We start from the raw sequence: 71,743 nt of genomic DNA on the forward strand, positions 1-71,743 counted from the left end.
TTTGGCCTTGTGTTTTAGGTGTGAATGTGAAATGTGAATTCATCTCCCAGTGTCACGCCCTCACAACATCATTAAAATACTCCTTCTACAATGTTAAAACATTCTACATTGTGACATCATTAAAATACTCCTACTACAATGTTTAAACATTCTACATTGTGACATCATTAAAATACTCCTACTACAATGTTAAAACATTCTACATTGTGACATCATTAAAATACTCCTTCTACAATGTTAAAACATTCTACATTGTGACATCATTAAAATACTCCTACTACAATGTTAAAACATTCTACATTGTGACATCATTAAAATACTCCTACTACAATGTTAAAACATTCTACATTGTGACATCATTAAAATACTCCTTCTACAATGTTAAAACATTCTACATTGTGACATCATTAAAATACTCCTACTACAATGTTAAAACATTCTACATTGTGACATCATTAAAATACTCCTTCTACAATGTTAAAACATTCTACATTGTGACATCATTAAAATACTCCTACTACAATATTTAAACATTAGTACTCTTGGTTTTCTTTATTGTTTTGGTGAGGTCAGGGTGTGACATGGGTGATGTATGTGTTTTTGGTCCTGTCTAGGTGTTTTGTATGTCTATGGTTGCCTAGATTGGTTCTCAATCAGAGGCAGCTCTTTCTCGTTGTCTCTGATTGGGAACCATATTTAGGCAGCCATATTCCTTGGGTAATTCGTGGGTCATTGTCTATGTGTTAGTTGCCTGTGTCAGCACTATATTTAGCGTCATGTTTCTTTGTCTTCATTAAAATAAGATGTGTTCATCTCACGCTGCGCCTTGGTCTCCTCCATTCAACGAACGTGACACCCAGTGTCTGTTGGAAAGCAGACTGATCCAGGTTTTCTTCTAGGATTTTGCCTGTTTAGCTGAATTCCGTTTCTTTTTTATCCTAAAAAAACTCCCCAGTACTTAACGATTACAAGCATACCCATAACATGATGCAGCCAACACTATTCTTGAAAATATGGAGAGTGGTACTTAGCAATGTATTGGATTTGACCCAAACATAACACTTTGTATTTAGGATAAAAGTGAATTGCTTTGCCACATTCTTTGTAGTAGTTTAGTGCCTTGTTGCAATTATTTGTATTCTGTACAGGCTTCCTTCTTTTCACTCTGTCATTTACGTTAGTATTGAGGAGTAACTACAATGTTGTTGATCCATCCTCAGTTTTCTCCTTTCACAGCCATTAAACTCTGTAACTGTTTTAAAATCACCATAGGCCTCATGGTGAAATCCCTGAGCAGTTTCCCTCCTCTCCGGCAACTGAGTTAGGAAGGATGCCTGTATCTTTGTAGTGACTGGGTGTATTGATACACCATTCAAAGTGTAATTAATAACTTCAACATGCTCAAAGGCGTGTTCAATGCTTTTGACCAATTTACCAACAGGTGCCCTTTGTGAGGCATTGAAAAACCTCCCTGGTCTTTGTGTTTGAACCTGTGTTTGAATCTGTGTTTGAACCTGTGTTTGAAATTCACTGCTTGACTGAGGGATCGTATGTGTTGGTTACAGAGACGATGTAATCATTCATAAGGCACTGAATTTTCTGACTGAGATTACTCCACACACACACACACATACACACACACACACACACACACACACACATACACACACACATACACACACACACACACATACACACACGTTAGCCCCTACATTCCATAGGTCCACTCTATAGTGCCCCTACCCTCAGCTTTGGGCCCTTCTCACTCTCATTCACACATGTGTGCCAAATATCTGACCCCTCCTCTAGAAGTGCTGCTGGACCCAGTTGAAGGCTCCATGAGATCCATACCAGGGAAGTCTCGGGACCCCGCTAGCCCACTCAGCCCCCACCGTCCTCGGGGAGAGACGGAGAGCAACACCATGGGAGGGGAGGAGATCCTGGAGGGTGTGGATCTGGAGTCGAACGACGCCAACAAGATCATCACATTTCAGGACAACCTTTTGAACTTTGACCCTGATGAGGTCATTTCTACTCTGGATAACTTTGTGGAGGACATTCCTGCCATGGCCAATGAGGAGGAGCCAGGAGAGACCAATAAGGTGGTGGAGGTCACTACAGGTACTGACAACTCAGGGAACTGTATCCTGTATTATAACTACAGACAACAGGTAAACTAACTGTATTATAACTACTGACAACAGGGAACTGTATCCTGTATTATAACTACTGACAACAGGGAACTGTATCCTGTATTATAACTACTGACAACAGGTAAACTAACTGTATTATAACTACTGACAACAGGGAACTGTATCCTGTATTATAACTACTGACAACAGGTAAACTAACTGTATTATAACTACTGACAACAGGGAACTGTATCCTGTATTATAACTACTGACAACAGGGAACTGTATCCTGTATTATAACTACTGACAACAGGTAAACTAACTGTATTATAACTACTGACAACAGGGAACTGTATCCTGTATTATAACTACTGACAACAGGTAAACTAACTGTATTATAACTACTGACAACAGGGAACTGTATCCTGTATTATAACTACTGACAACAGGTAAACTAACTGTATTATAACTACAGACAACAGGGAACTGTATCCTGTATTATAACTACTGACAACAGGGAACTGTATCCTGTATTATAACTACTGACGATGGGTAACTAACTGTATTATAGCAATAAGGCAGATCTGTGGTTTCTGGTATATGGCCAATATACCACAGCTAAGGGCTGTATTTATCACGCTGGTTTAAATGTGTCGGGAGACAGGCGCAGGAAAGCGTAATAGGGGTTTTTATTTCCCAAATTACAGCGTGCAGTGCGACGGCACGGGACCGAAAACCAAACAAAAACGTAAACAAAACACAGGGTTGAATCCCAAACAAAAGAGCGAGGAGTAGCTCGAATAAATAACACAATGATTAACACCACGGGACGAGACCCGTAATCATCTGCACAAAATACGTGGCACGAAATCCCAAACAACACAGCACAGGTACTCACACGAACCAACGGACATGGTAACAATAATCGACAGGACAACGGTAAACCAATGGCACACTTTGGTTTACCACACTAGTGTAACAGGAGATAGACTAGTGTCCTGTCCAGGGGGTGTCCTGGTACATCAAGCTGTCTCTCACTACAGAAACAGGAGATAGACTAGTGTCCTGTCCAGGGGGTGTCCTGGTACATCAAGCTGTCTCTCACTACAGAAACAGGAGATAGACTAGTGTCCTGTCCAGGGGGTGTCCTGGTACATCACGCTGTCTCCCTACAGAAACAGGATTTAGACTAGTGTCCTGTTACATCAAGCTGTCTCACACTACAGAAACAGGAGATAGACTAGTGTCCTGTCCAGGGGGTGTCCTGTACATCAAGCTGTCTCCCTACAGAAACAGGAGATAGACTAGTGTCCTGTCCAGGGGGTGTCCTGGTACATCAAGCTGTCTCCCTACAGAAACAGGAGATAGACTAGTGTCCTGTCCATGGGGTGTCCTGGTACATCAAGCTGTCTCACTACAGAAACAGGAGATAGACTAGTGTCCTGTCCAGGCGGTGTACTGGTACATCAAGCTGTCTCACACTACAGAAACAGGAGATAGACTAGTGTCCTGTCCAGGGGGTGTACTGGTACATCAAGCTGTCTCACACTACAGAAACAGGAGATAGACTAGTGTCCTGTCCAGGGGGTGTACTGTACATCAAGCTGTCTCACTACAGAAACAGGAGATAGACTAGTGTCCTGTCCAGGGGGTGTCCTGTACATCAAGCTGTCTCCCTATAGAAACAGGAGATAGACTAGTGTCCTGTCCATGGGGTGTCCTGTTACATCAAGCTGTCTCACACTACAGAAACAGGAGATAGACTAGTGTCCTGTCCAGGGGGTGTCCTGTTACATCAAGCTGTCTCACACTACAGAAACAGGAGATAGACTAGTGTCCTGTCCAGGGGGTGTCCTGGTACATCAAGCTGTCTCCCTACAGAAACAGGAGATAGACTAGTGTCCTGTCCATGGGGTGTCCTGTTACATCAAGCTGTCTCACACTACAGAAACAGGAGATAGACTAGTGTCCTGTCCAGGGGGTGTCCTGGTACATCAAGCTGTCTCACACTACAGAAACAGGAGATAGACTAGTGTCCTGTCCATGGGGTGTCCTGTTACATCAAGCTGTCTCACACTACAGAAACAGGAGATAGACTAGTGTCCTGTCCAGGGGGTGTACTGGTACATCAAGCTGTCTCCCTACAGAAACAGGAGATAGACTAGTGTCCTGTCCAGGGGGTGTACTGTACATCAAGCTGTCTCACTACAGAAACAGGAGATAGACTAGTGTCCTGTCCAGGGGGTGTCCTGTACATCAAGCTGTCTCACTACAGAAACAGGAGATAGACTAGTGTCCTGTGTTTCAGTCATAAGGAGGATTAATGTATTACTTTCAAACTCGGACAAACGGATTTGCTAGTTTTAGGCCCCAATAAACAAAGAGATCAGTTGTCAGATCTTCCAATGAATCTCGAAAGGTTGTGCGGTAGTCTAAATTAAACTGTGAAGGACCTCTGCGTTACTCTGGACCCTGATCTCTCTTTTGACAAACATATATAAAATATTTCAAGAGCAGCTTTTTACCCTCTACACAACATTGTAAAAATCTGATGCTTGGAAGCTTGTACGATAGGAGCCATGTCTGATGCTGTGTTAATGTACCTCTCTCTCCTCTCTTCTCCTCTCCTCCTCTCATCTCCTGTTCAGAATCAGGCCTGGAAGCCTGGAAGATAGGAGCCATGTCTGATGCTGTGTTAACGTACCTCTCATCTCCTCTCTTCTCCTCTCCTCCTCTCATCCCCTGTTCAGAATCAGGTCTGGAAGCTTGTACGATAGGAGCCATGTCTGATGCTGTGTTAACCTACCTCTCATCTCCTCTCTTCTCCTCTCTCTCCTCTCTTCTCCTCTCCTCCTCTCATCTCCTGTTCAGAATCAGGTCTGGAAGCTTGTACGATAGGAGCCATGTCTGATGCTGTGTTAACCTACCTCTCATCTCCTCTCTTCTCCTCTCTCTCCTCTCTTCTCCTCTCCTCCTCTCATCCCCTGTTCAGAATCAGGTCTGGAAGCTTGTACGATAGGAGCCATGTCTGATGCTGTGTTAACGTACCTCTCTGTCCTCTCTTCTCCTCTCCTCCTCTCATCTCCTGTTCAGAATCAGGTCTGGAAGCTTGTACGATTGGAGCCATGTCTGATGCTGTGTTAACGTACCTCTCTCTCCTCTCTTCTCCTCTCCTCCTCTCATCTCCTGTTCAGAATCAGGCCTGGAAGCCTGGAAGATAGGAGCCATGTCTGATGCTGTGTTAATGTACCTCTCTCTCCTCTCTTCTCCTCTCCTCCTCTCATCTCCTGTTCAGAATCAGGTCTGGAAGCCTGGAAGATAGGAGCCATGTCTGATGCTGTGTTAACCTACCTCTCATCTCCTCTCTTCTCCTCTCCTCCTCTCATCCCCTGTTCAGAATCAGGTCTGGAAGATAGGAGCCATGTCTGATGCTGTGTTAATGTACCTCTCTCTCCTCTCTTCTCCTCTCCTCCTCTCGTCTCCTCTCTTCTCCTCTCCTCCTCTCATTTCCTGTTCAGAATCAGGCCTGGAAGCTTGTACGATTGGAGCCATGTCTGATGCTGTGTTAATGTACCTCTCTCTCCTCTCTTCTCCTCTCCTCTCTTCTCCTCTCCTCCTCTCATCCCCTGTTCATAATCAGGTCTGGAAGCCTGGAAGATATGAGCCATCTCTGCTGCTGTGTTAATGTACCTCTCTCTCCTCTCTTCTCCTCTCCTCCTCTCATCTCCTCTCTTCTCCTCTCATCTCCTCTCTTCTCCTCTCCTCCTCTCGTCTCCTGTTCAGAATCAGGTCTGGAAGCCTGGAAGATAGGAGCCATCTCTGCTGCTGTGTTAATGTACCTCTCTCTCCTCTCTTCTCCTCTCCTCCTCTCATCCCCTGTTCAGAATCAGGTCTGGAAGCCTGGAAGATAGGAGCCATCTCTGCTGCTGTGTTTCTGGTGCTGGAGACCATCGTCATCATTGTCTACGTCCTCAAGTGTCGTAGCAAAACTAACAGGTGGGCCTGTAGGTAGAAACCAAACTAACAGGTGGGTCTGTAGGTAGAGATGGAACTTACAGGTAGAAACCAAACTAACAGGTGGGTCTGTAGGTAGAGATCAATCTAACAGGTGGGTCTGTAGGTAGAAACCAAACTAACAGGTGGGTCTGTAGGTAGAGATGAAACTAACAGGTAGGTCTGTAGGTAGAAACCAAACTAAGAGGTGGGTCTGTAGGTAGAAACCAAACTAACAGGTGGGTCTGTAGGTACAAACCAAACTAACAGGTGGGTCTGTAGGTAGAAACCAAACTAATAGGTGGGTCTGTAGGTAGGAACCAAACTAACAGGTGGGTCTGTAGGTAGAAACCAAACTAACAGGTGGGTCTGTAGGTAGAAACCAAACTAACAGGTGGGTCTGTAGGTAGAGATCAAACTAACAGGTGGGTCTGTAGGTAGAAACCAAACTAACAGGTGGGTCTGTAGGTAGAGATCAAACTAGCAGGTGGGTCTGTAGGTAGAAACCAAACTAACAGGTGGGTCTGTAGGTAGAAACCAAACTAACAGGTAGGTCTGTAGGTAGAGATGAAACTAACAGGTGGGCCTGTAGGTAGAGATCAATCTAACAGGTGGGTCTGTAGGTAGAAACCAAACTAACAGGTGGGTCTGTAGGTAGAGATCAATCTAACAGGTGGGTCTGTAGGTAGAAACCAAACTAACAGGTGGGTCTGTAGGTAGAAACCAAACTAACAGGTGGGTCTGTAGGTACAAACCAAACTAACAGGTGGGTCTGTAGGTAGAAACCAAACTAATAGGTGGGTCTGTAGGTAGGAACCAAACTAACAGGTGGGTCCTGTAGGTACAAACCAAACTAACAGGTGGGTCTGTTGGTACTGTACTAAGCCTGGAACAAGAGGTAGAGATGAGGGACTAGTAAATAATGGGAAATACATTAAACATGCTACCTTAGAACTATGAAATATACCCATTCTGGAACACCTTGACATTCTACCTTAGAGCTGTGAAATGTACCCATTCTGGAACACCTTAACGTTCTACATTAGAACTATGAAATATACACATTCTGTAACACCTTAACGTTCTACCTTAGAACTATGAAATGTACCCATTCTGGAACACCTTAACGTTCTACACTAGAACTATGAAATATACCCATTCTGGAACACCTTAACATTCTACCTTAGAACTATGAAATATACCCATTCTGGAACATCTTCTTTAAATGTCTTCTCTTTCTTGGAAATTGAGGTTATAGTTAAAATGAGGGTTGAGGTTTCTGTAAAGTGTCTGGTTAGGATGCAGGGTTGATGTGTGAAACTGCGTCTCTGTGTAGCAGCCCAGCCCCAGCCAGGCTGTGTGAGGAGGGGACACGTACAGCACTGTGTAATGAAGAGACTCTACCAGCCGGAGATGGACAATGCCAACAGTGAGTCCTGAAGCTACATTACCTTAACATTATCCAGGCTGTGTCACATCCGGCCGTGATTGGGAGTCCCATATGACGGTACACAATTGGCCCAGCATCGTCCAGGTTTGGCCGGGGTAGGCCGTCATTGTAAATAAGAATTTGTTCCTGACTTGCCTAGTTAAATAAAGGTTTAACAAAATAAAAAAGAACTCCTGTATTTTAATTACTTGGTTACTGAACACAACCCAGGTGTCCATGTCCAAACTGTAATCAACCCCCATTAACCCTTTAACTTCTTGCTCCTACTTGAGACGCAGATGTCTCAAGTAGACACCTGGAAATGCAAATGCGCTACGCTAAATGCTAAATGTACTCGTTAAAACTCAAACCTTAATCAAAATTCCCATGCAGGGTATTGAATTAAAGCTACACTCGTTGTGAACCTAGCCAACAAGTCAGATTTTTAAAATGCTTTTCGGCGAAAGCATGAGAAGCTATTATCTGATAGCATGCAACACCTCAAAATGCCTGAATGCGACGTAAACAAAGACTTTGCTTATCCGGCGCTACACAAAACGCAGAAATAAAATATAAAACATTCATTACCTTTGACGAGCTTCTTTCTTGGCACTCTTATATGCCCCATAAACATCACTATTGGGTCTTTTTTTCGTTTAAATCGGTCCATCTATACCCAAAATAGCTTTCTATGGAAGCTGTGTCATTCAGAAAAAAACATCGTTTTTAAACGCTGCGTCATTTTTTAAAATTAAAAAAGTCGACGATAAACTTTCACAAAACACTTCGAAATACTTTTGTAATCCAACTTTAGGTATTAGTAAACGTTTATAATCTATCAAAATGATTACAGGGCGATGTATATTCAATAGCTCCTCGTCTGCAAATCAATGGCTGCCAATGTGCACATTCAAAACATCCTGGTGGAGACCAGAAGAAACGGAATCCAGTTAGTTGGATTTACCAAGAAAAAACTCCATTGAAAATGACAACAATGGCGATATCGTGTGGAATCTGTAGGAATTGCATGCAGGTCGATAATACATTTTGTGCCCTTTTAACAACCATGAAAGTGATGCATGGAAATAATTTTTAGCTTTCAGAGAGCAGTTTTTCTTGCGCTTTTCAATGAAACACACGATCTGTTATAGTCACAGCCGTGATTGAACCAGTTTTAGAAACTTCAGAGTGTTTTCTATCCACACATACTAATCATATGCATATACTATATTCCTGGCATGAGTAGCAGGACGCTGAAAAGTTGCGCGATTTTTAACAGAATGTTCGAAAAAGGAGGGGGTAGACTTAACAGGTTTTAACCGTCGAAACAAATATCCCACCTTAAATTCCTATTTGCTAACGACGCAATTTTTTTTTTTTCCAATACTTCTTCTTCTTCTCTTTTTACAACAATGTTTACTTTGGAAATGACAGAGCTCTACCAGGCGGTGTGAGAACTCTGAAAGAGGCTGCTATCAGCAATGCAGTATAAAGAATGTCGATTTACATAGCATTTTTTTTTTTTTTTACTCATCTCAAGAATTGTGCATGGAACTACATTACCCATGATTCTTTGCTTAACATTTTGTGGTTTAATCAGAGTAAATAATAAGGTTGTTTTTCTCCTGAAGAGGTACAGGGAGTGCAGGCTTTAGTTCCAGCCCTGCAGTCTGTCTTTTACTCAATACAGATATGTTGGTTTCCTAACCTGGTCCTGAAGAGGTACAGGGAGTGCAGGCTTTAGTTCCAACCCTGCAGTCTGTCTTTTACTCAATACAGATATGTTGGTTTCCTAACCTGGTCCTGAAGAGGTACAGGGAGTGCAGGCTTTAGTTCCAACCCTGCAGTCTGTCTTTTACTCAATACAGATATGTTGGTTTCCTAACCTGGTCCTGAAGAGGTACAGGGAGTGCAGGCTTTAGTTCCAACCCTGCAGTCTGTCTTTTACTCAATACAGATATGTTGGTTTCCTAACCTGGTCCTGAAGAGGTACAGGGAGTGCAGGCTTTAGTTCCAACCCTGCAGTCTGTCTTTTACTCAATACAGATATGTTGGTTTCCTAACCTGGTCCTGAAGAGGTACAGGGGGTGCAGGCTTTAGTTCCAACCCTGCAGTCTGTCTTTTACTCAATACAGATATGTTGGTTTCCTAACCTGGTCCTGAAGAGGTACAGGGAGTGCAGGCTTTAGTTCCAACCCTGCAGTCTGTCTTTTACTCAATACAGATATGTTGGTTTCCTAACCTGGTCCTGAAGAGGTACAGGGAGTGCAGGCTTTAGTTCCAACCCTGCAGTCTGTCTTTTACTCAATACAGATATGTTGGTTTCCTAACCTGGTCCTGAAGAGGTACAGGGGGTGCAGGCTTTAGTTCCAACCCTGCAGTCTGTCTTTTACTCAATACAGATATGTTGGTTTCCTAACCTGGTCCTGAAGAGGTACAGGGAGTGCAGGCTTTAGTTCCAACCCTGCAGTCTGTCTTTTACTCAATACAGATATGTTGGTTTCCTAACCTGGTCCTGAAGAGGTACAGGGAGTGCAGGCTTTAGTTCCAACCCTGCAGTCTGTCTTTTACTCAATACAGATATGTTGGTTTCCTAACCTGGTCCTGAAGAGGTACAGGGAGTGCAGGCTTTAGTTCCAACCCTGCAGTCTGTCTTTTACTCAATACAGATATGTTGGTTTCCTAACCTGGTCCTGAAGAGGTACAGGGGGTGCAGGCTTTAGTTCCAACCCTGCAGTCTGTCTTTTACTCAATACAGATATGTTGGTTTCCTAACCTGGTCCTGAAGAGGTACAGGGAGTGCAGGCTTTAGTTCCAACCCTGCAGTCTGTCTTTTACTCAATACAGATATGTTGGTTTCCTAACCTGGTCCTGAAGAGGTACAGGGAGTGCAGGCTTTAGTTCCAACCCTGCAGTCTGTCTTTTACTCAATACAGATATGTTGGTTTCCTAACCTGGTCCTGAAGAGGTACAGGGGGTGCAGGCTTTAGTTCCAACCCTGCAGTCTGTCTTTTACTCAATACAGATATGTTGGTTTCCTAACCTGGTCCTGAAGAGGTACAGGGAGTGCAGGCTTTAGTTCCAACCCTGCAGTCTGTCTTTTACTCAATACAGATATGTTGGTTTCCTAACCTGGTCCTGAAGAGGTACAGGGAGTGCAGGCTTTAGTTCCAACCCTGCAGTCTGTCTTTTACTCAATACAGATATGTTGGTTTCCTAACCTGGTCCTGAAGAGGTACAGGGAGTGCAGGCTTTAGTTCCAACCCTGCAGTCTGTCTTTTACTCAATACAGATATGTTGGTTTCCTAACCTGGTCCTGAAGAGGTACAGGGGGTGCAGGCTTTAGTTCCAACCCTGCAGTCTGTCTTTTACTCAATACAGATATGTTGGTTTCCTAACCTGGTCCTGAAGAGGTACAGGGAGTGCAGGCTTTAGTTCCAACCCTGCAGTCTGTCTTTTACTCAATACAGATATATTGGTTTCCTAACCTGGTCCTGAAGAGGTACAGGGAGTGCAGGCTTTAGTTCCAACCCTGCAGTCTGTCTTTTACTCAATACAGATATGTTGGTTTCCTAACCTGGTCCTGAAGAGGTACAGGGAGTGCAGGCTTTAGTTCCAACCCTGCAGTCTGTCTTTTACTCAATACAGATATGTTGGTTTCCTAACCTGGTCCTGAAGAGGTACAGGGAGTGCAGGCTTTAGTTCCAGCCCTGCAGTCTGTCTTTTACTCAATACAGATATGTTGGTTTCCTAACCTGGTCCTGAAGAGGTACAGGGAGTGCAGGCTTTAGTTCCAACCCTGCAGTCTGTCTTTTACTCAATACAGATATGTTGGTTTCCTAACCTGGTCCTGAAGAGGTACAGGGAGTGCAGGCTTTAGTTCCAACCCTGCAGTCTGTCTTTTACTCAATACAGATATGTTGGTTTCCTAACCTGGTCCTGAAGAGGTACAGGGAGTGCAGGCTTTAGTTCCAACCCTGCAGTCTGTCTTTTACTCAATACAGATATGTTGGTTTCCTAACCTGGTCCTGAAGAGGTACATGGAGTGCAGGCTTTAGTTCCAACCCTGCAGTCTGTCTTTTACTCAATACAGATATGTTGGTTTCCTAACCTGGTCCTGAAGAGGTACAGGGAGTGCAGGCTTTAGTTCCAACCCTGCAGTCTGTCTTTTACTCAATACAGATATGTTGGTTTCCTAACCTGGTCCTGAAGAGGTACAGGGGGTGCAGGCTTTAGTTCCAACCCTGCAGTCTGTCTTTTACTCAATACAGATATGTTGGTTTCCTAACCTGGTCCTGAAGAGGTACAGGGAGTGCAGGCTTTAGTTCCAACCCTGCAGTCTGTCTTTTACTCAATACAGATATGTTGGTTTCCTAACCTGGTCCTGAAGAGGTACAGGGAGTGCAGGCTTTAGTTCCAACCCTGCAGTCTGTCTTTTACTCAATACAGATATGTTGGTTTCCTAACCTGGTCCTGAAGAGGTACAGGGAGTGCAGGCTTTAGTTCCAACCCTGCAGTCTGTCTTTTACTCAATACAGATATGTTGGTTTCCTAACCTGGTCCTGAAGAGGTACAGGGAGTGCAGGCTTTAGTTCCAACCCTGCAGTCTGTCTTTTACTCAATACAGATATGTTGGTTTCCTAACCTGGTCCTGAAGAGGTACAGGGAGTGCAGGCTTTAGTTCCAACCCTGCAGTCTGTCTTTTACTCAATACAGATATGTTGGTTTCCTAACCTGGTCCTGAAGAGGTACAGGGAGTGCAGGCTTTAGTTCCAACCCTGCAGTCTGTCTTTTACTCAATACAGATATGTTGGTTTCCTAACCTGGTCCTGAAGAGGTACAGGGAGTGCAGGCTTTAGTTCCAACCCTGCAGTCTGTCTTTTACTCAATACAGATATGTTGGTTTCCTAACCTGGTCCTGAAGAGGTACAGGGAGTGCAGGCTTTAGTTCCAACCCTGCAGTCTGTCTTTTACTCAATACAGATATGTTGGTTTCCTAACCTGGTCCTGAAGAGGTACAGGGAGTGCAGGCTTTAGTTCCAACCCTGCAGTCTGTCTTTTACTCAATACAGATATGTTGGTTTCCTAACCTGGTCCTGAAGAGGTACAGGGAGTGCAGGCTTTAGTTCCAACCCTGCAGTCTGTCTTTTACTCAATACAGATATGTTGGTTTCCTAACCTGGTCCTGAAGAGGTACAGGGAGTGCAGGCTTTAGTTCCAACCCTGCAGTCTGTCTTTTACTCAATACAGATATGTTGGTTTCCTAACCTGGTCCTGAAGAGGTACAGGGGGTGCAGGCTTTAGTTCCAACCCTGCAGTCTGTCTTTTACTCAATACAGATATGTTGGTTTCCTAACCTGGTCCTGAAGAGGTACAGGGAGTGCAGGCTTTAGTTCCAACCCTGCAGTCTGTCTTTTACTCAATACAGATATGTTGGTTTCCTAACCTGGTCCTGACGAGGTACAGGGAGTGCAGGCTTTAGTTCCAACCCTGCAGTCTGTCTTTTACTCAATACAGATATGTTGGTTTCCTAACCTGGTCCTGAAGAGGTACAGGGAGTGCAGGCTTTAGTTCCAACCCTGCAGTCTGTCTTTTACTCAATACAGATATGTTGGTTTCCTAACCTGGTCCTGAAGAGGTACAGGGAGTGCAGGCTTTAGTTCCAACCCTGCAGTCTGTCTTTTACTCAATACAGATATGTTGGTTTCCTAACCTGGTCCTGAAGAGGTACAGGGAGTGCAGGCTTTAGTTCCAACCCTGCAGTCTGTCTTTTACTCAATACAGATATGTTGGTTTCCTAACCTGGTCCTGAAGAGGTACAGGGAGTGCAGGCTTTAGTTCCAACCCTGCAGTCTGTCTTTTACTCAATACAGATATGTTGGTTTCCTAACCTGGTCCTGAAGAGGTTACTGGGAGTGCAGGCTTTAGTTCCAACCCTGCAGTCTGTCTTTTACTCAATACAGATATGTTGGTTTCCTAACCTGGTCCTGAAGAGGTACAGGGAGTGCAGGCTTTAGTTCCAACCCTGCAGTCTGTCTTTTACTCAATACAGATATGTTGGTTTCCTAACCTGGTCCTGAAGAGGTACAGGGAGTGCAGGCTTTAGTTCCAACCCTGCAGTCTGTCTTTTACTCAATACAGATATGTTGGTTTCCTAACCTGGTCCTGAAGAGGTACAGGGAGTGCAGGCTTTAGTTCCAACCCTGCAGTCTGTCTTTTACTCAATACAGATATGTTGGTTTCCTAACCTGGTCCTGAAGAGGTACAGGGAGTGCAGGCTTTAGTTCCAACCCTGCAGTCTGTCTTTTACTCAATACAGATATGTTGGTTTCCTAACCTGGTCCTGAAGAGGTACAGGGAGTGCAGGCTTTAGTTCCAACCCTGCAGTCTGTCTTTTACTCAATACAGATATGTTGGTTTCCTAACCTGGTCCTGAAGAGGTACAGGGGGTGCAGGCTTTAGTTCCAACCCTGCAGTCTGTCTTTTACTCAATACAGATATGTTGGTTTCCTAACCTGGTCCTGAAGAGGTACAGGGAGTGCAGGCTTTAGTTCCAACCCTGCAGTCTGTCTTTTACTCAATACAGATATGTTGGTTTCCTAACCTGGTCCTGAAGAGGTACAGGGAGTGCAGGCTTTAGTTCCAACCCTGCAGTCTGTCTTTTACTCAATACAGATATGTTGGTTTCCTAACCTGGTCCTGAAGAGGTACAGGGAGTGCAGGCTTTAGTTCCAACCCTGCAGTCTGTCTTTTACTCAATACAGATATGTTGGTTTCCTAACCTGGTCCTGAAGAGGTACAGGGGGTGCAGGCTTTAGTTCCAACCCTGCAGTCTGTCTTTTACTCAATACAGATATGTTGGTTTCCTAACCTGGTCCTGAAGAGGTACAGGGAGTGCAGGATTTAGTTCCAACCCTGCAGTCTGTCTTTTACTCAATACAGATATGTTGGTTTCCTAACCTGGTCCTGAAGAGGTACAGGGGGTGCAGGCTTTAGTTCCAGCCCTGCAGTCTGTCTTTTACTCAATACAGATAAGGTGGTTTCCTAACCTGGTCCTGAAGAGGTACAGGGGGTGCAGGCTTTAGTTCCAGCCCTGCAGTCTGTCTTTTACTCAATACAGATAAGGTGGTTTCCTAACCTGGTCCTGAAGAGGTACAGGGAGTGCAGGCTTTAGTTCCAACCCTGCACTGAAGACCACCCGATTCAACCAGTCCTCAAGATAACAATAAGCTGAATCAAGAGTGTTAGTGTTGGGCTGTAACAGAAGCCTGCACAGCCCTGTAGCTCTTCAGAACCAGTGTTTATGACCAAAGCCCAACAACAACAACAACAACAACAACATAGTGAGGTGCAGAATACAACAGGTGTAGACTTCACTGTGAAATACTTACTGACAAGCCCTTAACCAACAAATGCACAGTTTAAAAAAGTAACAACTCAATATCAGGAAGGTGTTCTTAATGTTTTTGTAAACTCAGCGTATATCAGTGTACATTTTATCTATTACCTGTGTGTCTCAACATGGTTTCCTGCCTCTGAGTCTTGGGTAAAGTCTGTTCTAGGTCTGTTGATCTGTAGTCAGTGCCCAGGAGGTCACATTACATGAGTTAGTTGGTCCAGCTGAAGCCAGAGTATTATACTGCCTTACTACAGACCTCAGTCCAGCTGAAGCCAGAGTATTATACTGCCTTACTACAGACCTCAGTCCAGCTGAAGCCAGAGTATTATACTGCCTTACTGCAGACCTCAGTCCAGCTGAAGCCAGAGTATTATACTGCCTTACTACAGACCTCAGTCCAGCTGAAGCCAGAGTATTATACTGCCTTACTGCAGACCTCAGTCCAGCTGAAGCCAGAGTATTATACTGCCTTACCGCAGACCTCAGTCCAGCTGAAGCCAGAGTATTATACTGCCTTACTGCAGACCTCAGTCCAGCTGAAGCCAGAGTTATATACTGCCTTACCGCAGACCTCAGTCCAGCTGAAGCCAGAGTATTATACTGCCTTACTGCAGACCTCAGTCCAGCTGAAGCCAGAGTATTATATTGCCTTACTGCAGACCTCAGTCCAGCTGAAACCACAGTATTATACTGCCTTACTACAGACCTCAGTCCAGCTGAAGACAGAGTATTATACTGCCTTACTACAGACCTCAGTCCAGCTGAAGCTAGAGTATTATACTGCCTTACTGCCGACCTCAGTCCAGCTGAAACCAGAGTATTATACTGCTTTACTGCCGACCTCAGTCCAGCTGAAACCAGAGTATTATACTGCCTTACCACAGACCTCAGTCCAGCTGAAGGCAGAGTATTATACTGCCTTACTGCCGACCTCAGTCCAGCTGAAACCAGAGTATTATACTGCCTTACTGCAGACCTCAGTCCAGCTGAAGCCAGAGTATAATACTGCCTTACCACAGACCTCAGTCCAGCTGAAGCCAGAGTATAATACTGCCTTACCACAGACCTCAGTCCAGCTGAAGCCAGAGTATTACACTGCCTTGCTACAGACCTCAGTCCAGCTGAAGCCAGAGTATTATACTGCCTTACTACAGACCTCAGTCCAGCTGAAGCCAGAGTATTATACTGCCTTACCACAGACCTCAGTCCAGCTGAAGCCAGAGTATTATACTGCCTTCCTACAGACCTCAGTCCAGCTGAAGCCAGAGTATTATACTGCCTTACTGCAGACCTCAGTCCAGCTGAAGCCAGAGTATTATACTGCCTTACCTCAGTCCAGCTGAAGCCAGAGTATTATACTGCCTTACTGCAGACCTCAGTCCAGCTGAAGCCAGAGTATTATACTGCCTTACCTCAGTCCAGCTGAAGCCAGAGTATTATACTGCCTTACTGCAGACCTCAGTCCAGCTGAAGCCAGAGTATTCTTTTGCCTTACCTCAGTCCAGCTGAAGCCAGAGTATTATACTGCCTTACCTCAGTCCAGCTGAAGCCAGAGTATTATACTGCCTTACCTCAGTCCAGCTGAAGCCAGAGTATTATACTGCCTTACCTCAGTCCAGGTGAAGCCAGAGTATTATACTGCCTTACTGCAGACCTCAGTCCAGCTGAAGCCAGAGTATTATACTGCCTTACCTCAGTCCAGCTGAAGCCAGAGTATTATACTGCCTTACCTCAGTCCAGCTGAAGCCAGAGTATTATACTGCCTTACTGCAGACCTCAGTCCAGCTGAAGCCAGAGTATTATACTGCCTTACTGCAGACCTCGGTCCAGCTGAAGCCAGAGTATTATACTGCCTTACTACAGACCTCAGTCCAGCTGAAGCCAGAGTATTATACTGCCTTACCTCAGTCCAGCTGAAGCCAGAGTATTATACTGCCTTACCTCAGTCCAGCTGAAGCCAGAGTATTATACTGCCTTACCTCAGTCCAGCTGAAGCCAGAGTATTATACTGCCTTACTGCAGACCTCAGTCCAGCTGAAGCCAGAGTATTATACTGCCTTACCACAGACCTCAGTCCAGCTGAAGCCAGAGTATTATACTGCCTTACTGCAGACCTCAGTCCAGCTGAAGCCAGAGTATTATACTGCCTTACTGCAGACCTCGGTCCAGCTGAAGCCAGAGTATTATACTGCCTTACTACAGACCTCAGTCCAGCTGAAGCCAGAGTATTATACTGCCTTACTGCAGACCTCAGTCCAGCTGAAGCCTGAGTATTATACTGCCTTACTGCAGACCTCAGTCCAGCTGAAGCCAGAATATTATACTGCCTTACTGCAGACCTCAGTCCAGCTGAAGCCAGAGTATTATACTGCCTTACTGCAGACCTCAGTCCAGCTGAAGCCAGAGTATTATACTGCCTTACTGCAGACCTAATCCACATCAAGGAAAGTACACTAAGAAAGAAGGTTAGAGATTTGGAAAAAGTAGTCTCTTTCTGTCATTTTCTCTCTCTCTCTTTCTATATTTTTCTCTCTTTCTCCTCCCTCCCTTTTTCTCTCTGATCCTCCCTCTTCCTTCCCCCTCCTTGTACCCCCTCTCCTCTCTCTATCTCTCGCCCAGCTCCTCTTTCTCTTCTCTCTCCCCTCTCTCCTCCTCTTTCCCCCTCTCTCCTCCTCTTTCCCCCTCTCTCCTCCTCTTTCCCCATCTCTCCCCTCTCCCCTCCTCTTTCCCCCCTCTCTCTCTCTCTCTCACGCCCAGCTCCTCTCACTATCTCCCTCTCTTTCTCTTCTCCCTCTCTCTCTCCTCCCCTTTCCCCCCTCTCCCCTCTCTCTCTCTCTCTCTCGCCCAGCTCCTCCCTCTCTCTCCTCCTCTTTCCCCATCTCTCCCCTCTCTCCCAGTCCTTCTCTCTCTGTATTTTCTACCCTGCTTGTCTCTCCTATTGTTTCTTTAACCCATTCTACTTCCTTCTCTCCTCTAGAATTGCTGTTCTGGACCTGTGGGACCTGGACCCCTCTCTAACCCAACAGCAGCTGCAGCAGGAGGAGGAGGAGGTAGAAATTACGGATCTACAGCTCACCTCCATAGAGGACCTGACCAACAGACCAGTAGATCTGTCACATGATGTCCAGACTTCAGTTCTATAGATCTACACAGTCAGCTGACACTCCTTCCCTCTGTTCCTGTGTCCCTCTCCCCTTCTCTCCCTCCCCTGTTCCTGTGTCCCTCTCCCCTTCTCTCCCTCCCCTGTTCCTGTGTCCCTCTCCCCTTCTCTCCCTCCCCTGTTCCTGTGTCCCTCTCCACCCCTTCTCTCCCTCCCTCTGTTCCTGTGTCCCTCTCCCCTTCTCTCCCTCCCCTGTTCCTGTGTTGAAGAAAGGGTACAGTATTATATAGACCCCTTATTGCATGGAACTTCCTCCCATCTCATATCGCTGAAATAAACAACAAACCTGGTTTCAAAAACAGATAAAGCAACATCTCGCGGCACAACGCCTCTCCCCTATTTGACCTAGATAGTTTGTGTATTGATATGTAGTGTGTATTGATATGTAGTGTATTGATATGTAGAGTGTATTGATATGTAGAGTGCATTGATATGTAGAGTGTATTGATATGTAGAGTGTATTGATATGTAGAGTGCATTGATATGTAGAGTGTATTGATATGTAGAGTGTATTGATATGTAGAGTGTATTGATATGTAGTGTGTATTGATATGTAGAGTGTATTGATATGTAGAGTGTATTGATATGTAGAGTGTATTGATATGTAGAGTGTATTGATATGTAGTGTATTGATATGTAGAGTGTATTGATATGTAGAGTGTATTGATATGTAGAGTGTATTGATATGTAGAGTGTATTGATATGTAGAGTGTATTGATATGTAGAGTGTATTGATATGTAGAGTGTATTGATATGTAGAGTGTATTGATATGTAGAGTGCATTGTTAAATATATTTATTTAAATTGATGTATTTCTGTCCTTCAGCTGTTCTTGTCTATTGATGTTCTGTATTATGTCATGTTTCCTGTTTTGTGTGGAACGCCAGGAAGACTATCTGCTGCTTTAGAAACAGCTCATGGGGATTCTAATCAAATACCACAATACCAAACTACAACCTTCTGACGGCCATTTTGTTGATTGACGTGTGCACAATAAAATCATCTTCAAAGGTATGGGCCGTCCTGTGGTATTTCCTCAGGGTGTGTGTGTGTGGGTTCCATGGTAGTAGGATCTCGGTTCGTGTGTGAGTGAACTCCCAGATTGGCCTCCAGCTGGGTTGGGTTGAATCACGAGGCGAGGTGTGTGTGTGTGTGTGGGGCTCTGGGAGGAAAGGCCTAGTCATGCGGCAGAGTGTGTGTGTGTGTGTGTGAGCAGTAGGCTATATGAGAGAGAAGGGGCCAATGGGCCGTCCCTAGTGGGTGATCAGTTGGACTGAGACAGAGGAACAGCATGCACTACCACAGGTAGGAAACAGCAACAAGTAGGAGACAGCAACAGGTAGGAACCTGCAACAGGTTGGAGACAGCAACGGGTAGGAAACAGCAACGGGTAGGAAACAGCAACGGGTAGGAAACAGCAACGGGTAGGAAACAGCAACGGGTAGGAACCAGCAACGGGTAGGAAACAGCAACGGGTAGGAGACAGCAACAGGTAGGAGACAACAACAGGTAGGAGACAACAACAGGTAGGAATCAGCAACAGGTAGGAGACAACAACAGGTAGGAGACAACAACAGGTAGGAAACAGCAACAGGTAGGAAACAGCAACAGGTAGGAACCAGCAACAGGTAGGATACAGCAACAGGTAGGAGACAGCAACATGTAGGAACCAGCAACAGGTAGGAAACAGCAACAGGTAGGAACCAGCAACAGGTAGGCACTATCACAAGTAGGAACCAGCAACAGGTAGGAAACAGCAACAGGTAGGAAACAGCAACAGGTAGGATACAGCAACAGGTAGGAGACAGCAACAGGTAGGAACCAGCAACAGGTAGGAAACAGCAACAGGTAGGAACCAGCAACAGGTAGGCACTATCACAAGTAGGAACCAGCAACAGGTAGGAAACAGCAACAGGTAGGAAACAGCAACAGGTAGGATACAGCAACAGGTAGGAGACAGCAACAGGTAGGAAACAGCAACAGGTAGGAACCAGCAACAGGTAGGAAACAGCAACAGGTAGGAGACAGCAACAGGTTAGTTGTTAATTCATTCATCTATTTAACTCATTTATTGACTTACCATCATTGGTTTTGTATGATCTGTATATTTGTATCTTATTGATGTCACTACGATACAGGGGCTGCAGGTAGCCTAGTAGCCTAGTGGTTAGAGGGGCGGCAGGTAGCCTAGTAGCCTAGTGGTTAGAGGGGCGGCAGGTAGCCTAGTAGCCTAGTGGTTAGAGGGGCGGCAGGTAGCCTAGTGGTTAGAGGGGCTGCAGGTAGCCTAGTAGCCTAGTGGTTAGAGGGGCGGCAGGTAGCCTAGTAGCCTAGTGGTTAGAGGGGCGGCAGGTAGCCTAGTAGCCTAGTGGTTAGAGGGGCTGCAGGTAGCCTAGTGGTTAGAGGGGCGGCAGGTAGCCTAGTAGCCTAGTGGTTAGAGGGGCGGCAGGTAGCCTAGTAGCCTAGTGGTTAGAGGGGCGGCAGGTAGCCTAGTAGCCTAGTGGTTAGAGGGGCGGCAGGTAGCCTAGTAGCCTAGTGGTTAGAGGGGCTGCAGGTAGCCTAGTAGCCTAGTGGTTAGAGGGGCGGCAGGTAGCCTAGTAGCCTAGTGGTTAGAGGGGCGGCAGGTAGCCTAGTAGCCTAGTGGTTAGAGGGGCTGCAGGTAGCCTAGTAGCCTAGTGGTTAGAGGGGCGGCAGGTAGCCTAGTAGCCTAGTGGTTAGAGGGGCTGCAGGTAGCCTAGTAGCCTAGTGGTTAGAGGGGCGGCAGGTAGCCTAGTAGCCTAGTGGTTAGAGGGGCGGCAGGTAGCCTAGTAGCCTAGTGGTTAGAGGGGCTGCAGGTAGCCTAGTAGCCTAGTGGTTAGAGGGGCGGCAGGTAGCCTAGTAGCCTAGTGGTTAGAGGGGTGGCAGGTAGCCTAGTGGTTAGAGGGGTGGCAGGTAGCCTAGTAGCCTAGTGGTTAGAGGGGCGGCAGGTAGCCTAGTAGCCTAGTGGTTAGAGGGGTGGCAGGTAGCCTAGTGGTTAGAGGGGTGGCAGGTAGCCTAGTAGCCTAGTGGTTAGAGGGGCGGCAGGTAGCCTAGTGGTTAGAGGGGTGGCAGGTAGCCTAGTGGTTAGAGGGGCGGCAGGTAGCCTAGTAGCCTAGTGGTTAGAGTGTTGGACTAGTAACCAGAAGGTTGCTAGATCAAATCCCCGAGCCGACAAGGTAAAAACCGTTCGTTCTGCCCCTGAACAAGGCAGTTAACCCACTGTTCCTAGTCCGTGTGTTCTTTACTGACTTGCCTAGCTAACTAATGAAACACAGCAACAGGTTTGATAAGGAATTATATATTGATATTTATTTTATGGGTCTATAGACATTTAAATTGTCTGGTATTATATGGGAGAACAACAGATCGCTGGTTTATTTATAGTAGGCTACAAAGACAGTGGATTGAGTTTATGGGTGAAGGAGAAACTCCTTCGTCAGACATTGTTTCCATTCAGTGAAACATCACTGAGAGAAACTGAGAGTCTTATAGGCGGTGGGATTAAAAAATAAATAAATAAACTTTATTTAACTCGGCAGTTAAGAACAAATTATTATTTACATTGACGGTTTACAACAGCACAACCCGGACGATGCTGGGCCAATTGTGCATCTCACTATGGGACTATTATACAGCCTGGATTTGAACCAGGGTGTCTGTAGTGACGCCTCTAGTACTGAGATGCAGTGTCTCAGACACTGCGTATAAACAGGGTCCTTGCAAATCCTAGAACACTTTTGATAATTGTTTTAGAAAGTAGAACCTGTTGTCTTTGGCTCGATAAGTTATTCGGAGGGAATTATTGGGAATAATAACAAAGGGAAAGATTAATTTCAGAGATAAAAGAGATGTGCTGGAGCTGGCATACGTCTGGGCAAGAAAACATCTCCAATCCTTTGTGAAAATCTGATATCTGATGAGTGTGGAGTCTAGGCTGAGCAGGGCTTGGCACTCAAAAAATGGACCAGCCTTCAACTCTCTAACTACATCTTTCTCTCTCAATTCAATTCAATTCAAGGGGCTCTATTGTCATGGGAAACATGTGTTGACATTGCCAAAACAAGTGAGGTAGATAATATATAAAGTGAAATAAACAATAAAAACAATAAAACAATAAAATATAAAAATGAACAGTAAACATGTGTAATGTCTAATTGTGCTGCTGTCCTGGGGCTCTGTGAGGTGTGTTTGTGAACAGCGCCCCAGGACCAGCTTGCTTTGAGTCTCAGTTTCAGGGCGGCAGGTAGCCTAGTGGTTAGAGCGTTGAATTAATAACCGAAAGGTTGCAAGATCAAATCTCTGAGCTGACAATGTAAAAATCTGTTGTCCTGAACAAGGCAGTTAACCCACTGTTCCTAGGCCGTCATTGAAAATAAGAATTTGTTCTTAACTGACTTGCCAAGTTAAATAAATATATATATTTGGTGTTTGTCCCATTTTGTGAATTCTTGGTTGGTGAGCGGACCCCAGACCCCACAACCATAAAGGGCAATGGGTTCTATGACTGATTCAAGTATTTTTAGCCAGATCCCCCCCCCCCAAAAAAACACTTGTTTGTGTTCATGGATTTTATAATGTCGTATGTTTTACCCCCAACACCACTTTCCATCAGTCTGTATAGCAGACCCTTATGCCAGATTGAGTCGAAGGCTTTTTTGAAATCAACAAAGCATGAGAAGACTTTGCCTTTTGTTTTGGTTTGTTTGGTTGTCAATTAGGGTGTGCAGGGTGAATACATGGTCTGTTGTACGGTAATTTGGTAAAAAGCCATTTTGACATTTGCTCAGTACATTGTTTTCACTGAGGAAAGGTACGAGTCTGCTGTTAATGATAATGCAGAGGATTTTCCCAAGGTTGCTGTTGATGCATATCCCTGTTGACGCTCTCCTCTCTCTCTGCTCTCCTCTGTCTCTCACTTCCTCTCTCTCTCTCTCTGCTCTCTTCTGTCTCTCACTTACTCTCTCTCTCTGCTCTGCTCTCCTCTGTCTCTCACTTCCTCTCTCTCTCTCTCTCTGCTCTGCTCTGTCTCTCACTTCCTCTCTCTCTCTCTCTCTGCTCTGCTCTCCTCTGTCTCTCACTTCCTCTCTCTCTCTCTCTCTCTGCTCTGCTCTCCTCTGTCTCTCACTTCCTCTCTCTCTCTGCTCTGCTCTCCTCTGTCTCTCACTTCCTCTCTCTCTCTCTGCTCTGCTCTCCTCTGTCTCTCACTTCCTCTCTCTCTCTGCTCTGCTCTCCTTTGTCTCTCACTGCCTCTCTCTCTGCTCTGCTCTCCTCTGTCTCTCACTTCCTCTCTCTCTCTCTCTGCTCTGCTCTCCTCTGTCTCTCACTTACTCTCTCTCTCTGCTCTGCTCTCCTCTGTCTCTCACTTCCTCTCTCTCTCTCTCTCTGCTCTGCTCTGTCTCTCACTTCCTCTCTCTCTCTCTCTCTGCTCTGCTCTCCTCTGTCTCTCACTTCCTCTCTCTCTCTCTCTCTCTGCTCTGCTCTCCTCTGTCTCTCACTTCCTCTCTCTCTCTGCTCTGCTCTCCTCTGTCTCTCACTTCCTCTCTCTCTCTCTGCTCTGCTCTCCTCTGTCTCTCACTTCCTCTCTCTCTCTGCTCTGCTCTCCTTTGTCTCTCACTTCCTCTCTCTCTGCTCTGCTCTCCTCTGTCTCTCACTTCCTCTCTCTCTCTCTCTGCTCTGCTCTCCTCTGCTCTCACTTCCTCTCTCTCTCTGCTCTGCTCTCCCCTGTCTCTCACTTCCTCTCTCTCTCTCTCTTTGCTCTGCTCTCCTTTGTCTCTCACTTCCTCTCTCTCTGCTCTGCTCTCCTTTGTCTCTCACTTCCTCTCTCTCTCTCTCTCTGCTCTGCTCTCCTCTGTCTCTCACTTCCTCTCTCTCTCGCCATCTCTAAATTCAATTAGGCTTGGAAACATAGGTTTACATTGCCAAAGAAAGTGAAGAATATAATAAACAAAAGTGAAATAAACACATTTAGAGTAAACATTACACTAATAGAAGTTCCAAAAGAATAAAGACATTGCAAATGTCATATTACGTATATATACAGAGTTGTAATGATCTCTCTCTCTCTCTCCCTGCTCCAGTATGTGTTGGCTGGGTCTCCTGGTGGTGGTGGCTCTGACCCCGTGGACCCTGGCACAGTTCCCCAGAGAATGTGTCACCTCAGCGGGGCTACGGAGCGGCCAGTGCTGCCCCTCTCCCACTGGAGCCCTGGACGACGAGTGTGGTTCTGCCACAGCGAGGGGTCAGTGTGTGTCCGTAGCTGCCGACAGCCACCGCCACGGCCCCCAGTACCCACATGACGGCCGGGACGACCGGGAACGCTGGCCGTTAAGGTTCTTTAACCGGACGTGCCGGTGTAACGGGAGCTTTGCGGGGTATAACTGTGGCCGGTGCCGGTATGGACTCACCGGACCTAACTGTGATCAGAGGATATCTGTGGGTAAGAGAGAGGGAGGTGGATTTATTTATCTGATTAGATAGAGTGAAGAAAGAGACTCTTTCCTACTTCCTTTAAAATAAAATAAAATAGATAACCTAGAATAAATATATTTATTTTCTTCATACATCCATATACAGTGCCTTGCGAAAGTATTCGGCCCCCTTGAACTTTGCGACCTTTTGCCACATTTCAGGCTTCAAACATAAAGATATAAAACTGTATTTTTGTGTGAAGAACCAACAACAAGTGGGACACAATCATGAAGTGGAACGACATTTATTGGATATTTCAAACTTTTTTAACAAATCAAAAACTGAAAAATTGGGCGTGCAAAATTATTCAGCCCCCTTAAGTTAATACTTTGTAGCGCCACCTTTTGCTGCGATTACAGCTGTAAGTCGCTTGGGGTATGTCTCTATCAGTTTTGCACATCGAGTGACTGACATTCTTTCCCATTCCTCCTTGCAAAACAGCTCGAGCTCAGTGAGGTTGGATGGAGAGCATTTGTGAACAGCAGTTTTCAGTTCTTTCCACAGATTCTCGATTGGATTCAGGTCTGGACTTTGACTTGGCCATTCTAACACCTGGATATGTTTATTTTTGAACCATTCCATTGTAGATTTTGCTTTATGTTTTGGATCATTGTCTTGTTGGAAGACAAATCTCCGTCCCAGTCTCAGGTCTTTTGCAGACTCCATCAGGTTTTCTTCCAGAATGGTCCTGTATTTGGCTCCATCCATCTTCCCATCCATTTTAACCATCTTCCCTGTCCCTGCTGAAGAAAAGCAGGCCCAAACCATGATGCTGCCACCACCATGTTTGACAGTGGGGATGGTGTGTTCAGGTTGATGAGCTGTGTTGCTTTTACGCCAAACATAACGTTTTGCATTGTTGCCAAAAAGTTCAATTTTGGTTTCATCTGACCAGAGCATCTTCTTCCACATGTTTGGTGTGTCTCCCAGGTGGCTTGTGGCAAACTTTAAACGACACTTTTTATGGATATCTTTAAGAAATGGCTTTCTTCTTGCCACTCTTCCATAAAGGCCAGATTTGTGCAATATACGACTGATTGTTGTTCTATGGACAGAGTCTCCCACCTCAGCTGTAGATCTCTGCAGTTCATCCAAAGTGATCATGGGCCTCTTGGCTGCATCTCTGATCAGTCTTCTCCTTGTATGAGCTGAAAGTTTAGAGGGACGGCCAGGTCTTGGTAGATTTGCAGTGGTCTGACACTCCTTCCATTTCAATATTATCGCTTGCACAGTGCTCCTTGGGATGTTTAAAGCTTGGGAAATCTTTTTGTATCCAAATCCGGCTTTAAACTTCTTCACAACAGTATCTCGGACCTGCCTGGTGTGTTCCTTGTTCTTCATGATGCTCTCTGCGCTTTTAACGGACCTCTGAGACTATCACAGTGCAGGTGCATTTATACGGAGACTTGATTACACACAGGTGGATTGTATTTATCATCATTAGTCATTTAGGTCAACATTGGATCATTCAGAGATCCTCACTGAACTTCTGGAGAGAGTTTGCTGCACTGAAAGTAAAGGGGCTGAATAATTCTGCACGCCCAATTTTTCAGTTTTTGATTTGTTAAAAAAGTTTGAAATATCCAATAAATGTCGTTCCACTTCATGTTTGTGTCCCACTTGTTGTTGATTCTTCACAAAAAATACAGTTTTATATCTTTATGTTTGAAGCCTGAAATGTGGCAAAAGGTCGCAAAGTTCAAGGGGGCCGAATACTTTCGCAAGGCACTGTATTTCTTTATCAGGGACCATCTACAGTTTCTAACGTACAATATTTGATGCATCTCCCTTCCTTTCTCCTCCCTCTTCCCTTCCCCCTTTCACTCTCCCTCTCTTCTCCCTTCCTTTATCCTCCCTTACTCCATCCTCCCTGCTTCCCTCCCTCCATCCTCCCTCCCTCCCTCCATCCTTCCTCCCTCCATCCTCCCTGCTTCCCTCCCTCCCTCCATCCTCCCTGCATCCCTCCTCCCTCCCTCCATCCTTCCTGCTTCCCTCCCTCCGTCCTTCCTGCTTCCCTCCTCCCTCCCTCCCTCCCTCCCTCCATCCTTCCTGCTTCCCTCCCTCCCTCCCTCCATCCTTCCTGCTTCCCTCCCTCCTCCCTCCCTCCCTCCCTCCATGCTTCCCTCCCTCCCTCCATCCTCCCTGCTTCCCTCCCTCCCTCCATCCTTCCTGCTTCCCTCCCTCCCTCCCTCCATGCTTCCCTCCCTCCCTCCATCCTCCCTGCCTCCCTCCCTCCATCCATCCTCCTTCCCTCCCTCCCTCCATCCTCCCTCCTCCCTCCTCCCTGCCTCCCTCCAGTCAGGAGGAATGTGATGCAGATGAGTTCAGCAGAGAAGCAGGCGTTTGTGAACTCTCTGGACCAGGCCAAGAGGACCGTCCACCCTGACCTGGTCATCTGCACACGACGGTAACCAGTTTGATGGTGCTGTGATCTTATCTTAATGATCGCAGATCGATTGCTTCGATCTGATTGTGCATCGGAACCAAATAACTGAAACTTCATCACCACTCACCACTCATCTCATCTGATCAAATATAATCTCATTCGTTGGAGAATTGGAGGCTAGAGATTAGAGATTTGGAGGCTGTAGGTTAGAGGATTGGAGGCTATAGGTTAGAGAATTGGAAGCTAGAGGTTAGAGAATTGGAGGCTAGAGGTTAGAGAATTGGAGGCTGTAGGTTAGAGAATTGGAGGCTGTAGGTTAGAGAATTGGAGGCTGTAGGTTAGAGAATTGGAGGCTGTAGGTTAGAGAATTGGAGGCTGTAGAATAGAGAATTGGAGGCTGTAGGTTAGAGAATTGGAGGCTGTAGGTTAGAGAATTGGAGGCTGTAGGTTAGAGAATTGGAGGCTGTAGGTTAGAGAATTGGAGGCTGTAGGTTAGAGAATTGGAGGCTGTAGGTTAGAGAATTGGAGGCTAGAGGTAAGATAATTGGAGGCTGTAGGTTAGAGAATTGGAGGCTGTAGGTTAGAGAATTGGAGGCTGTAGGTTAGAGAATTGGAGGCTAGAGGTTAAGAGAATTGGAAGCTAGAGGTTAGAGAATTGGAAGCTAGAGGTTAGAGAATTGGAAGCTAGAGGTTAGAGAATTGGAGGCTAGAGGTTAGAGAATTGGAGGCTAGAGGTTAGAGCATTGGAGGCTAGAGGTTAGAGAATTGGAGGCTAGAGGTTAGAGAATTGAGGCTAGAGGTTAGAGAATTGGAAGCTAGAGGTAAGAGAATTGGAGGCTAGAGGTTAGAGAATTGGAGGCTAGAGGTTAGAGAATTGGAGGCTGTAGGTTAGAGAATTGGAGGCTATAGGTAAGAGATTGGAGGTTATAGATTTAGAGGCTAGAGGTTAGAGAATTGGGTGGGAGCTTGGTTGTGCATTAAACTCCACTTTGCCACATTGTCACTGATAAATCCTCATCTCTCTACAGTTACCAGGAAGTGTACGGTCCGGACGGTAACACCCCTCAGTTTGACAACGTCACCATCTATAACTACTTTGTGTGGACCCACTACTACTCTGTCAGCAAGACCTACATGGGGGCGGGGCAGGCTAGCTTTGGGGGTGTGGACTTTTCTCACGAAGGCCCGGGATTCGTCACCTGGCACAGGTTCCACCTGCTGCAGCTGGAGAGAGATATGCAGGTGAGTGAGAGAAGGGGGTACGAAGTGTATGTGTGTGTGTGTGTGTGTGTGTGTGTGTGTGTGTGTGTGTGTGTGTGTGTGTGTGTGTGTGTGTGTGAGAGAGAGAGAAAAGAAAGAGAGAGTGTGTGTGCGTGTGTTCAATATTGTCGTATATTCAAACATTGTAAAACACTCTCTCGACCAATCAGAATTGAGTATCTCGCCACCCCCTCAATCTCTCCATCTCTCCAATCTCTCCATCTCCTCAATCTCTCCATTCCCTCAATCTCTCCATCTCTCCACCCCATTCATCCCTCCATCACTCCATTCCTCCATTCCTCCATCTCTCCATCCCTCCCATCCTCTCCATCCCCTCAATCTCTCCATCCCTCCATCTCTCCATCTCTCCATCCCCTAAATCTCTCCATCTCTCCATCCCCTCCATCTCTTCATCTCACCATTTCACCATCCCCTCAATCTCTCCATCTCTCCATCCCCTCAATCTCTCCATCTCTCCATCCCCTAAATCTCTCCATCTCTCAATCCCCTCCATCTCTCCATCTCTCCATCCTCTCCAGGACATGTTGGGTGATGCCACTTTTGCCCTCCCCTACTGGAACTTTGCCATCGGCGGCAGTGAGTGTGACGTGTGTACTGACGACCTCCTAGGAGCCAGGTCTTCCTTCGATATGAACAGCCTCAGCCCCAACTCTGTCTTCTCCCAGTGGAGGGTGATCTGTGAGAGTGTAGAGGACTACGACACTCTGGGAACCATCTGTAACAGTGAGCATGATATGTCCTAACACCTTGTAAACACTACGACACTATAGGAACCATCTGTAACAGTGAGCATGATATGCCCTAACACCTTGTAAACACTACGACACTATAGGAACCATCTGTAACAGTGACCATGATATGTCCTAACACCTTGTAAACACTACGACACTCTGGGAACCATCTGTAACAGTGAGCATGATATGCCCTAACACCTTGTAAACACTACGACACTATAGGAACCATCTGTAACAGTGAGCATGATATGCCCTAACACCTTGTAAACACTACGACACTATAGGAACCATCTGTGACAGTGAGCATGAGATGCCCTAACACCTTGTAAACACTACGACACTATAGGAACCATCTGTAACAGTGAGCATGATATGCCCTAACACCTTGTAAACACTACGACACTATAGGAACCATCTGTAACAGTGAGCATGATATGCCCTAACACCTTGTAAACACTACGACACTATAGGAACCATCTGTAACAGTGAGCATGATATGTCCTAACACCTTGTAAACACTACGACACTCTGGGAACCATCTGTAACAGTGAGCATGATATGTCCTAACACCTTGTAAACACTACGACACTATAGGAACCATCTGTAACAGTGAGCATGAGATGTCCTAACACCTTGTAAACACTACGACACTCTGGGAACCATCTGTAACAGTGAGCATGAGATGTCCTAACACCTTGTAAACACTACGACACTCTGGGAACCATCTGTAACAGTGAGCATGAGATGCCCTAACACCTTGTAAACACTACGACACTATAGGAACCATCTGTAACAGTGAGCATGATATGCCCTAACACCGTGTAAACACTACGACACTCTGGGAACCATCTGTAACATACGACACTCTGGGAACCATCTGTAACAGTGAGCATGATATGTCCTAACACCTTGTAAACACTACGACACTCTGGGAACCATCTGTAACATACGACACTCTGGGAACCATCTGTAACAGTGAGCATGATATGTCCTAACACCTTGTAAACACTACGACACTATAGGAACCATCTGTAACAGTGAGCATGATATGCCCTAACACCTTGTAAACACTACGACACTATAGGAACCATCTGTAACAGTGAGCATGATATGCCCTAACACCTTGTAAACACTACGACACTCTGGGAACCATCTGTAACATACGACACTCTGGGAACCATCTGTAACAGTGAGCATGATATGTCCTAACACCTTGTAAACACTACGACACTATAGGAACCATCTGTAACAGTGAGCATGATATGCCCTAACACCTTGTAAACACTACGACACTATAGGAACCATCTGTAACAGTGACCATGATATGTCCTAACACCTTGTAAACACTACGACACTCTGGGAACCATCTGTAACAGTGAGCATGATATGCCCTAACACCTTGTAAACACTACGACACTATAGGAACCATCTGTAACAGTGAGCATGATATGCCCTAACACCTTGTAAACACTACGACACTATAGGAACCATCTGTAACAGTGAGCATGATATGCCCTAACACCTTGTAAACACTACGACACTATAGGAACCATCTGTAACAGTGAGCATGATATGTCCTAACACCTTGTAAACACTACGACACTCTGGGAACCATCTGTAACAGTGAGCATGATATGTCCTAACACCTTGTAAACACTACGACACTATAGGAACCATCTGTAACAGTGAGCATGAGATGTCCTAACACCTTGTAAACACTACGACACTCTGGGAACCATCTGTAACAGTGAGCATGAGATGTCCTAACACCTTGTAAACACTACGACACTCTGGGAACCATCTGTAACAGTGAGCATGAGATGCCCTAACACCTTGTAAACACTACGACACTATAGGAACCATCTGTAACAGTGAGCATGATATGCCCTAACACCTTGTAAACACTACGACACTCTGGGAACCATCTGTAACATACGACACTCTGGGAACCATCTGTAACAGTGAGCATGATATGTCCTAACACCTTGTAAACACTACGACACTCTGGGAACCATCTGTAACATACGACACTCTGGGAACCATCTGTAACAGTGAGCATGATATGTCCTAACACCTTGTAAACACGACGACACTATAGGAACCATCTGTAACAGTGAGCATGATATGCCCTAACACCTTGTAAACACTACGACACTATAGGAACCATCTGTAACAGTGAGCATGATATGTCCTAACACCTTGTAAACACTACGACACTATAGGAACCATCTGTAACAGTGAGCATGATATGCCCTAACACCTTGTAAACACTACGACACTATAGGAACCATCTGTAACAGTGAGCATGATATGCCCTAACACCTTGTAAACACTACGACACTCTGGGAACCATCTGTAACATACGACACTCTGGGAACCATCTGTAACAGTGAGCATGATATGTCCTAACAACTTGTAAACACTACGACACTATAGGAACCATCTGTAACAGTGAACATGATATGTCCTAACACCTTGTAAACACTACGACACTATAGGAACCATCTGGAACAGTGAGCATGATATGTCCCAACAACTTGTAAACACTACGACACTATAGGAACCATCTGGAACAGTGACCATGATATGTCCCAACAACTTGTAAACACTACGACACTATAGGAACCATCTGTAACAGTGAGCATGATATGCCCTAACACCTTGTAAACACTACGACACTCTGGGAACCATCTGTAACAGTGAGCATGATATGCCCTAACACCTTGTAAACACTACGACACTATAGGAACCATCTGTAACAGTGAGCATGATATGCCCTAACACCTTGTAAACACTACGACACTATAGGAACCATCTGTAACAGTGAGCATGATATGTCCTAACACCTTGTAAACACTACGACACTATAGGAACCATCTGTAACAGTGAGCATGATATGTCCCAACACCTTGTAAACACTACGACACTCTGGGAACCATCTGTAACAGTGAGCATGATATGCCCTAACACCTTGTAAACACTACGACACTCTGGGAACCATCTGTAACAGTGAGCATGATATGTCCCAACACCTTGTAAACACTACGACACTCTGGGAACCATCTGTAACAGTGAGCATGATATGTCCCAACACCTTGTAAACACTACGACACTGGGAACCATCTGTAACAGTGAGCATGATATGCCCTAACACCTTGTAAACACTACGACACTCTGGGAACCATCTGTAACAGTGAGCATGATATGTCCCAACACCTTGTAAACACTACGACACTATAGGAACCATCTGTAACAGTGAGCATGATATGCCCTAACACCTTGTAAACACTACGACACTCTGGGAACCATCTGTAACAGTGAGCATGATATGTCCCAACACCTTGTAAACACTACGACACTCTGGGAACCATCTGTAACAGTGAGCATGAGATGCCCTAACACCTTGTAAACACTACGACACTATAGGAACCATCTGTAACAGTGAGCATGATATGCCCTAACACCTTGTAAACACTACGACACTATAGGAACCATCTGTAACAGTGAGCATGAGATGCCCTAACACCTTGTAAACACTACGACACTATAGGAACCATCTGTAACAGTGAGCATGATATGCCCTAACACCTTGTAAACACTACGACACTCTGGGAACCATCTGTAACATACAACACTCTGGGAACCATCTGTAACAGTGCGCATGATATGTCCTAACACCTTGTAAACACTACGACACTCTGGGAACCATCTGTAACATACGACACTCTGGGAACCATCTGTAACAGTGAGCATGATATGTCCTAACACCTTGTAAACACTACGACACTATAGGAACCATCTGTAACAGTGAGCATGATATGCCCTAACACCTTGTAAACACTACGACACTATAGGAACCATCTGTAACAGTGAGCATGATATGCCCTAACACCTTGTAAACACTACGACACTCTGGGAACCATCTGTAACATACGACACTCTGGGAACCATCTGTAACAGTGAGCATGATATGTCCTAACAACTTGTAAACACTACGACACTATAGGAACCATCTGTAACAGTGAGCATGATATGTCCTAACACCTTGTAAACACTACGACACTATAGGAACCATCTGGAACAGTGAGCATGATATGTCCCAACAACTTGTAAACACTACGACACTATAGGAACCATCTGGAACAGTGACCATGATATGTCCCAACAACTTGTAAACACTACGACACTATAGGAACCATCTGTAACAGTGAGCATGATATGCCCTAACACCTTGTAAACACTACGACACTCTGGGAACCATCTGTAACAGTGAGCATGATATGCCCTAACACCTTGTAAACACTACGACACTATAGGAACCATCTGTAACAGTGAGCATGATATGCCCTAACACCTTGTAAACACTACGACACTATAGGAACCATCTGTAACAGTGAGCATGATATGTCCTAACACCTTGTAAACACTACGACACTATAGGAACCATCTGTAACAGTGAGCATGATATGTCCCAACACCTTGTAAACACTACGACACTCTGGGAACCATCTGTAACAGTGAGCATGATATGCCCTAACACCTTGTAAACACTACGACACTCTGGGAACCATCTGTAACAGTGAGCATGATATGTCCCAACACCTTGTAAACACTACGACACTCTGGGAACCATCTGTAACAGTGAGCATGATATGTCCCAACACCTTGTAAACACTACGACACTATAGGAACCATCTGTAACAGTGACCATGATATGTCCTAACACCTTGTAAACACTACGACACTCTGGGAACCATCTGTAACAGTGAGCATGATATGTCACAACACCTTGTAAACACTACGACACTATAGGAACCATCTGTAACAGTGAGCATGATATGCCCTAACACCTTGTAAACACTACGACACTCTGGGAACCATCTGTAACATACGACACTCTGGGAACCATCTGTAACAGTGAGCATGATATGTCCTAACAACTTGTAAACACTACGACACTATAGGAACCATCTGTAACAGTGAGCATGATATGTCCTAACACCTTGTAAACACTACGACACTATAGGAACCATCTGGAACAGTGAGCATGATATGTCCCAACAACTTGTAAACACTACGACACTATAGGAACCATCTGGAACAGTGACCATGATATGTCCCAACAACTTGTAAACACTACGACACTATAGGAACCATCTGTAACAGTGAGCATGATATGCCCTAACACCTTGTAAACACTACGACACTCTGGGAACCATCTGTAACAGTGAGCATGATATGCCCTAACACCTTGTAAACACTACGACACTATAGGAACCATCTGTAACAGTGAGCATGATATGCCCTAACACCTTGTAAACACTACGACACTATAGGAACCATCTGTAACAGTGAGCATGATATGTCCTAACACCTTGTAAACACTACGACACTATAGGAACCATCTGTAACAGTGAGCATGATATGTCCCAACACCTTGTAAACACTACGACACTCTGGGAACCATCTGTAACAGTGAGCATGATATGCCCTAACACCTTGTAAACACTACGACACTCTGGGAACCATCTGTAACAGTGAGCATGATATGTCCCAACACCTTGTAAACACTACGACACTCTGGGAACCATCTGTAACAGTGAGCATGATATGTCACAACACCTTGTAAACACTACGACACTATAGGAACCATCTGTAACAGTGAGCATGATATGCCCTAACACCTTGTAAACACTACGACACTCTGGGAACCATCTGTAACAGTGAGCATGATATGTCCCAACACCTTGTAAACACTACGACACTCTGGGAACCATCTGTAACAGTGAGCATGATATGTCCCAACACCTTGTAAACACTACGACACTCTGGGAACCATCTGGAACAGTGATGACTAACCCTTTTTACTAACCCTGTGCTTGGTGACTGAGCATGCTTTTCTAGTCCAGCACTAGGCTAAATCTGATGCAGGGTAACTGACAGTAACACACCCCAGACTGATCTGGGCCAGGGAAACTTACAGAAACTCACCCCAGACTGATCATGGGCAGGGAAACTGACAGTAACACACCCCAGACTGATCTGGGGCAGGGAAACTGACAGTAACACACCCCAGACTGATCTGGGCCAGGGAAACTGACAGTAACACACACCAGACTGATCTGATGCAGGGAAACTGACAGTAACACACCCCAGACTGATCTGGGCCAGGGAAACCGACAGAAACACATCCCAGACTGATCTGAGGTTGGAAAATGACAATAACACACCCCAGACTGATCTGGGCCAGGGAAACTGACAGAAACACACCCCAGACTGATCTGGCCCAGGGAAACTGACAGAAACACACCCCAGACTGTGCCACTCTGGATAGAGGGAACCATCTGTAACAGTGATTTTGGTTGGACCTGTTAGAAGTAGTGCTGACATGTGATTTCTCTGGGCTTTGGAAGGAATTATAACTAAAACACAATGAACAACAGGGTTCTGAAGGTCTGGACTAAGGAATAAGTAGTATAATCTACATCCACATGACTCCAGATTAGGAGATTAGTCTGGTTGGTATGTATAATCTGGGCCAGATTACAACACTCACTTCCTCCCTACTTTCATCTCAGGAAATGTCCTACAATTTCCTAGAGATTCAAATTGGGGAGAATTGAGTTAGAATTGTGACCTGACAGAACATGAGAGGAGTGGGGGTGTGTGACCTGACAGAACATGAGAGGAGTGAGGGTGTGTGACCTGACAGAAGATGAGAAGAGTGAGGGTGTGTGACCTGACAGAACATGAGAGGAGTGAGGGTGTGTGACCTGACAGAACATCAGAGGAGTGAGGGTGTGTGACCTGACAGAAGATGAGAAGAGTGAGGGTGTGTGACCTGACAGAACATCAGAGGAGTGAGGGTGTGTGACCTGACAGAACATCAGAGGAGTGAGGGTGTGTGACCTGACAGAACATGAGAGGAGTGAGGGTGTGTGACCTGACAGAACATGAGAGGAGTGAGGGTGTGTGACCTGACAGAACATCAGAGGAGTGAGGGTGTGTGACCTGACAGAACATGAGAGGAGTGAAGGTGTGTGACCTGACAGAACATCAGAGGAGTGAGGGTGTGTGACCTGACAGAACATGAGAGGAGTGAGGGTGTGTGACCTGACAGAACATCAGAGGAGTGAGGGTGTGTGACCTGACAGAACAACAGAGGAGTGAGGGTGTGTGACCTGACAGAAGATGAGAAGAGTGAGGGTGTGTGACCTGACAGAACATCAGAGGAGTGAGGGTGTGTGACCTGACAGAACATGAGAGGAGTGCGGGTGTGTGACCTGACAGAACATCAGAGGAGTGAGGGTGTGTGACCTGACAGAACATGAGAGGAGTGAGGGTGTGTGACCTGCTCAGTGATATCTAGTAGCTTTCCAGTCTGTCTCCTAGCTGATCCTCTTTACCTCAGTACACAGGGAACAACACATTGTGGTCATGTGACTTCCTAATATGGGCGTTATGAGGCTAAGGAGGAAGAAGTCTGACAGTCTACTGGTTCTCTTTGATCAAGAGGAATTACACTCAAATGGACAGATAGATAGCACACAGCTATGCAATATCTCCTCGTGTGTGTGTGTGTGTGTGTGTGTGTGTGTGTGTGTGTGTGTGTGTGTGTGTGTGTGTGTGTGTGTGTGTGTGTGTGTGTGTGTGTGAGTGAGTGAGTGAGTGAGTGAGAGATTTTCCTGACCAGTGACCACATGACCTAACCAGTGAGAAAACTCAGAAAACGTCTTTATCTGAAATCAGAACTAACCGTTGAATCCTTGATTTGATTCCTAAATTCCTTGCCTCCCTCTCAAAGCTCATTGGAGGAAAGGATCCAATCAAGGTGTTCTTCCACTTTGAGCCCCTCCTCCAGTGACCTTTGAGAGGAAGGTGAGTAATAATTAAGGAATCAAGGACAGAAGGAATCAAGGACAGAAGGAATCAAGGACAGAAGGAATCAAGGACAGAAGGAATCAAGGTCAGGAGGAATCAAGGACAGAAGGAATCAAGGACAGAAGGAATCAAGGACAGAAGGAATCAAGGCCAGAAGGAATCAAGGCCAGGAGGAATCAAGGACAGGAGGAATCAAGGACAGGAGGAATCAAGGACAGGAGGAATCAAGGACAGAAGGAATCAAGGACAGAAGGAATCAAGGGTTTAAAGGCTAGTTAAGCCTACGTTTTCAGACAGAGCCAAGGAGTTCCCTATTCCCACCTCCCTATTCCCTTTATAGTGCACTACTTCTGTCAACAGAAGTGCACTATAGAGGGAATGGTGCCCTTGGGTACCCATAGAGTTCTGTCAACAGAAGTGCACTATAGAGGGAATGGTGCCCTTGGGTACTCATAGAGTTATGTCAACAGAAGTGTACTATAGAGGGAATGGTGCCCTTGGGTACCCATAGAGTTCTGTCAACAGAAGTGCACTATAGAGGGAATGGTGCCCTTGGGTACCCATAGAGTTCTGTCAACAGAAGTGCACTATAGAGGGAATGGTGCCCTTGGGTACTCATAGAGTTCTGTCAACAGAAGTGCACTATAGAGGGAATGGTGCCCTTGGGTACCCATAGAGTTCTGTCAACAGAAGTGCACTATAGAGGGAATGGTGCCCTTGGGTACCCATAGAGTTCTGTCAACAGAAGTGCACTATAGAGGGAATGGTGCCCTTGGGTACCCATAGAGTTCTGTCAACAGAAGTGCACTATAGAGGGAATGGTGCCCTTGGGTACCCATAAAGTTCTGTCAACAGAAGTGCACTATAGAGGGAATGGTGCCCTTGGGTACCCATAGAGTTCTGTCAACAGAAGTGCACTATAGAGGGAATGGTGCCCTTGGGTACTCATAGAGTTCTGTCAACAGAAGTGCACTATAGGGGGAATGGTGCCCTTGGGTACCCATAGAGTTCTGTCAACAGAAGTGCACTACACTGTGAATAGGGTGCCATTTGTGATTCATCCATGTTAAATGTGGACGTTGACCATCTCTAAGTTAAGAGACTAGTCCAATACTTGTTTTGACATGTCAACCCTCTGTGCCCTATAAATTCAGAGACCTGTGACCCCTAACCCCTAACCCGTATTGATTCAGAGACCTGTGACGCCTAAAGCCTAACCTATGACCACTATAGATTCAGAGACCTGTGACCCCTAACCTATGACCCTATAGATTTCAGAGACCTGTGACCCCAAACCCTAACCTATGACCCCTATAGATTCAGAGACCTGTGACCCCTAACCTATGACCCCTGTAGATTCAGAGACCTGTGATGCCCAAACCCTAACCTATGACCCCTATAGATTCAGAGACCTGTGACCCCTAAACCCTAACCTATGACCCTATAGATTCAGAGACGTGTGACCCCTAACCTATGACAATATAGATTCAGAGACCTCTGACCCCTAAACCCTAACCTATGACTTTATAGATTCAGAGACCTGTGATACCTAACCTATGACCCTATAGATTCAGAGACCAGTCCCATCAGGAGGAACCCAGCCGGTAACGTGGCGCGACCCATGGTGCAGAGGCTGCCTGAACCCCAGGATGTAGTGGACTGTCTGGACCTGAAAACCTTCGATTCCCCACCTTACTACTCCACCTCTTCAGAGAGCTTCAGGAACACCGTAGAGGGTGAGGATTCAGGAACACCGTAGAGGGTGAGGATTCAGGAACACAGTAGAGGGTGAGGTTTCATGAACACCGTAGAGGGTGAGGATTCAGGAACACCGTAGAGGGTGAGGATTCAGGAACACCGTAGAGGGTGAGGATTCAGGAACACCGTAGAGGGTGAGGATTCAGGAACACCGTAGAGGGTGAGGATTCAGGAACACAGTAGAGGGTGAGGTTTCATGAACACCGTAGAGGGTGAGGATTCAGGAACACCGTAGAGGGTGAGGATTCAGGAACACAGTAGAGGGTGAGGATTCAGGAACACCGTAGAGGGTGAGGATTCAGGAACACCGTAGAGGGTGAGGATTCAGGAACACCGTAGAGGGTGAGGATTCAGGAACACAGTAGAGGGTGAGGTTTCATGAACACCGTAGAGGGTGAGGTTTCAGGAAAACCGTAGAGGGTCAGGATTCATTCTCTCTCTCTCTCTCTCTCTCTCTCTCTCTCTTCTCTCCTCTCCTCTCCTCTCCTCTCCCACCCCCCTCCTCTCTCTCTCTCTCTCTCTCCTCCCCCTCTCCTCTCTTCTCTCTCCCCTCTCTCTCTCTCTCCCCTTCTTCTCTTCTCTCCTCTCCTCTCTCCTCCCTCTCCTCTCTCTCTCCTCCCCCTCTATAGATCAGTATAGTATAGGTATTCAGTCTAGGTATGATTGTAGGATATAGTATAGGTATAGATACAGTATAGTAGGTATACATATAGTAGGTATCATATAGTACAGTATAGTATAGTAGTAGGTATAGTATAGTATGTATGGTAGGATTCAGGTATAGTATAGTATAGGTAGTTATACGTACAGTATATACAGTATAGCATATTATACGGTATAGATACGGTATAGTATAGATAGGTATAGCGTCTCAGTATAGTAGGTATGCGTATAGTATGTATGAGTCAGGTCTGCTATAGTATACATATCTATAGTAGGTATTCAGGTATTCAGTTATATAGTAGGTATACGTTATCATTCAGATTATACGTATATACGTCAGGAATGCATAGTATCTATAGATAGGTATTCAGTAGTATGAGTCTATCTATCTATCTATCGTATACGTATCTATATCTACATAGGTATAGTAGGTCTCAGTAGTTATACATATAGTATAATAGTAGGTAGCTCATAAATATATACATCAGTCAGTGTAGGAATACATATGTAGATACATGACCTATACATCTATCTATGCAGGTATCAATCATCCAGCTACTAGATATATAGTATAGTCATCTAGTATACGTATATAGTAGGTATAGTAGGTCTAGGTACGTATAAGTATACATATATAGTAGGTATACATATGTATGCATAGTAGTATACATGCATACTATAGTATGCATGCAGGCATACGTAGGTAGGTATTCAGTCTATCTATCTAGTATACGTATAGTATCCGATGTATTGTATGCCCAGGTATAGTAGGTATCCATCGATATAGATATAGTATCTCAGTCCAGTATACATAGTAGGTAGTTAGGCATGTATATATAGTCCGTAGGTACGTATAGTATGCCTATAGCAGTGCATCTATCAGTCTATCTATGCCAGTACAGTATGCATCTATCTATAGTAGGTACTACATCTATCTAGTCTATACTATCTATTCGGTATACTCTCCTCTCCTCTCTCTCTGCCCCTCTCCTCCCTCTCCTCTCCTCTCCTCTCTCCTCCCCCTCTCCTCCCCTCCCTCCAGGCTACAGTGCCCCTCAGGGTGGCTATGACCCAGTGGTGCGCAGCCTCCATAACCTGGCTCACCTGTTCCTCAACGGGACGGGAGGGCAGACACACCTGTCCCCTAACGACCCCATCTTTGTCCTGCTCCACACCTTCACTGACGCCATCTTTGATGAGTGGCTGAGCCGACACGCCCCAGGTATAGTATGTCACAACTGCAGCCAATCACAGAACACAAACAATTCAGTCAAACAGACCAATGGGGAAAGTGTCTGCAGACCCACACCCAGCTCTCGGCTAAGGTTCATGTCGTCCCCCAGGGGAGGCAGTGTACCCGGAGGAGGATGCTCCTATTGGTCACAACAGACAGTTCAACATGGTTCCCTTCTGGCCACCCGTCACCAACGCTGAGATGTTCGTCACAGCCCCCGAGAACCTGGGATACACCTACGAGGTCACATGGCCCAGTGAGTCACACAGACAGACAGACAGACAGACAGAACATAGGTCACACAGCACAGTGAGTCATACACAGAGAATGTATGACCTTTGAACTCTATGATTATATTCCAAATGCCCCCCATTCCCTATATAGTGAACTACTAGTGACCAGAGCCCTATTCCCTATGTAGTGCACTACTAGTGACCAGAGCCCTATTCCCTATATAGTGCACTACTAGTGACCAGAGCCCTATTCCCTATATAATGCACTACTAGTGACCAGAGCCCTATTCCCTATATAGTGCACTACTAGTGACCAGAGCCCTATTCCCTATATAGTGAACTACTAGTGACCAGAGCCCTATTCCCTATGTAGTGAACAACTAGTGACCAGAGCCCTATTCCCTATATAGTGCACTACTTTAGACCAGGGCCCTATTCCCTATATAGTGAACTACTTTAGACCAGAGCCCTATTCCCTATATAGTGCACTACTTTAGATCAGGGCCCTATTCCCTATATAGTGAACTACTAGTGACCAGGGCCCTATTCCCTATATAGTGCACTACTTTAGACCAGGGACCTATTCCCTATATAGTGCACTACTAGTGACCAGGGACCTATTCCCTATATAGTGCACTACTAGTGACCAGGGCCCTATTCCCTATATAGTGCACCTCTAGTGACCAGAGCCCTATTCCCTATATAGTGCACTACTTTAGACCAGGGCCCTATTCCCTATATAGTGAACTACTATAGACCAGGGCCCTATTCCCTATATAGTGCACTACTAGTGACCAGAGCCCTATTCCCTATATAGTGCACTACTAGTGACCAGAGCCCTATTCCCTATATAGTGCACTACTGTAGACCAGGGCCCTATTCCCTATATAGTGCACTACTAGTGACCAGGGCCCTATTCCCAATAGTGTGGACTACTCACGGAATAGGATACCATTTGGGACGTAACTGTAGTCTAATTGTTAACTGTAATATTGATAACCCTAGCGCAGGGATAGAGCAAAAACCTGCACAGCTGTTCTCATATATATATATGTATTTTATTTAGCCAACTGTTGCTTTTCTCTCTTCCCCCCCCGTACAGCTCGCCCCTACACGCTGTCGGAGATCATCACCATAGCGATCGTCGCCGCGGTGCTGGTGGCTGCGGTGGTGTCGGGGGTCATCGCGTGTGCCATGCGTGCTCGCTACTTCCGCTCGGCTGAGGGACTGGAGCCGTTGCTAGGGGAGACCTTCCGTCGCTACTCAGACAGACGGCCGGACAACAGCCAGTCTGTCGTGTAGAGATCATGTGTCTCCACCGGCACCATATTCCCTATGTAGTGCACTACTTTAGACCAGGGCCCTATTCCCTATATAGTGCACTACTAGTGACCAGAGCCCTATTCCCTATATAGTGCACTACTAGTGACCAGAGCCCTATTCCCTATATAGTGCACTACTTTAGACCAGGGCCCTATTCCCTATATAGTGCACTACTAGTGACGAGAGCCCTATTCCCTATATATAGTGAACTACTAGTGACCAGAACCCTATTCCCTATATAGTGCACTACTAGTGACCAGAGCCCTATTCCCTATATAGTGCACTACTTTAGATCAGGGCCCTATTCCCTATATAGTGCACTACTAATGACCAGAGCCCTATTCCCTATATAGTGCACTACTAGTGACCAGAGCCCTATTCCCTATATAGTGCACTACTTTAGACCAGGGCCCTATTCCCTATATAGTGCACTACTAGTGACCAGAGCCCTATTCCCTATATAGTGCACTACTAGTGACCAGAGCCCTATTCCCTATATAGTGCACTACTTTAGACCAGGGCCCTATTCCCTATATAGTGCACTACTAGTGACGAGAGCCCTATTCCCTATATATAGTGAACTACTAGTGACCAGAACCCTATTCCCTATATAGTGCACTACTAGTGACCAGAGCCCTATTCCCTATATAGTGCACTACTTTAGACCAGGGCCCTATTCCCTATATAGTGCACTACTAGTGACCAGAGCCCTATTCCCTATATAGTGCACTACTAGTGACCAGAGCCCTATTCCCTATATAGTGCACTACTTTAGACCAGGGCCCTATTCCCTATATAGTGCACTACTAGTGACGAGAGCCCTATTCCCTATATATAGTGAACTACTAGTGACCAGAACCCTATTCCCTATATAGTGCACTACTAGTGACCAGAGCCCTATTCCCTATATAGTGCACTACTAGTGACCAGAGCCCTATTCCCTATATAGTGCACTACTAGTGACCAGAGACCTATTCCCTATATAGTGCACTACTTTAGACCAGGGCCCTATTCCCTATATAGTGCACTACTAGTGACCAGAGCCCTATTCCCTATATAGTGCACTACTTTAGGCCAGGGACCATAGCCTATATAATATTTTTTTATTTAACCTTAATTTAACTAGGCAAGTCAGTTAAGAACAAATTCTTAATTACAATCACGGCCTACTGGGGAACAGTGGGGTTAACTGACTTGTTCAGGGGCAGAACGAACAGATTTTTACCTTGTCAGCTCGGGGGATTCGATCTTGGGGTTACTGGCCCAACACTCTAACCACTAGGCTAATGCACTACGTTAGCATACTGGCCCAACACTCTAACCACTAGGCTAATGCACTACTTTAGCATACTGGCCCAACACTCTAACCACTAGGCTAATGCACTACTTTAGCATACTGGCCCAACACTCTAACCACTAGGCTAATGCACTACTTTAGCATACTGGCCCAACACTCTAACCACTAGGCTAATGCACTACTTTAGCATACTGGCCCAACACTCTAACCACTAGGCTAATGCACTACTTTAGCATACTGGCCCAACACTCTAACCACTAGGCTAATGCACTACTTTAGCATACTGGCCCAACACTCTAACCACTAGGCTAGTGCACTACTTTAGCATACTGGCCCAACACTCTAACCACTAGGCTAATGCACTACTTTAGCATACTGGCCCAACACTCTAACCACTAGGCTAATGCACTACTTTAGCATACTGGCCCAACACTAACCACTAGGCTAATGCACTACTTTAGCATACTGGCCCAACACTCTAACCACTAGGCTAATGCACTACTTTAGCATACTGGCCCAACACTCTAACCACTAGGCTAATGCACTACTTTAGCATACTGGCCCAACACTCTAACCACTAGGCTAATGCACTACGTTAGCATACTGGCCCAACACTAACCACTAGGCTAATGCACTACTTTAGCATACTGGCCCAACACTCTAACCACTAGGCTAATGCACTACTTTAGCATACTGGCCCAACACTCTAACCACTAGGCTAATGCACTACTTTAGCAGACGATCCCTGGTCAACAGTAGTGCTCTATAGAGGGAATGGTGCCCTTGGGTACCCATAGAGTTCTGGTTAAAAGTAGTGCACTTTATTTAGGTTAGGGTGCTATTAAACCAGAACCCTGTCTTTAGTTTATGCTGTTTGTATTCCTTCTCCCATCTCTAATAAAGTTGTACTGGTTTTGAAAACCTGTGTCCCGAGCCGCTTGGTCTATGTTTTCATAACATTCACTACTCATTGGCCCGTTTCCACGGAGACTGAGACCCTGAGGGGTTTTGTGGATACGGGCCTCTGGTTTAGTAAACCTGGTCCAGCGCCTTTTATCCCAGGACTGTAGTCAGCAGTTCCTTCATAACAGTGTATGGGGCGCCCTCTGGTGGAGAAAATACTGTCCTGCACTTCACTGCACCACCCATCAGACATACATACTGTCCTACGCTTCTCAACACCACCCATCAGACAGACATACTGTCCTACGCTTCACAGCACCACCCATCAGACAGGCATACTGTCCTACGCTTCTCAACACCACCCATCAGACAGGCATACTGTCCTACGCTTCTCAACACCACCCATCAGACAGACATACTGTCCTACGCTTCACAACACCACCCATCAGACATGCATACTGTCCTACGCTTCACAACACCACCCATCAGACAGGCATACTGTCCTGCACTTCACAACACAACACCACCCATCAGACAGGCATACTGTCCTACGCTTCACTGCACCACCCATCAGACAGACATACTGTCCTACGCTTCACAGCACCACCCATCAGACAGACATACTGTCCTACGCTTCACAGCACCACCCATCAGACAGGCATACTGTCCTGCACTTCACAACACAACACCACCCATCAGACAGACATACTGTCCTACGCTTCACAACACAACACCACCCATCAGACAGGCATACTGTCCTACGCTTCACAACACAACACCACCCATCAGACAGACATACTGTCCTACGCTTCACAACACAACACCACCCATCAGACAGGCATACTGTCCTATGCTTCACAACACAACACCACCCATCAGACAGACATACTGTCCTACGCTTCACAGCACCACCCATCAGACAGACATACTGTCCAGCGCTTCACAACACCACCCATCAGACAGACATACTGTCCTACGCTTCACAACACCACCCATCAGACAGACATACTGTCCAGCGCTTCACAACACCACCCATCAGACAGGCATTGTAGCTGCTAGTCTGAACCCAAGGCACCACCCATCAGACAGGCATTGTAGCTGCTAGTCTGAACCCGAGGCACCACATTAACATGCTTTACGTGACAGTAATGGAAGAAAAACAATTCAAATGAAAATAGGTCGCCTGCTAATAAGAAAACTAATATTTTCCGATTGCCAGTGACGATGTGGACCGTAGCCAGTAGGTCTGAAATCACTTACGCATTTAGTTTAGAAAAATGCCAATTCTCCTCTTTTGACAACCTGCTCACGGACTAAAACATTCCCGTCTTAATATAACCTGTCAATTTACAACTTGTAAATGTGTTTTCTTAGACTACTCTACGTAACATCGCTATTTAGGACTTCCTCGAGCCCAATAGGCTACAATGATTCTATAGTGACAGTCCAACGTGCGTTTAGGTTTTTATAGTTGTTCAGCATTTGTCACCGTTTCCACATCCTACAATTCAGTAGGAAAACACATATACTTGTTGTTAACATATATTTATTGGGACCATATGTTTGCAAAACTCGTGTTTTGTTGTTGTTTAGCGCGATCTAACAAACAGTTCAAACTCATGACTATTTCCTGGTTCTGATCAACTGTTTTCCTCCCGCTCAGCCCATAGAGAATGATAGAGGCCTCTAGTAGCCAATAGGCCTGTGTTAGCATTGGCAGCGCCATTGAGGGCTTCCACCATTTTAATGTAGACAACTGGGTGGGACTTTCAACTTCATTGGCTGATCCCTCCTCGTGACCCTTTTGGAGTCATGTCCAACCGAGTCATCGGGAAGGATCAGCCAATTGTGAATAAGAAAATGGACTACTTTAAAATTAGAGAAAGCCTCAATAGCGTTGCCCATGCTGTCACATATGCCTTAATAGCAGAGATACAAAGATGAGTCCTCTATCTATCTCTATGATTCAGCCAAAGAAGGTCGCATGCCACAAGTGCGCACTGTTATTGATTGGTGTGACGCCATTGGGGAAGTCAACTTTTGCCCAATATTCAATTATGTTTATTATTATAATTATTATTGTGTATATTGATATGATATGAATGCTGAAAGGTCCTAAATCTTACTAGAATGTATGCAGATTGTGTCAAATTGAGCAGCGTGACACCTTGTTTAAGCACAATGGTGTTGAGCGGGGTGACTCACCTCTACAATCAAGTCAGTCAAGTGTTCACTCACAGTTGAACACCCACCCCTCGAGCTTTGTGTCAGTCTATGCTTCGTTCCCACAATTATAGGGCTGGTTGGTTGAATGACGTAACATGAATTCCTACGGTTGCCACTGGCCGTATGGAATTCCTCATATGGAAATGCATCTCCTCCTCTCCCACATTTAATGTGTGTTAACGCATTATCTTTATGTTCGACGATAAACGCATTTCAAAAGTACGTTTTAAAGTCAGCTGGCGTCGAGAGGGAATCGAATGGTATGACTCTCGTCTGTATCTTTCCATTGGTCGCAGCCAGATCTCTGACGCGTTTATTACGCGTGTGCCCCTGGAACAGCACAACTTTGCGTAACAGTAGTCTATGACGTTATATTACCGTGGACTATTATCAGGTGAAGAGTGTGTATTTCCCATGTAATGGATGTTACCATCGGAACGGATCTGAGCGAGATAGAGAGAAAGATGGGTCGGGAGATTCCAGAGAGTCTGTTTCCTTTTGCCCCAGATGGAAGGATGATGAACGACAATACACATGGTAGAGACGAGTGGGACTGGCCTGGCCATGTCGAAGACATGTCCTCCACCCAGAGTCTGCAGAGCAACATGCGACTCCTAAGACAAGAAATGGTAAGCGTTTTATTTCACCTTTATTGTGTCTAAGTGTCTATCCAAGTCCTGTAGAGTGTTTATCCAAGTCCTGTAGAGTGTTTATCCAAGTCCTGTAGAGTGTTTATCCAAGTCCTGTAGAGTGTTTATCCAAGTCCTGTAGAGTGTTTATCCAAGTCCTGTAGAGTGTTTATCCAAGTCCTGTAGAGTGTTTATCCAAGTCCTGTAGAGTGTTTATCCAAGTCCTGTAGAGTGTTTATCCAAGTCCTGTAGAGTGTCTATCCAAGTCCTGTAGAGTGTTTACAGGCTTTATTGTCACAGGAACAAAAACATGTAATGAGGACAGTTGCTTTTAAAGATGTTAATTACTGTCCTCATAATTGTATTATTTTAAATAGTTAAATGTTAGTAAGAAGTTACATTAATGGGCTATAATACCGTTTAGCCTTTACACGTTTAGAGAGAGAAAATAGGGCATTGGAATGGAATCTGTGGGAGGGGAGGAAAATCAGGTATTAAAATCTGTTCTCGTTCAAGTTCACACCTACCCTAACTCATGTTAGTCCTGTTCTCTCCTAACAACACAGTCACACCTGTTTGTCCTGTCCTCTCCTAACAACACAGTCACACCTGCCCTAACTCATGTTTGTCCTGTCCTCTCCTAACAACACAGTCACACCTGCCCTAACTCATGTTAGTCCGGTCCTCTCCTAACAACACAGTCACACCTGCCCTAACTCATGTTAGTCCTGTCCTCTCCTAACAACACAGTCACACCTGCCCTAACTCATGTTAGTCCTGTTCTCTCCTAACAACACAGTCACACCTGTTTGTCCTGTCCTCTCCTAACAACACAGTCACACCTGCCCTAACTCATGTTAGTCCTGTCCTCTCCTAACAACACAGTCACACCTGCCCTAACTCATGTTAGTCCTGTTCTCTCCTAACAACACAGTCACACCTGCCCTAACTCGTGTTAGTCCTGTTCTCTCCAAACAACACAGTCACACCTGCCCTAACTCATGTTAGTCCTGTTCTCTCCTAACAACACAGTCACACCTGCCCTAACTCATGTTAGTCCTGTTCTCTCCTAACAACACAGTCACACCTGCCCTAACTCATGTTAGTCCTGTTCTCTCCTAACAACACAGTCACACCTGCCCTAACTCGTGTTAGTCCTGTTCTCTCCAAACAACACAGTCACACCTGCCCTAACTCATGTTAGTCCTGTTCTCTCCTAACAACACAGTCACACCTGCCCTAACTCATGTTAGTCCTGTTCTCTCCTAACAACACAGTCACACCTGCCCTAACTCATGTTTGTCCTGTCCTCTCCTAACAACACAGTCACACCTGCCCTAACTCATGTTAGTCCTGTCCTCTCCTAACAACACAGTCACACCTGCCCTAACTCATGTTTGTCCTGTTCTCTCCTAACAACACAGTCACACCTGCCCTAACTCATGTTAGTCCTGTCCTCTCCTAACAACACAGTCACACCTGCCCTAACTCATGTTAGTCCTGTCCTCTCCTAACAACACAGTCACACCTGTTTGTCCTGTCCTCTCCTAACAACACAGTCACACCTGCCCTAACTCATGTTAGTCCTGTCCTCTCCTAACAACACAGTCACACCTGCCCTAACTCATGTTAGTCCTGTTCTCTCCTAACAACACAGTCACACCTGCCCTAACTCATGTTAGTCCTGTCCTCTCCTAACAACACAGTCACACCTGTTAGTCCTGTTCTCTCCTAACAACACAGTCACACCTGCCCTAACTCATGTTTGTCCTGTTCTCTCCTAACAACACAGTCACACCTGCCCTAACTCATGTTAGTCCTGTCCTCTCCTAACAACACAGTCACACCTGTTAGTCCTGTTCTCTCCTAACAACACAGTCACACCTGCCCTAACTCATGTTTGTCCTGTTCTCTCCTAACAACACAGTCACACCTGCCCTAACTCATGTTTGTCCTGTTCTCTCCTAACAACACAGTCACACCTGCCCTAACTCATGTTAGTCCTGTCCTCTCCTAACAACACAGTCACACCTGCCCTAACTCATGTTTGTCCTGTTCTCTCCTAACAACACAGTCACACCTGCCCTAACTCGTGTTAGTCCTGTTCTCTCCTAACAACACAGTCACACCTGCCCTAACTCATGTTTGTCCTGTCCTCTCCTAACAACACAGTCACACCTGCCCTAACTCATGTTAGTCCTGTTCTCTCCTAACAACACAGTCACACCTGCCCTAACTCATGTTAGTCCTGTTCTCTCCTAACAACACAGTCACACCTGCCCTAACTCATGTTAGTCCTGTCCTCTCCTAACAACACAGTCACACCTGCCCTAACTCATGTTAGTCCTGTCCTCTCCTAACAACACAGTCACACCTGTTTGTCCTGTCCTCTCCTAACAACACAGTCACACCTGCCCTAACTCATGTTAGTCCTGTCCTCTCCTAACAACACAGTCACACCTGTTTGTCCTGTTCTCTCCTAACAACACAGTCACACCTGCCCTAACTCATGTTTGTCCTGTTCTCTCCTAACAACAGTCACACCTGCCCTAACTCATGTTAGTCCTGTCCTCTCCTAACAACACAGTCACACCTGTTTGTCCTGTCCTCTCCTAACAACACAGTCACACCTGCCCTAACTCATGTTAGTCCTGTCCTCTCCTAACAACACAGTCACACCTGTTTGTCCTGTTCTCTCCTAACAACACAGTCACACCTGCCCTAACTCATGTTTGTCCTGTCCTCTCCTAACAACACAGTCACACCTGCCCTAACTCATGTTAGTCCTGTTCTCTCCTAACAACACAGTCACACCTGCCCTAACTCATGTTTGTCCTGTTCTCTCCTAACAACACAGTCACACCTGCCCTAACTCATGTTTGTCCTGTTCTCTCCTAACAACACAGTCACACCTGCCCTAACTCATGTTAGTCCTGTCCTCTCCTAACAACACAGTCACACCTGTTTGTCCTGTCCTCTCCTAACAACACAGTCACACCTGCCCTAACTCATGTTTGTCCTGTTCTCTCCTAACAACACAGTCACACCTGCCCTAACTCATGTTAGTCCTGTCCTCTCCTAACAACACAGTCACACCTGTTTGTCCTGTCCTCTCCTAACAACACAGTCACACCTGCGGGGCATGGACGTCCGTCTGATGTGCCAGCTCCTGTCGATCAACGACGGCATCGAGGCGACGCGCTGGGACCTGGAGGTGTAACTGAGGTTGGGGATGGTAGCGGTGACTAGCCAGGAGAGAGCGTCCTGTCTCTCGGCCAGGCTACACCCCGGCGAAGCAGCGTGTCCAGTCTGCACTAGGGGAGAGATGGGGTTTTGATGTGATGTCTATGGGGAGTTATCTGGGTAGCTTGGAGGAAGACCCAGTGGTGATACCGGCCCTCTCTCGCCCGCTGATCGGGTAGTTGGAGAAGGAGGCTTGGAGGGAAGACCCAGAGGTGATACCGGCCCTCTCTCGCCCGCTGACCGGGTAGTTGGAGAAGGAGGCTTGGAGGGAAAGTTAACCCTGTGTTTGGGTCCTGGAAAACTACTGTGCATATCCAGACTATTATTGCAGACCAGCTCTAACAAACCTGATTCAGCTATACTGGCCTAAAATCAAGGTATGATGATTAGTTAAATCAGGTGTGTTGGGCTGCCTGGAACAAAAGCATGCTCACATTGTAACCTACCTGTACTGTGCCTGTCCAGGAACACTGTATCCTGAGGGTTTGAGGACAACGTTAGTGGGAGAGAGTCCAGGAACACTGTATCCTGATGGTTTGAGGACAACTTTAGTGGGAGAGACTCCAGGAACACTGTATCCTGAGGGTTTGAGGACAACGTTAGTGGGAGAGAGTCTAGGAACACTGTATCCTGAGGGTTTGAGAGAACAACTTTAGTGGGAGAGACTCCAGGAACACTGTATCCTGAGGGTTTGAGAGGACAACGTTAGTGGGAGAGAGTCCAGGAACACTGTATCCTGAGGGTTTGAGAGGACAACGTTAGTGGGAGAGAGTCTAGGAACACTGTATCCTGAGGGTTTGAGGACAACGTTAGTGGGTGAGAGTCCAGGAACACTGTATCCTGAGGGTTTGAGGACAACGTTAGTGGAAGAGAGTCCAGGAACACTGTATCCTGAGGGTTTGAGGACAACGTTAGTGGGTGAGAGTCCAGGAACACTGTATCCTGAGGGTTTGAGGACAACGTTAGTGGGAGAGAGTCCAGGAACACTGTATCCTGAGGGTTTGAGGACAACGTTAGTGGGAGAGAGTCCAGGAACACTGTATCCTGAGGGTTTGAGGACAACGTTAGTGGGTGAGAGTCTAGGAACACTGTATCCTGAGGGTTTGAGGACAACGTTAGTGGGAGAGAGTCCAGGAACACTGTATCCTGAGGGTTTGAGAGGACAACGTTAGTGGAAGAGAGTCCAGGAACACTGTATCCTGAGGGTTTGAGGACAACGTTAGTGGGAGAGAGTCTAGGAACACTATCCTGAGGGTTTGAGGACAACGTTAGTGGGTGAGAGTCTAGGAACACTGTATCCTGAGGGTTTGAGGACAACGTTAGTGGGAGAGAGTCCAGGAACACTGTATCCTGAGGGTTTGAGGACAACGTTAGTGGGAGAGAGTCCAGGAACACTGTATCCTGAGGGTTTGAGGACAACGTTAGTGGGAGAGAGTCCAGGAACACTGTATCCTGAGGGTTTGAGGACAACGTTAGTGGGAGAGAGTCCAGGAACACTGTATCCTGAGGGTTTGAGGACAACGTTAGTGGGAGAGAGTCCAGGAACACTGTATCCTGAGGGTTTGAGGACAACGTTAGTGGGAGAGAGTCCAGGAACACTGTATCCTGAGGGTTTGAGGACAACGTTAGTGGGAGAGAGTCTAGGAACACTGTATCCTGAGGGTTTGAGGACAACGTTAGTGGGAGAGAGTCCAGGAACACTGTATCCTGAGGGTTTGAGAGGACAACGTTAGTGGGAGAGAGTCCAGGAACACTGTATCCTGAGGGTTTGAGAGGACAACGTTAGTGGGAGAGAGTCCAGGAACACTGTATCCTGAGGGTTTGAGGACAACGTTAGTGGGAGAGAGTCTAGGAACACTGTATCCTGAGGGTTTGAGGACAACGTTAGTGGGAGAGAGTCTAGGAACACTGTATCCTGAGGGTTTGAGAGGACAACGTTAGTGGGAGAGAGTCCAGGAACACTGTATCCTGAGGGTTTGAGGACAACGTTAGTGGGAGAGAGTCTAGGAACACTGTATCCTGAGGGTTTGAGGACAACGTTAGTGGGAGAGAGTCTAGGAACACTGTATCCTGAGGGTTTGAGGACAACGTTAGTGGGAGAGAGTCCAGGAACACTGTATCCTGAGGGTTTGAGGACAACGTTAGTGGGAGAGAGTCCAGGAAGGTCTGAGATAGGATGTGTGGGGTAGTGTCTGGAACTCTGATGTTGCACCTATCCTGGGATACTGTATGACCCAGAGGCTCACTCCCCTCAGTCAGCTCGTCTAGGAGTGTGGTCAAGGACATTGGTTTTACTTGAGATGGGGGTATCTGGAGCTGACAATTGATTTATGCCATATAATGAGTTAGTGTTGCTGTACTATGAGGTACCAGGGACGAGATCTTAGGGGGCTAATTCTGTACAATAAGAACCGTCTTCATAGCAAATGCTATCTGGCTGGGTGATACTCCTTTCTCATGTATCAAGTCTCACCACCTTGTGACCCGTTCCACACATCTGTTGTTTGTCATGTAGACAAGGGGGTGTATCTTTACTATAAAAGGTGTTTGTCGGGGCTCTCAACGAGTCATCTATAGGTGGTTCTTCGACCAGCTTCATTGTTGCAATCAATGTTATTAATACGTTTTGAATAAAGTCAAGATCCTGATTGGTAAATTGACCTTGTCTCTCCTCATTATTGATTAGAATTTCCACGACAACCACTGTATCAAGAGGGTTTCAGAGGAGAACGTTAGAGGGAGACATTCCACAGTCATCTGTAGGCATGACACACACACACACACAGAAACACACACACATTTAGATTCACATAGATTCACTTCATGAATAACATGGTCTTGTCTACCGGTAGTACCTCTGTCCTACCCTAGGCATGGGACCTCATAAATTTAACAGAGGGGGAGAGGAATTTGAACCTGGCTCTATCCAATTCTCCTGGATCAGGTTTCTCCCTCTTTCTTAACGAGAGAGAAGAATGAGATCATGTTAACACATCATCCTTTCCTCCTCTAGTAACCCACATATGGCCTTTAGACGAATCCATCAACTTTTAAAGGAGAGGGTGGGAGAGGGGGAGAACAGAGAAAGCGGGGGAAGCTAGAAGGAGGAGAAAGTTGGACAGAGCGAGAAAGAGAGTGGGAGAGGGGGGAGAACAGAGAAAGATGGGGGAGAACAGAGAAAGAGGGGGGAGAACAGAGAAAGAGGGGGGAGAAAGTTGGACAGAGGGAGAAAGAGAGTGGGAGAGGGGGGGAGAACAGAGAAAGATGGGGGAGAACCGAGAAAGATGGGGGAGAACAGAGAAAGAGGGGGGAGAACAGAGAGAGGGGGGAGAAAGGTGGACAGAGAGGGAGAGGGAGAGGGGGAAAACAGAGAAAGAGGGGGGGAAATGTGGACAGAAAGAGTGAGTGAGTGAGAGAGAGAGAAATGTATTGTACCATTCAATTCCCTCAAGGCATTAAAGATTTAGGGGGTTTACATTTCTAAAATATTTAACAAGAACAAGGTATTCTGTTTCATTTAAAAACTGCATAACATTTTGTAAAAGCTAAATATTTCAGGCCTTCCACCCCCCCAAACTTTAACCATGTGATGTTTAGATCAATGGCAGTGGAGGCTGTTGAGGGGAGGACTGCTCATCATAATGGCTGGAACGGAGTAATATCAAACACATGGTAACCATGGAAACCAATGGGTTTGATTGATTTGATACCATTCCACCATTCTGCCCCAGCCATTACCACGAACCCGTCCTCCCCAATTAAGGTAACACCAACCTCCTGTGGTTTAGAGTGTTCCTACTGTACACCAACCTCCTGTGGTTTAGAGTGTTCCTACTGTACACCAACCTCCTGTGGTTTAGAGTGTTCCTACTGTACATAACCTCCTGTGGTTTAGTGTTCCTACTGTACATAACCTCCTGTAGTTTAGTGTTCCTACTGTACATAACCTCCTGTGGTTTAGAGTGTTCCTACTGTACATAACCTCCTGTAGTTTAGTGTTCCTACTGTACTCCAACCTCCTGTGGTTTAGAGTGTTCCTACTGTACATAGCCTCCTGTAGTTTAGTGTTCCTACTGTACATAACCTCCTGTGGTTTAGAGTGTTCCTACTGTACACCAACCTCCCGTGGTTTAGTGTTCCTACTGTACATAACCTCCTGTGGTTTAGAGTGTTCCTACTGTACACCAACCTCCTGTGGTTTAGAGTGTTCCTACTGTACACCAACCTCCTGTGGTTTAGTGTTCCTACTGTACATAACCTCCTGTGATTTAGAGTGTTCCTACTGTACATAGCCTCCTGTAGTTTAGTGTTCCTACTGTACACCAACCTCCTGTGGTTTAGAGTGTTCCTACTGTACACCAACCTCCTGTGGTTTAGAGTGTTCCTACTGTACATAACCTCATGTGGTTTAGTGTTCCTACTGTACATAACCTCCTGTAGTTTAGTGTTCCTACTGTACATAACCTCCTGTAGTTTAGTGTTCCTACTGTACATAACCTCCTGTGGTTTAGAGTGTTCCTACTGTACACCAACCTCCTGTGGTTTAGAGTGTTCCTACTGTACACCAACCTCCTGTGGTTTAGAGTGTTCCTACTGTACATAACCTCCTGTGGTTTAGAATGTTCCTACTGTACATAACCTCCTGTAGTTTAGTGTTCCTACTGTACACCAACCTCCTGTGGTTTAGAGTGGTCCTACTGTACATAACCTCCTGTGGTTTAGAGTGTTCCTACTGTACATAACCTCCTGTAGTTTAGTGTTCCTACTGTACATAACCTCCTGTAGTTTAGTGTTCCTACTGTACATAACCTCCTGTGGCTTAGAGTGTTCCTACTGTACATAACCTCCTGTGGTTTAGTGTTCCTACTGTACATAACCTCCTGTAGTTTAGTGTTGCTACTGTACATAACCTCCTGTGGTTTAGAGTGTTCCTACTGTACATAACCTCCTGTAGTTTAGTGTTCCTACTGTACACCAACCTCCTGTGGTTTAGTGTTCCTACTGTACATAATCTCCTGTGGTTTAGAGTGTTCCTACTGTACACCAACCTCCTGTGGTTTAGAGTGTTCCTACTGTACACCAACCTCCTGTGGTTTAGAGTGTTCCTACTGTACATAACCTCCTGTGGTTTAGTGTTCCTACTGTACATAACCTCCTGTGATTTAGAGTGTTCCTACTGTGCATAGCCTCCTGTAGTTTAGTGTTCCTACTGTACATAACCTCCTGTGGTTTAGAGTGTTCCTGCTGTACACCAACTTCCTGTGGTTTAGAGTGTTCCTACTGTACACCAACCTCCTGTGGTTTAGAGTGTTCCTACTGTACACCAACCTCCTGTGGTTTAGTGTTCCTACTGTACATAACCTCCTGTAGTTTAGTGTTCCTACTGTACATAACCTCCTGTAGTTTAGTGTTCCTACTGTACATAACCTCCTGTGGTTTAGAGTGTTCCTGCTGTACACCAACCTCCTGTGGTTTAGAGTGTTCCTACTGTACACCAACCTCCTGTGGTTTAGAGTGTTCCTACTGTACACCAACCTCCTGTGGTTTAGAGTGTTCCTACTGTACATAACCTCCTGTGGTTTAGTGTTCCTACTGTACATAACCTCCTGTGATTTAGAGTGTTCCTACTGTGCATAGCCTCCTGTAGTTTAGTGTTCCTACTGTACATAACCTCCTGTGGTTTAGAGTGTTCCTACTGTACATAACCTCCTGTAGTTTAGTGTTCCTACTGTACACCAACCTCCTGTGGTTTAGAGTGTTCCTACTGTACATAACCTCCTGTGGTTTAGAGTGTTCCTACTGTACATAACCTCCTGTGGTTTAGAGTGTTCCTACTGTACATAGCCTCCTGTAGTTTAGTGTTCCTACTGTACATAACCTCCTGTGGCTTAGAGTGTTCCTACTGTACATAACCTCCTGTGGTTTAGTGTTCCTACTGTACATAACCTCCTGTAGTTTAGTGTTGCTACTGTACATAACCTCCTGTAGTTTAGAGTGTTCCTACTGTACACCAACCTCCTGCAGTTTAGTGTTCCTACTGTACACCAACCTCCTGTGGTTTAGAGTGTTCCTACTGTACATAACCTCCTGTGGTTTAGAGTGTTCCTACTGTACATAGCCTCCTGTAGTTTAGTGTTCCTACTGTACATAACCTCCTGTGGTTTAGAGTGTTCCTACTGTACACCAACCTCCTGTGGTTTAGTGTTCCTACTGTACATAACCTCCTGTGGTTTAGAGTGTTCCTACTGTACACCAACCTCCTGTGGTTTAGAGTGTTCCTATTGTACACCAACCCCCTGTGGTTTAGAGTGTTCCTACTGTACATAACCTCCTGTGGTTTAGTGTTCCTACTGTACATAACCTCCTGTAGTTTAGTGTTGCTACTGTACATAACCTCCTGTGGTTTAGAGTGTTCCTACTGTACATAGCCTCCTGTAGTTTAGTGTTCCTACTGTACACCAACCTCCTGTGGTTTAGAGTGTTCCTACTGTACACCAACCTCCTGTGGTTTAGAGTGTTCCTACTGTACATAACCTCATGTGGTTTAGTGTTCCTACTGTACATAACCTCCTGTGGTTTAGAGTGTTCCTACTGTACATAACCTCATGTGGTTTAGTGTTCCTACTGTACACCAACCTCCTGTGGTTTAGAGTGATCCTACTGTACATAACCTCATGTGGTTTAGAGTGGTCCTACTGTACATAACATCCTGTAGTTTAGTGTTCCTACTGTACATAACCTCCTGTGGTTTAGAGTGTTCCTACTGTACACCAACCTCCTGTGGTTTAGTGTTCCTACTGTATGTAACCTCCTGGAGTTTAGTGTTCCTACTGTACATAACCTCCTGTGGTTTAGAGTGTTCCTACTGTACACCAACCTCCTGTGGTTTAGAGTGTTCCTACTGTACACCAACCTCCTGTGGTTTAGAGTGTTCCTACTGTACATAACCTCCTGTGGTTTAGAGTGGTCCTACTGTACATAACCTCCTGTAGTTTAGTGTTCCTACTGTACATAACCTCCTGTGGTTTAGAGTGTTCCTACTGTACATAGCCTCCTGTAGTTTAGTGTTCCTACTGTACATAACCTCCTGTGGTTTAGAGTGTTCCTACTGTATGTAACCTCCTGTAGTTTAGTGTTCCTACTGTACATAACCTCCTGTGGTTTAGAGTGTTCCTACTGTACATAACCTCCTGTAGTTTAGTATGTTCCTACTGTACATAACCTCCTGTAGTTTAGTATGTTCCTACTGTACATAACCTCCTGTAGTTTAGTATGTTCCTACTGTACATAACCTCCTGTAGTTTAGTATGTTCCTACTGTACATAACCTCCTGTAGTTTAGTGTTCCTACTGTACATAACCTCCTGTAGTTTAGAGTGTTCCTACTGTACTACCCTTCTGTAGTTTAGTGATCCTACTGTATGTAACCTCCTGTAGTTTAGTGTTCCTACTGTACACCAACCTCCTGTGGTTCAGAGTGTTCCTACTGTACACCAACCTCCTGTGGTTTAGTGTTCCTACTGTACATAACCTGCTGTAGTTTAGTTTTCCTACTGTACATAACCTCCTGTGGTTTAGAGTGTTCCTACTGTACACCAACCTCCTGTAGTTTAGTGTTCCTACTGTACATAACCTCCTGTAGTTTAGTTTTCCTACTGTACATAACCTCCTGTGGTTTAGAGTGTTCCTACTGTACACCAACCTCCTGTGGTTTAGAGTGTTCCTACTGTACACCAACCTCCTGTGGTTTAGATTGTTCCTACTGTACATAACCTCCTGTGGTTTAGAGTGGTCCTACTGTACATAACATCCTGTAGTTTAGTGTTCCTACTGTACATAACCTCCTGTGGTTTAGAGTGTTCCTACTGTACACCAACCTCCTGTGGTTTAGTGTTCCTACTGTATGTAACCTCCTGTAGTTTAGTGTTCCTACTGTACATAACCTCCTGTGGTTTAGAGTGTTCCTACTGTACACCAACCTCCTGTGGTTTAGAGTGTTCCTACTGTACACCAACCTCCTGTGGTTTAGAGTGTTCCTACTGTACATAACCTCCTGTGGTTTAGAGTGGTCCTACTGTACATAACCTCCTGTAGTTTAGTGTTCCTACTGTACATAACCTCCTGTGGTTTAGAGTGTTCCTACTGTACATAGCCTCCTGTAATTTAGTGTTCCTACTGTACATAACCTCCTGTGGTTTAGAGTGTTCCTACTGTATGTAACCTCCTGTAGTTTAGTGTTCCTACTGTACATAACCTCCTGTAGTTTAGTATGTTCCTACTGTACATAACCTCCTGTAGTTTGGTATGTTCCTACTGTACATAACCTCCTGTAGTTTAGTATGTTCCTACTGTACATAACCTCCTGTAGTTTAGTGTTCCTACTGTACATAACCTCCTGTAGTTTAGAGTGTTCCTACTGTACTACCCTCCTGTAGTTTAGTGATCCTACTGTATGTAACCTCCTGTAGTTTAGTGTTCCTACTGTACACCAACCTCCTGTGGTTTAGAGTGTTCCTACTGTACACCAACCTCCTGTGGTTTAGTGTTCCTACTGTACATAACCTGCTGTAGTTTAGTGTTCATACTGTATGTAACCTCCTGTAGTTTAGTATGTTCCTACTGTACATAACCTCCTGTAGTTTAGTGTTCCTACTGTACATAACCTCCTGTAGTTTAGTGTTCCTACTGTATATAACCTCCTGTAGTTTAGAGTGTTCCTACTGTACATAACCTGTAGTTTAGTGTTCCTACTGTTCCTACTGTCCTGTGAACATGTTTTCTGTGAGCAGTGTGTTTAATTGGTAATGCAGTCCCTAGTTAACTAGCCCATCCCATCCATTCACACATTATGGGCTGTGTCCCAATGAAACCCCATTCCCTACATACAGCTCCCTCAGAAAGGATTCCACCATCAGGACCGTAGTTAACCAGCCCATCCCATTCATTCACACATTATGGGATGTGTCCCAAATGAAACCCTATTCCCTACATCAACCATCAGGACCGTAGTTAACCAGCCCATCCCATTCATTCACACATTATGGGTTGAAAATGAAACCCTATTCCCTACATCAACCATCAGGACTGTAGTTAACCAGGCTATCCCATTCATTCACACATTATGGGTTGAAAATGAAACCCTATTCCCTACATCAACCATCAGGACCCTAGTTAACCAGCCCATCCCATTCATTCACACATTATGGGTTGAAAATGAAACCCTATTCCCTACATCAACCATCAGGACCGTAGTTAACCAGCCCATCCCATTCATTCACACATTATGGGATGTGTCCCAAATGAAACCCTATTCCCTACATCAACCATCAGGGCCGTAGTTAACCAGCCCATCCCATTCATTCACACATTATGGGTTGAAAATGAAACCCTATTCCCTACATCAACCATCAGGACCGTAGTTAACCAGCCCATCCCATTCATTCACACATTATGGGATGTGTTCCAAATGAAACCCTATTCCCTACATCAACCATCAGGACCGTAGTTAACCAGCCCATCCCATTCATTCACACATTATGGGTTGTGTTCCAAATGAAACCCTATTCCCTACATCAACCATCAGGACCCTAGTTAACCAGGCTATCCCATTCATTCACACATTATGGGTTGAAAATGAAACCCTATTCCCTACATCAAGGATTCAACCATCAGGACCGTAGTTAACCAGCCCATCCCATTCATTCACACATTATGGGATGTGCAGTGAGCTGATAGCTCCAGTCTGCTGTGAGATACAGAGCCTTCAGAGAGTATTCATACCTCTTAATTTATTCCACATTTTTGTTGTGTTAGAGCCTGAATTCAAAATGGATTACATTTGTAAAAAAAATATCTCACCCATCTACACACAATACCGCATAATAACAAAAGGAAAACATGTTTTTAGAAATGATTGCAAATGTATTGAACGTGAAATTCAGAAATATCTAATTTACATAAGTAGTCACACCCCTTTTGTTTTGACGCTCCCAAACGGAGCTCAGCTACTTCCTGTTTCCTTTCATCATCCTTGACATGTCACTACAATTTGATTGGAGTCCACCTGTGGCCAATTCAATTTGATTGGAGTCCACCTGTGGCCAATTCAATTTGATTGGACTTGATTTAGAAAAGAAACACACCTGTCTATATAAGGTTCCACAGTTGACAGTGCATGTCAGAAACTATACCATGAAATCCAAGGAACTGTCCATAGATATCTGAGATAGAATTTTGATGAGGCATGTATCTGGGGAAGGGTATAAAACCATTGCTAAAGTGTTGAACATTTCCAAGAGCACAGTGGTCTCCCATCATTGGGATATTGAACAAAAAAAATATGGAACTACCCAGACTCTGCCTAGAGCTGACTGTGCTACTAGACTAAGCAACGGGGCAAGAAGGACCTCGGTCAGGGAGGTGACCAAGAACTCAATGACCATTCTGACAGAAATACAGAGTTCCTTGGGTGAGATGGGAGAACCTGCCAGAAGGACAACAGTCTCTACAGCACTTCACCAATCTGGGCTTCATGGGAGAATGGCCAGATGGAAGCCACTCCTGAGAAGGCACATGACAGCACGCCTGAAGTTGGCATGAAGACACATGAAAGACTGAGAGAATAAGGCAAAATATTCTGTGTTCTAATGAGACAAACATGTTAATCGTTGGCCTGAAATGCAAAGCGCTATGTCCGCAGAAAACCAGGCACGGCTCATCACCCTTAAAACACCATCCCCACCGTGAAGCATGGTGGTGGCGGCAGCATCATGTTATGGGGATGCTGTTCAGCGGCAGGGACTGGTAAGGATAGAGGGAACAACGAATGGAGCCAAATACAGGCAAATCCTTGATGAGAACCTGCTTCAGAGTTTCAAATGATCTTAGACTGGGGGGGGGGGGATTTTACGTCCCAACTGGACAATCACCCCAAGCATACAGCCAAAGCAACGCCGGAATGTTTTGTGCAGCCTGCCACTTCGCGGCTGAGCCGTTGTTGCTCCTAGACGTTTCCACTTCACAGTAACAGCACTTCCAGTTGACCGAGGCAGCTCTTAGCGGGGCACAAATTTGACGAACTGACTTGTCTACAGATGACATATGGAGTAACATACGGAATACAGGTATCACCTTCTCCTATACAAACACTCCTCTGAAAGGTTCTAGAACCTAAAAGGTTCTAGCAGGGAAGAACTGACTTGTCTACAGATGACATATGGAGTAACATACGGAATACAGGTATCACCTTCTCCTATACAAACACTCCACTGAAAGGTTCTAGAACCTAAAATAACCTTTTAGGTTCTAGCAGGGAAGAACTGAAAAACTATTGGCAAACAGGTTCCTACAGAGAATATATAAAACACAATGAATAGATCAATAAAGTAAATAACTATTGCATTGCAGAAATTAGATACTGACAAGTCGTTGTCATCTATTCTATACCGATGCAAAACAGACCAGCGCCCATCATTGGTTGGTTGATTCGTCGATTCTTTGGTTGATTCATCATTGATTGGTTGATTCGTCGATTCTTTGGTTGATTCGTCGATTCTTTGGTTGTACTGATCTATTCACGTAGACGAGTTGGTTGTTTAGCAACAAAACCGACGCGTGCACAACTATGGGGCAAAACGGACTAAGTTGCCTTGGCGTGTTGTAAACTATATATTTTTATTGAAAACATAAATACATTTACACAATGAGCAATTGTTGTCACAAAAAACATCCTTACAGTTGTTGGTTAGCTAGCTAGATGATGTTTTACTATATTAGCACAAACGTGAAATGAGTCAAAACACCTCAAAACAAAACATGGTATCAACAACAAGATAGAACGAGCTGAAACGAGCCACCTACGATTCCCCACGTGGCGGCTTGTTGTCATTGTTGCTAGGGTATCGGACCGTTCAGAATCATAACACCACGTGACCTTCTGCCTCATCGATGCACGCGGCACCTTGTCATCCAGCCTGTATATAGCATTAGTAATAGCTGTAGCTATAGTAAGCTGGCAGTATATCAGAAAACTACAAAACATTAAGTATTCAGTATTAGCAGCCGAAGAGCTTAAAATACCAATATTCTATCTATACTGTAGAAAATTCATCTCGTAAAACTGTAATAGTTTCTTTCTAAATGACATTCATATTAAAATAATAAAACAAAAGTACAGGTTAGTAGACCTTCCTACAGGCAACATATAAAACAGAATAAATAAATGGTTAAAACAACAGTCACATTAATAACATTCATGAACATGATCGAAGTATGAAGTTACGTAATGAAATAAGAAATAAACCGTATCCTATTCATGTAGTTCAGGTAGCAACTAACAAACAGAGAGAAAGAGAGAGAAATGAATTATCTTTTGAATTCTTAATTAGAATGTAAATTCTACACCTAAACGCCAATATAAAAGATTGGAGAAGAGTCTTGGCATCTATTGCCACATTTGTTCTTGCGTCATTAGAGTGTGTTAGTTAGTGATGTGAGTCGTCAGTAGTCTGGTATGATGAGATGCATATTGAAGGAGACACAGTGATGTGAGTAGTCAGTAGTATGGTATGATGAGGTACATATTGAAGGGGACAGTGATGTGAGTAGTCAGTAGTCTGGTATGATGAGGTACATATTGAAGGGGACAGTGATGTGAGTAGTCAGTAGTCTGGTATGATGAGGTGCATTTAGAAGGAGACACAGTGATGTGAGTCGTCAGTAGTCTGGTATGATGAGGTACATTTTGAAGGAGACACAGTGATGTGAGTAGTCAGTAGTCTGGTATGATGAGGTGCATTTAGAAGGAGACACAGTGATGTGAGTAGTCTGGTATGATGAGGTCCATTTAGAAGGAGACAGTGATGTGAGTAGTCAGTAGTCTGGTATGATGAGGTCCATTTAGAAGGAGACACAGTGATGTGAGTAGTCTGCTATGATGAGGTCCATTTAGAAGGAGACAGTGATGTGAGTAGTCAGTTGTCTGCTATGATGAGGTCCATTTTGAAGGAGACAGTGATGTCAGTAGTCTGCTATGATGAGGTCCATTTAGAAGGACACAGTGATGTGAGTAGTCAGTAGTCTGGTATGATGAGGTCCACATTGATGTACACAGACACATAGACATGCATTACAGGGTTCATAGTTTTGTTACAATGAGAACCAGTTACATCTAGGAGGACATATAGAAGACATTCTTCTGTGAGAATCTTCACCTCCTTCTAGAGATAAACAGGGTCGTGTTCATTAGCGCGCACACCGTAGCAAAACGTTTTGCAACAGAACACATAAATGAATGTTTCTTATTGAAAAAAAAGTTCAGACAGTCCCTCCCTGTTTTGTCTGTTTCCTGATGAACACAACCCTGATGTAGTCTGCTAATGACATCATCAAAGGGCGACAGACGGTTGTGTGAGGACTGACACTCAGGAGAGTACGGTGAGGACTACAGTTCCCTTGGTCCTCTTCAGTATGGCGACGGCGCCGGCGTGGGTGACCCCCTCCAGACTGTGACCGTTCACGGCGAGGATCTGATCCCCGCGCTGCAGCCGGCCGTCCTCAATCGCTGCTCCCTGGAGAGAGACAGATGCAGAGGGAGAGACAGATGCAGAGGGAGAGACAGATGCAGAGGGAGAGACAGATGCAGAGGGAGAGACAGATGCAGAGGGAGAGACAGATGCAGAGGGAGAGACAGATGCAGATGCAGAGGGAGAGACAGATGCAGAGGGAGAGACAGATGCAGAGGGAGCGACAGAGGCAGAGGGAGAGACAGAGGAAGAGGGAGCGACAGATGCAGAGGGAGAGACAGATGCAGAGGGAGCGACAGATGCAGAGGGAGAGACAGATGCAGAGGGAGAGACAGATGCAGAGGGAGAGACAGATGCAGAGGGAGAGACAGATGCAGAGGGAGAGACAGATGCAGAGGGAGAGAAAGATGCAGAGGGAGCGACAGATGCAGAGGGAGCGACAGATGCAGAGGGAGCGACAGATGCAGAGGGAGAGACAGATGCAGAGGGAGAGACAGATGCAGAGGGAGCGACAGATGCAGAGGGAGAGACAGATGCAGAGGGAGCGACAGATGCAGAGGGAGAGACAGATGCAGAGGGAGAGACAGATGCAGAGGGAGAGACAGATGCAGAGGGAGCGACAGATGCAGAGGGAGAGACAGATGCAGAGGGAGAGACAGATGCAGAGGGAGAGACAGATGCAGAGGGAGAGACAGATGCAGAGGGAGAGACAGATGCAGAGGGAGAGACAGATGCAGAGGGAGAGACAGATGCAGAGGGAGAGACAGATGCAGAGGGAGAGACAGATGCAGAGGGAGAGACACGGCATCAAACACAGCTGCATTGTTTGACTTTCTACTGGTTGTTGAGTTTCTACTGGTTGTTGCGTTTCTACTGGTTGTTTGAGTTTCTACTGGTTGTTGAGTTTCTACTGGTTGTTGAGTTTCTACTGGTTGTTGAGTTTCTACTGGTTGTTGAGTTTCTACTGGTTGTTGCGTTTCTACTGGTTGTTGACTTTCTACTGGTTGTTGAGTTTCTACTGGTTGTTGAGTTTCTACTGGTTGTTGCGTTTCTACTGGTTGTTGAGTTTCTACTGGTTGTTGACTTTCTACTGGTTGTTTGAGTTTCTACTGGTTGTTGCGTTTCTACTGGTTGTTGAGTTTCTACTGGTTGTTGCGTTTCTACTGGTTGTTGCGTTTCTACTGGTTGTTGAGTTTCTACTGGTTGTTGAGTTTCTACTGGTTGTTGAGTTTCTACTGGTTGTTGCGTTTCTACTGGTTGTTGAGTTTCTACTGGTTGTTGCGTTTCTACTGGTTGTTGAGTTTCTACTGGTTGTTGAGTTTCTACTGGTTGTTGCGTTTCTACTGGTTGTTGAGTTTCTACTGGTTGTTGAGTTTCTACTGGTTGTTGAGTTTCTACTGGTTGTTGAGTTTCTACTGGTTGTTGCGTTTCTACTGGTTGTTGAGTTTCTACTGGTTGTTGCGTTTCTACTGGTTGTTTGAGTTTCTACTGGTTGTTGAGTTTCTACTGGTTGTTGAGTTTCTACTGGTTGTTGAGTTTCTACTGGTTGTTGAGTTTCTACTGGTTGTTGCGTTTCTACTGGTTGTTGAGTTTCTACTGGTTGTTGAGTTTCTACTGGTTGTTGCGTTTCTACTGGTTGTTGAGTTTCTACTGGTTGTTGACTTTCTACTGGTTGTTGAGTTTCTACTGGTTGTTGCGTTTCTACTGGTTGTTGAGTTTCTACTGGTTGTTGCGTTTCTACTGGTTGTTGCGTTTCTACTGGTTGTTGAGTTTCTACTGGTTGTTGAGTTTCTACTGCTTGTTGAGTTTCTACTGGTTGTTGAGTTTCTACTGGTTGTTGCGTTTCTACTGGTTGTTGAGTTTCTACTGGTTGTTGCGTTTCTACTGGTTGTTGAGTTTCTAAAGGTTGTTGAGTTTCTACTGGTTGTTGCGTTTCTACTGGTTGTTGAGTTTCTACTGGTTGTTGAGTTTCTACTGGTTGTTGAGTTTCTACTGGTTGTTGAGTTTCTACTGGTTGTTGCGTTTCTACTGGTTGTTGAGTTTCTACTGGTTGTTGCGTTTCTACTGGTTGTTTGAGTTTCTACTGGTTGTTGAGTTTCTACTGGTTGTTGAGTTTCTACTGGTTGTTGAGTTTCTACTGGTTGTTGCGTTTCTACTGGTTGTTGAGTTTCTACTGGTTGTTGAGTTTCTACTGGTTGTTGAGTTTCTACTGGTTGTTGAGTTTCTACTGGTTGTTGCGTTTCTACTGGTTGTTGAGTTTCTACTGGTTGTTGAGTTTCTACTGGTTGTTGAGTTTCTACTGGTTGTTGCGTTTCTACTGGTTTTTGAGTTTCTACTGGTTGTTGCGTTTCTACTGGTTGTTTGAGTTTCTACTGGTTGTTGAGTTTCTACTGGTTGTTGAGTTTCTACTGGTTGTTGAGTTTCTACTGGTTGTTGAGTTTCTACTGGTTGTTGAGTTTCTACTGGTTGTTGAGTTTCTACTGGTTGTTGAGTTTCTACTGGTTGTTGACTTTCTACTGGTTGTTGAGTTTCTACTGGTTGTTGCGTTTCTACTGGTTGTTGCATTTCTACTGGTTGTTGAGTTTCTACTGGTTGTTGAGTTTCTACTGGTTGTTGAGTTTCTACTGGTTGTTGCGTTTCTACTGGTTGTTGCGTTTCTACTGGTTGTTGCGTTTCTACTGGTTGTTGAGTTTCTACTGGTTGTTGCGTTTCTACTGGTTGTTGAGTTTCTACTGGTTGTTGAGTTTCTACTGGTTGTTGAGTTTCTACTGGTTGTTGACTTTCTACTGGTTGTTGACTTTCTACTGGTTGTTGCGTTTCTACTGGTTGTTGAGTTTCTACTGGTTGTTGCGTTTCTACTGGTTGTTGCGTTTCTACTGGTTGTTGAGTTTCTACTGGTTGTTGAGTTTCTACTGGTTGTTGAGTTTCTACTGGTTGTTGAGTTTCTACTGGTTGTTGCGTTTCTACTGGTTGTTGAGTTTCTACTGGTTGTTGCGTTTCTACTGGTTGTTGAGTTTCTACTGGTTGTTGAGTTTCTACTGGTTGTTGCGTTTCTACTGGTTGTTGAGTTTCTACTGGTTGTTGAGTTTCTACTGGTTGTTGAGTTTCTACTGGTTGTTGCGTTTCTACTGGATGTTGAGTTTCTACTGGTTGTTGCGTTTCTACTGGTTGTTTGAGTTTCTACTGGTTGTTGAGTTTCTACTGGTTGTTGAGTTTCTACTGGTTGTTGAGTTTCTACTGGTTGTTGCGTTTCTACTGGTTGTTGAGTTTCTACTGGTTGTTGAGTTTCTACTGGTTGTTGCGTTTCTACTGGTTGTTGAGTTTCTACTGGTTGTTGAGTTTCTACAGGTTGTTGAGTTTCTACTTGTTGTTGAGTTTCTACTGGTTGTTGAGTTTCTACTGGTTGTTGCGTTTCTACTGGTTGTTTAGTTTCTACTGGTTGTTGCGTTTCTACTGGTTGTTGAGTTTCTACTGGTTGTTGAGTTTCTACTGGTTGTTGAGTTTCTACTGGTTGTTGAGTTTCTACTGGTTGTTGCGTTTCTACTGGTTGTTGAGTTTCTACTGGTTGTTGACTTTCTACTGGTTGTTGAGTTTCTACTGGTTGTTGCGTTTCTACTGGTTGTTTGAGTTTCTACTGGTTGTTGAGTTTCTACTGGTTGTTGAGTTTCTACTGGTTGTTGAGTTTCTACTGGTTGTTGAGTTTCTACTGGTTGTTGAGTTTCTATTGGTTGTTGAGTTTCTACTGGTTGTTGAGTTTCTACTGGTTGTTGAGTTTCTACTGGTTGTTGCGTTTCTACTGGTTGTTGAGTTTCTACTGGTTGTTGACTTTCTACTGGTTGTTGAGTTTCTACTGGTTGTTGCGTTTCTACTGGTTGTTGCGTTTCTACTGGTTGTTGAGTTTCTACTGGTTGTTGAGTTTCTACTGGTTGTTGCGTTTCTACTGGTTGTTGAGTTTCTACTGGTTGTTGAGTTTCTACTGGTTGTTGAGTTTCTACTGGTTGTTGCGTTTCTACTGGTTGTTGAGTTTCTACTGGTTGTTGCGTTTCTACTGGTTGTTGAGTTTCTACTGGTTGTTGAGTTTCTACTGGTTGTTGCGTTTCTACTGGTTGTTGAGTTTCTACTGGTTGTTGAGTTTCTACTGGTTGTTGAGTTTCTACTGGTTGTCGAGTTTCTACTGGTTGTTGAGTTTCTACTGGTTGTTGAGTTTCTACTGGTTGTTGTAAGAAACAAGGAATTTACAGTAGAATGATAGGTATATTGAATTGACATTGAGGACTAAAATAATGTGTTACCTTAGAGGCCTGTGTTACCTTTCTAAATGAAATAGAGGCCTGTGTTACCTTTATAAATGAAATAGAGGCCTGTGTTACCTTTCTAAATGAAATAGAGGCCTGTGTTACCTTTCTAAATGAAATAGAGGCCTGTGTTACCTTTATAAATGAAATAGAGGCCTGTGTTACCGTTCTAAATGAAATAGAGGCCTGTGTTCCCTTTCTAAATGAAATAGAGGCCTGTGTTAGCTTTCTAAATGAAATAGAGGCCTGTGTTACCTTTCTAAATGAAATAGAGGCCTGTGTTACCTTTCTAAATGAAATCGACAGTTACCTTTCTAAATGAAATAGAGGCCTGTCTTACCTTTCTAAATGAAATAGAGGCCTGTCTTACCTTTCTAAATGAAATAGACAGTTATCTTCCTAAAATGAAATAGAGGCCTGTGTTCCCTTTCTAAATGAAATAGACAGTTACCTTTCTAAATGAAATAGAGGCCTGTGTTACCTTTCTAAATGAAATAGACAGTTATCTTTCTAAATGAAATAGAGGCCTGTGTTACCTTTCTAAATGAAATAGAGGCCTGTGTTACCTTTCTAAATGAAATAGAGGCCTGTGTTACCTTTCTAAATGAAATAGAGACCTGTGTTCCCTTTCTAAATGAAATAGACAGTTACCTTTCTAAATGAAATAGAGGCCTGTGTTACCTTTATGAATGAAATAGAGGCCTGTGTTACCTTTCTAAATGAAATCGACAGTTACCTTTCTAAATGAAATCGACAGTTACCTTTCTAAATGAAATAGACAGTTCCCTTTCTAAATGAAATAGAGGCCTGTGTTACCTTTCTAAATGAAATAGAGGCCTGTGTTACCTTTATAAATGAAATAGAGGCCTGTGTTACCTTTCTAAATTAAATAGAGGCCTGTGTTACCTTTCTAAATGAAATAGAGGCCTGTGTTACCTTTATAAATGAAATAGAGGCCTGTGTTACCGTTCTAAATGAAATAGAGGCCTGTGTTCCCTTTCTAAATGAAATAGAGGCCTGTGTTAGCTTTCTAAATGAAATAGAGGCCTGTGTTACCTTTCTAAATGAAATAGAGGCCTGTGTTACCTTTCTAAATGAAATCGACAGTTACCTTTCTAAATGAAATAGACAGTTACCTTTCTAAATGAAATAGAGGCCTGTGTTACCTTTCTAAATGAAATCGACAGTTACCTTTCTAAATGAAATAGACAGTTACCTTTCTAAATGAAATAGAGGCCTGTCTTACCTTTCTAAATGAAATAGAGGCCTGTCTTACCTTTCTAAATGAAATAGACAGTTATCTTCCTAAAATGAAATAGAGGCCTGTGTTACCTTTCTAAATGAAAGAGAGGCCTGTGTTCCCTTTCTAAATGAAATAGACAGTTACCTTTCTAAATGAAATAGAGGCCTGTGTTACCTTTCTAAATGAAATAGACAGTTATCTTTCTAAATGAAATAGAGGCCTGTGTTACCTTTCTAAATGAAATAGAGGCCTGTGTTACCTTTCTAAATGAAATAGAGGCCTGTGTTACCTTTCTAAATGAAATAGAGGCCTGTGTTACCTTTCTAAATGAAATAGAGACCTGTGTTCCCTTTCTAAATGAAATAGACAGTTACCTTTCTAAATGAAATAGAGGCCTGTGTTACCTTTATGAATGAAATAGAGGCCTGTGTTACCTTTCTAAATGAAATCGACAGTTACCTTTCTAAATGAAATCGACAGTTACCTTTCTAAATGAAATAGAGGCCTGTGTTACCTTTCTAAATTAAATAGAGGCCTGTGTTCCCTTTCTAAATGAAATAGAGGCCTGTGTTACCTTTATACATGAAATCGACAGTTACCTTTCCGAAGACAGTTTTGACGTAGATGGGCAGGTCTCCGTGGGGACTGCTGAACCCTCCTACTATACTGAAGCCTAGACCCAGAGCTCCTCTGTCCAGACTGATGGTTCTATAAAACTGGGGACTGTGGGAGATATAACAACAACAACAACAACATGTCAGATGTGCGGTTCTCTATCTGAAATGATGTCATTCCAAACATTTTTGCATTTGTGAAAAGTGTTAAACAAACTGTCTGCCATGTGACCATTTTTTATAACAGCATTGATTAAATAAGTGTTAAAATATTGCTGTACGGTGGCCCCGAGGGACAAAATAGTTGAGAATCAATGTGTTATGGAGCTAAACATTTATAAACAGCAGTACATAACCACCTCATGTTGTTGTGAAGGGTAGTTGATCCTGTGGAGAGGATACCTACATCCCCCTCTCCCTGTCCTCAGCCTCCTCTCCCTGACCCTGTCCTCAGCCTCCTCTACCTACTCTCCCTGGCCCTGTCCTCAGCCTCCTCTACCTACATCCCCCTGGCCCTGACCCTGTCCTCAGCCTCCTCTACCTACATCCCCCTCTCCCTGTCCTCAGCCTCCTCTCCCTGACCCTGTCCTCAGCCTCCTCTATCTACATCCCCCTCTCCCTGTCCTCAGCCTCCTCTCCCTGACCCTGTCCTCAGCCTCCTCTACCTACTCTCCCCGGCCCTGTCCTCAGCCTCCTCTACCTACATCCCCCTGGCCCTGACCCTGTCCTCAGCCTCCTCTACCTACATCCCCCTGGCCCTGGACCTGTCCTCAGCCTCCTCTACCTACTCTCCCTCTCCCTGTCCTCAGCCTCCTCTACCTACTCTCCCTCTTCCTGTCCTCAGCCTCCTCTACCTACTCTCCCTCTCCCTGTCCTCAGCCTCCTCTACCTACATCCTCCTCTCCCTGTCCCTGGCCTCAGCCTCCTCTATCTCTCCCTGTCCTCAGCCTCCTCTACCTACATCTCCCTCTCCCTGTCCTCAGCCTCCTCCCCCTCTTCCTCTCCCTGTCCTCAGCCTCCTCTACCTACATCCTCCTCTCCCTGTCCCTGTCCCTGTCCTCAGCCTCCTCTATCTCTCCCTGTCCTCAGCCTCCTCTACCTACTCTCCCTCTCCCTCTCCCTGTCCTCAGGATCCTCTACCGACTCTCCCTCTTCCTGTCCTCAGCTTCCTCTACCGACTCTCCCTCTCCCTGTCCTCAGCCTCCTCCCCCTCTCCCTCTCCCTGTCCTCAGCCTCCTCTACCTTCTCCCTCTTTATAACATGCGATAGCAGCAGAGTCCTACCTCATGTTGTTGTGTAGGGTAGCTGATCCTGTGGAGGGGAGCCCTACATCACCCTGACCATGTCCTCCTCCACAGTCCTCATCCACCGACCCTGTAGTCAGCACCTGAAGAACAACGAGACGTTATTAATCCATATTGAAACGGTGTCTTCTGCTGTACCCCATATAACAACATACTCTACCACCATACCCAACCCCCCTGAAACACACATATAACAACATACTGTACAGACATATATATTACATATTACATATAACAACATACCCAACCCCCCTGAAACACACATATAGACATTAGGTTGGAGAGAGACTGGAGCACTGGACAACCACAGTGTAGAGACTGGAACAGTAGACAACCACAGTGCAGAGACTGGAACAGTAGACAACCACAGTGTAGAGA

General features: G+C 45.1%; 4 protein-coding genes across 4 annotated transcripts in view; 3 read left to right on the forward strand and 1 right to left on the reverse strand.

The window, feature by feature from the left end:
- Positions 1 to 1,814: 1,814 nt before the first annotated feature.
- Positions 1,815 to 19,127, forward strand: LOC139419732 (uncharacterized). Its single transcript, XM_071169725.1, has 5 exons — positions 1,815 to 2,121; positions 6,017 to 6,128; positions 7,462 to 7,554; positions 17,931 to 18,469; positions 18,654 to 19,127. Exons 1-4 carry the CDS (start codon positions 1,839 to 1,841, stop codon positions 18,094 to 18,096), a joined length of 654 nt encoding a protein of 217 aa, XP_071025826.1. The 5' UTR covers positions 1,815 to 1,838; the 3' UTR covers positions 18,097 to 18,469; positions 18,654 to 19,127.
- Positions 19,128 to 19,353: 226 nt separating this feature from the next.
- LOC139419139 (5,6-dihydroxyindole-2-carboxylic acid oxidase-like) lies at positions 19,354 to 42,119 on the forward strand. The gene is made up of 9 exons (XM_071169101.1): positions 19,354 to 19,418; positions 24,206 to 24,564; positions 26,895 to 27,003; positions 28,011 to 28,224; positions 28,782 to 28,986; positions 38,447 to 38,614; positions 40,342 to 40,521; positions 40,643 to 40,789; positions 41,869 to 42,119. The coding sequence occupies exons 1-9, from the start codon at positions 19,405 to 19,407 to the stop codon at positions 42,066 to 42,068; spliced, it is 1,596 nt and encodes a 531-aa protein (XP_071025202.1). The 5' UTR covers positions 19,354 to 19,404; the 3' UTR covers positions 42,069 to 42,119.
- A 4,526-nt stretch (positions 42,120 to 46,645) lies between these two features.
- Positions 46,646 to 51,000, forward strand: LOC139419140 (leucine rich adaptor protein 1-like). Its single transcript, XM_071169102.1, has 2 exons — positions 46,646 to 47,144; positions 50,272 to 51,000. The coding sequence occupies exons 1-2, from the start codon at positions 46,935 to 46,937 to the stop codon at positions 50,362 to 50,364; spliced, it is 303 nt and encodes a 100-aa protein (XP_071025203.1). The 5' UTR covers positions 46,646 to 46,934; the 3' UTR covers positions 50,365 to 51,000.
- Positions 51,001 to 63,451: 12,451 nt separating this feature from the next.
- Positions 63,452 to 71,743, reverse strand: part of LOC139419138 (multiple PDZ domain protein-like) — a 107,872-nt gene continuing 99,580 nt past the window's right edge. Inside the window, 3 exon segments of the mRNA XM_071169100.1 lie at positions 63,452 to 63,954; positions 70,047 to 70,170; positions 71,345 to 71,448. Coding sequence (XP_071025201.1) covers positions 63,808 to 63,954; positions 70,047 to 70,170; positions 71,345 to 71,448 — 375 coding nt within the window. The 3' untranslated portion in view covers positions 63,452 to 63,807.

Source organism: Oncorhynchus clarkii, chromosome 10, assembly GCF_045791955.1.
Source record: "Oncorhynchus clarkii lewisi isolate Uvic-CL-2024 chromosome 10, UVic_Ocla_1.0, whole genome shotgun sequence".
Classification (NCBI taxonomy): domain Eukaryota; kingdom Metazoa; phylum Chordata; class Actinopteri; order Salmoniformes; family Salmonidae; genus Oncorhynchus; species Oncorhynchus clarkii.

What these genes read in the sequence shown, in the direction of transcription:
- LOC139419732 (XM_071169725.1), top strand. Translation starts at nt 1,839, where the DNA reads ATGAGATCCATACCAGGGAAGTCTCGGGACCCCGCTAGCCCACTCAGC. An exon ending in GGTGGTGGAGGTCACTACAG is followed by an intron (nt 2,122 to 6,016) that starts GTACTGACAACT and finishes TCCCCTGTTCAG; the next exon opens with AATCAGGTCTGGAAGCCTGG. An exon ending in GGAGATGGACAATGCCAACA is followed by an intron (nt 7,555 to 17,930) that starts GTGAGTCCTGAA and finishes TCTCTCCTCTAG; the next exon opens with AATTGCTGTTCTGGACCTGT.
- LOC139419139 (XM_071169101.1), top strand. An exon ending in TGATCAGAGGATATCTGTGG is followed by an intron (nt 24,565 to 26,894) that starts GTAAGAGAGAGG and finishes GCCTCCCTCCAG; the next exon opens with TCAGGAGGAATGTGATGCAG. An exon ending in CTACGAGGTCACATGGCCCA is followed by an intron (nt 40,790 to 41,868) that starts GTGAGTCACACA and finishes CCCCCCGTACAG; the next exon opens with CTCGCCCCTACACGCTGTCG.
- LOC139419140 (XM_071169102.1), top strand. Translation starts at nt 46,935, where the DNA reads ATGGATGTTACCATCGGAACGGATCTGAGCGAGATAGAGAGAAAGATG. An exon ending in GACTCCTAAGACAAGAAATG is followed by an intron (nt 47,145 to 50,271) that starts GTAAGCGTTTTA and finishes CTAACAACACAG; the next exon opens with TCACACCTGCGGGGCATGGA.